This window comes from Camelus ferus, chromosome 11 (genome assembly GCF_009834535.1).
Source record: "Camelus ferus isolate YT-003-E chromosome 11, BCGSAC_Cfer_1.0, whole genome shotgun sequence".
NCBI classification, from domain to species: Eukaryota; Metazoa; Chordata; class Mammalia; order Artiodactyla; family Camelidae; genus Camelus; species Camelus ferus.
This window is the reverse complement of record NC_045706.1, coordinates 71,891,470-71,963,120: the sequence shown is the minus strand read 5'-3', so window position 1 is coordinate 71,963,120 and position 71,651 is coordinate 71,891,470. Positions and strand designations below refer to the sequence as shown.

General features: G+C 47.4%; 1 long non-coding RNA gene and 1 pseudogene across 3 annotated transcripts; one reads left to right on the top strand and one right to left on the bottom strand.

Annotated features, from left to right (window-relative positions):
• Positions 1 to 36,057: 36,057 nt before the first annotated feature.
• Positions 36,058 to 48,636, bottom strand: LOC106730754. Of its 3 annotated transcripts, none has more exons than XR_004324109.1 (3): positions 48,515 to 48,636; positions 45,656 to 48,321; positions 36,058 to 36,881 (listed from the first exon to the last, which is right to left on the bottom strand). It is a non-coding gene; the product is annotated as an uncharacterized LOC106730754 (long non-coding RNA). The 3 variants fall into 3 exon arrangements; XR_004324110.1 differs by lacking the exon at positions 36,058 to 36,881 and adding an exon at positions 39,581 to 39,717; XR_004324111.1 differs by lacking the exon at positions 36,058 to 36,881 and adding an exon at positions 42,705 to 43,113.
• On the top strand, positions 39,932 to 42,432 carry LOC102519998 (annotated as a pseudogene).
• Positions 48,637 to 71,651: the final 23,015 nt, after the last annotated feature.

Below are 71,651 nucleotides of genomic sequence, written 5' to 3'. Positions count from 1 at the left end.
TCCTTCCTTAAGTGCCATTGGCTCTTCCTTGTAGAGGAGGCTCACCCTGACCACCTTTTTCCATGTCAATCGCTCCCCACCAACCCCAGATCCTCCTCATCTTGCTCTGTTTTCATCCAAAGCACAGTGTCTTCTAACGCAACACTTGCTGATTATGTTTGCTGTTTGTCTGCCCTCCCTCCCACCTCAAAGTAAGCTCCATGGAGCCAGAGTTGTATCCATTTTGCTCCAAGTGTGTGGCCATAGAGGTCTGGGCAGCAGGTGGATGGTGCCAGGACAGACGCGCCCAGGTGTATAGAAATGAAGGGCTCCCCGAGAGCCTCACGTGTCCTTTAAGTGAGTTGGACCAAGATGCAGGGCACGGCCCCCCACGGGGTAAGGCGTCTGCTGGGGACAACAGCACCTGCAGAGGAAGAGCAGGGCTTGTCCCTAACACCAATGCTGATCCTGCCAGGCTCTCAGGTCTCAGGCTGACGGTGCTATTCCCGCAGCGCTGACGACAATTCAGGCCCATTTATCTCGAGGGAGGAAGGTAGGAGGTGATGAAACTGATGCAAGTAAGGCTTTTAGGATGAAAACTGCCTCTGTTAAAAAACCTCACTCCACAGCTCACGCAGAATGCGGGGTATACACTGAGCACAATCTCTCGGGGGTGGGGGTCACTGAAGAAACCAGCTCTTAAATGCAATTCAAAACCAGTATTTATGGTGCATCCACTGTGTACAAGGCTGTCTTTGGGGCTGTGGGCAGGAGTCATTACATGTCACAAGGGCACTGACAGCCCTTCCGGAGGGGAGGGGGAAAGAAGCCTCAATCCATTTAACATGCAAATGGGATCAGTACTCCTCTCCAGGCAAAGCTCCATGGCTCGTGTTTTGTTATGGAGCCTTCTTTCCAGTGAATGGAGCATCCCAAGGGAAAAACCCATTTTCTGTCTGCATTGTTGATTTTTCATGGTCTCCCCACCCCCACCAGCTCCTTCTTTGCGAGACTGTTTTTTTCAAATTGAAATCTAGTCGATCTACTATGTTGTGTTAATTTCTGGTATAACGCACAGTGATTCATTTATGTGTGTGTGTGTGTGTGTGTTTGTATTCCTTTTCATATCCTTTTTCATTATAGGCCATTACAAGGTATTGAATATAGTTCCCTGTGCTGCAGGACTTAATTGTCATAGCTGGTTCCCACCCCCACTCCAGTCCCATCCACAGGATTTCATATGATTCACCTCCAAGCCTCATTTCATCTTACAGTCACTGTTTTCTGTCTTTTCTATCAGCAGATGTGGCCAAAGCAGCCGTTTCTCAGGTCAGATCACCCAGGAAGGATCTCTGACATCCAAAGAGCTATTTGTTTCTTCAACACTGCACATTTGGGATTCACACCAAGCCCTTGTATTTTATTCATTAAGTTTAGACTTAAAAATTCTGATGTCAGCTCAGGCAGTAGGTCTGACACTCTTAGTTCCCACCTGGGAGTTGGCGCTCCACATACTGTCACCAGGTGAGGATCTGCATTTCTCTGTAAGCCATCTCTCTGTGTGATGCACTGATACCCTTAGCATATTGGGATGGTGAGAACAGGTGGTCCTTCTGGGGAAGTCACAAGGGGGCTTCTGGTGTCCTGTCCTGAGTCATAAATGCTGAGTTACCTGTGGGTCATGGAGTGGCCTTACCCCTAGCTGAGCCATCCTGACTCCTCAATTCCTGGCTGGCTGGGCACCATCCAAGTCCACTCTCTCACCCTCCTGGAGGGGCTTCCAACTCCCTAGGACAATGTAGGAATTCCTCCCGACTTAAACTAGACAGATGGGACTGTTGGGACAGAGGGGAAAAGTCTATCAATTCCAGAGTCAAATCATTTAATAATTGTTCCTAAAAGCAATGGACAATATTTTCATTTGAAAAGGAACTTGAGGAGACCGAAATAGCCATCTTTCCTAAAAAGGTATCCAGATGGTCAACAGGGGCATGAAAAGATGCTCAACATCACTAATTATTAGAGAAATGCGAATCAAAACTGCAATGAGGTATCACCTCACACCCGTCAGAATGGCCATCATCAAAAAGTCTACGAAAAAATGCTGGAGAAGTTGTGGAGAAAATGGAACCCTTCTACACTGTTGGTGGGAATGTAAATTTGTGCAGCCACTATGGAGGAGATTATGGAGGGTCCTTTAAAAACTAAAAATAGACTTACCATATGATTTAGCAATCATACTCCTGGGTGTATATCTGGAAAACACTAATTGGAAAAGACACATACACCCTAGTGTTCACAGCAGCACTATTTACAATAACCAAGACATGGAAACAACCTAAATGGCCATCGACAGATGACTGGATAAAGAAGATGTAGTGTATATATACAAAGGAATATTACTCAGCCATAAAAAAGAATGAAATAATGCCATTTGCAGCAACATGGATGGATCTGGAGATGGTCATTCTAACTGAAGCAAGCCAGAAGGAGAAAGAAAAATACCATATATCACTTATACGTGGAATATTAAAAAGAAAGACAAATGAACTTATTTATGAAACAGAAAGACTCACAGACGTAGAAAACAAACTTATGGTTACCAGGGGGTAAAAGGGGTGGGAAGGGATAAATTGGGAGATTGAGATTTGCAGATACTAACTACTATCAATAAAATAGATAAACAACAAGTTTATACTGTTTATGCAGGGATCTATATTCAATATCTTATAGTAACCTATAATGAAAAAGAATATGAAAAGGAATATATGTATGTACATGTATGACTGAAAGATTCTGCTGTACACCAGAAATTGACACAACATTGTAAATTGACTATACCCCAGTTTTAAAAAGGTTAAAAAAATAAAAATAAAAGGGACACTGCAAAAATTGGCAATGTGTTTTTCCAGTTTGAGATTTTTGGTTTCAGCCTGGATATTATTTGAAAATCTCTAATGCATCATTTATTATATTTAGATCTTAAAAAAAAAACTTTGCACATAAAACTAAGAGAAAGCATCCAGGTAGGAGGGTGTGAAGGGGCAGTTGTGGGAGTAAATCACCTCTGACCTGCCTCCCCTTTTAAAGTACATCATATAGCTTAAAAACCAAAACTAAGCAAGACAGTGGTTCATTTGTAGGCCTCTGGAACTGCCCGTGCAGCATCCCTGGTATTTTCTCACACAGAAGCAGACTGCCCATCAGGGTGGGTGCAGCCACAGATGCCTTCTGGACACTGCGGGGCTGGAGACAGGAAGTCCTGAGTGGCACTTCTCAGACCCATGGGAACCTGAGCTAAGACTTGCCATCCAGCCCACCTGTGCCTCTGGCTCCCCTGCAGCTCCTTCTTCTCTAAGCCTTACCTCCCCAACACCTCCCTGCCTCGGCCCTGCAAACAGGGGTGTGGGTCCCCTTCAAATGAACATCACTTTCCTGCATCTCCACCCACATCCCAAGACACGCATCCATGTGGACAGATGCAGCTGTGGGCTCATCCATCATGCACATGGGACGCATGTTAGGTGTGGGGTCACAGGCCTGGGCTGAGCCTGCCAACGTCTGGCCTGCTGCATTTAAGAGTGAGGGTGCCAGAGGGGAGTGCAGGGGAGAGTCCTCTCCCTTCAAGGAGATCCAGTGTCCCGATGCCCTGGGACTTCGGGGACAGAGTGTGGACAGCAGGGGTGGGCGTGAAGAAAGATAATAATCTGCTTCACAAAAATGTCCAAGGGGCTTTATATAAACAGCTAATCTGCTGCATTTTCAGCACAATTCAATCTACTGAAACTTCATTTATACACAGCTTTTCTGGAACACATCTATTAATAGGAGGCGTGACTGTATATATATGCAAATAATTCCTAAATGAAAGCAATTAATCATGGGCTTTGTGATCCTTACAAGGAATCTGTAGGCTTGATTTTGCAGAGAATGTGGGAATTCTCGGGGCCAGAACCACTGAGAGAATGGGGCTTTTGCAAGAACCCTGCTCCCTGGGGGCCTTACAGGAAGCCCGGCCTGTCATTCAGTGACCTCACCAGTCAGGTGAGTGAGCACATCTGAGTCCCCTGAACCTCTTTCTAAGAACATTTTAAAATTATGTTTTGTCAAAGTAATACATATTCATTGATTCATTGATAACTGGAAAATGGAGAAAAACACAAGAAGAAAATTAATTCCATTATTCTGAGGTAACTACGAGTAATATATTGTATATATATATTTAATATATATGATATTTATTTAATATATTAAGTAGTATATTTAATTAATTGATTGAAATATTTAATTAATATTAATATATCTAATATACATATTTAAAGACATGCACTGTCACCCCTCAGTATCCAGGGAAGACTGGTTTCAGGATCTGCCTTGGATACCAAAATCCACAGATGCTCAAGTCCCACAGGCAGCCCTCCATACCCTCAGCTGCAAATTCTCAAATTCAACCAAACTTGATTCATATAGCACTGTATGTATTTACTGAAAAAAACTATGTGTAAGTTGACCCATGTTGTTCGAGTCAACTGTATATACATATTTTAAGGTTATTTTTTGTCTGATAATATAGCATAATTCTTATTGGATGTCACTGATTATTTTTCTATAATGACAGCTTTAATATTTATGGCACATTCACTCTGTCACTTAAGAGCTATATCACTGTATGCATTGGAGTCCTAGGGCTGCTGTAACAGATTACTACAAACTGGGTGTCTTAAAACACAGAAATGTATTCTCTCAGCCATGGAAATAGGGTTGAAGGTGACAGCAGGGCCTCACTCCTGCTGTGGGCTCCAGGGAGGGTACTTCCTTGCTTCTTCCGGCTTCTGTGGCTCTGGGCACTTCTTGGCTCTTGGCTGCATCACTCCAAACTGCATCTCCATCTTTCCCTTCTCTTCCTCTGTCTATCATAAGGAAAATTGTCATTGGATTTAGGGCTTATCTTGGTAATCCAGGATAATCTCATCTCAAAATCCTTAAATATATCAGAAAAGACTCTATTCCAAATAATGTCTCATTCACAGGTCCCAAGAATTTAGATGTATCTTTTGGGGGCCACCATTCAACCCACTACAGTGACTTTGGGGAAAAAATCTAACCAAAAACTCAGTTTTCTCATCCATAAAATGGGAGATTAGTAATCACTCTCCCAAACAGCTGTGAGGATTGAATGAGTTACTCCAGCAGAAGTACTCATCTGATATATGCCAAACACTCAGCGATGGTTAACTAGCTGTTATTTTATTCTTCTTCCAGTTTTATTGAGACATAATTGACCTACAGCACTGTATATGTTTCAGGTGTCCAGAGAAATGATTTGACTTACATACATCATGAAATGACTATCACAATAAGTTGAGTGAACAGCCATCATCTCACAGAGATACAAAATTAAAGAAACAGAAAAAAAACTGTTTTCCTTGTGATGAGAGCTCTTAGGATTTGCTCTACACAATTTTCATATATAGCACATGCCTTGTTAATTATATTTATGATGCTGTACATTACATCCCCAGTACTTACTTCTCTTATAACTGGAGCTTTGCACCTTTTAATCACCTTCATCCAACTCCCTCTCCTCTCAAGTCCTGCCTCTGGTGATCACAAATCTGATCTCTTTTTCTATGAGCTTGTTTGTTTCTGAAGTATAATTGACCGACAACACCGTTATGGTCCCTGGTACACAACATAGTGATTAGATATTTCTATACATTACAAAATGATTACGATGATAAATCTGGTTACCATCTGTCACCATACACAAATATTACATAATTATTGACTATATTCCCCATGCTGTACATGTCATACTTGTGACCCATTTATTTTGTAGCTGGAAGTTTGTACCTATTACTCTCCCTCACTTATTTCTCTCCTCCCTCCACTACCCTCCCCTCCAGAAACCACCTGTTTGCTCTCTGTATCTATGAATCTGTCGCTGTTTTATTATGTTTGTCCCTTTGTTTTATTTTTTAGATTCCATGTATAAGGAAAATCTTACAGTATTTGTCTTTCTCTGTCTGATTTACTTCATTTAACATAATACCCTCTAGGTCCATCCATGTTATCACAAATGGCAAGATTTCAGCCTTTTTATGGCAGGTAATATTCCATTGTGTGCATGTATTGCACATCTTAATCTATTCATCAGTCGGTGGACATTCAGGTTGATTCCGTGTCTTGGCTATTGTAAATAGTGCTGCAGTGAACATAAGGGTATATGTATTTTTTCAAATGAGTTTTTTCATTTTCTTTGGCTAAATACCCAGGAGTGGAATTTCTGAATCGCATGCAATTCTATTTTTAACTTTCTTAGCAAACTCCATCCTGTCTTCCACGGCGGCTGCAGCACTTTACTTTCCCACCAACAGTGCACAAGGGTTCCCTGTTCCCTGCATCCTCACCAACACTTGTTATTTGTTGTCTTTTTGACATTCATCATTTTGACAGATGTGAGGTAGTATCTCACTGTGGTTTGATATGCATTTCCCTGATAATTAGTGCTGTTAAGCAACTTTTCTGTCTGTTGGCCATCTGTATGTCTTCTTTGGGAAAATGTCTGTTAAGGTTGTCTGCCCATTTTTTAAGTCAGATTATTTTTTGATGTTGAGTTGTATGAGTTCTTTGTATATTTTAGATATTAATACAGGTAATAAAATATATTTTGTATATTTTAGATTATCCCCTTATCTGATATGTCATTTGCGAGTATCTTCTCCCATTTAGTAGGTGGCCTTTTTTGTTGTGTTGATAGTTTTGTTCACTGTTCAAAGCTTTTTAGTTTGTTTATTTTTGCTTTTGTTTCCCTTGCCTAAGGAAACATATCCAAAAAATCACCACGAAGACTGATGTCAAAGAGTGTGCTGCCTATGTTTTCTTCTAGGAGTTTTACGGTTTCAGGTATTACATTCAAGTCTTGAATTCATTTTGAGTTAATTTTTGTGCATGGTGTAAGACAGTGGTTCCATTTCATTCTTTTGCGTGTGGCTGTCCAGTTTTCCCAGCACCATTTATTGAAGAGATTGGTCTTTCCCCATTGCATACTCTTGGCCCCTTTGTCATAAATTAACTGACCATATATGCATGGATTTATTTCTGGGCTCTTGACTCTGTACCACTGATCTATGTCTGTTTTTGTGCCAATATCATATGGTTTTGATTATCCAGCTTTCATTCTTCATGACAGTGCTGTGAGTAGGGAGAGATAGAAATCTTGAGGAAAAAAATCACCGGGTACCAGTCCTTAATATACCTCCAGACGTGGGATCTAGTCTGAGCTTAAGTCTCCAAATGTCCACAGTTTCCTGAAAATTAAGAAAAAGCCATGTGCTCAAGATTTCTAAAGGTTTCCCCACTCTGTCCTGCGAACTCAGCTTGAGAAGAGAGAAGGAGGGGGGTGGCCGGGGGACACCAGCCAATTTCCCAGCCTATGTATTTGTTCTACTCTATTTCCTGCAAACTTCTGAAAACCCACCCCAGGGAGCAATAGTGTGTGCATTGCACAGCTCACGAGTTTTGATCAGGGAAACTGTTGCCTCCAACTGAAAAACAGCCAAAGTTTGGAAACGAATCTCAGAGCAAGAGAGTGGGGGAGAGAATGTCAGACCTGCCAGAGGGGGGAGCAGAAAGGGGTCCTGAGCCCCGCAGTCCATCCCCGGGTCAGTGACCTGCAGGGCGCCTCCCTGTTCCTTCATTTCTTTATGAAGATGACTTCACACTGGCTCTTTTCAGAGGCCGTTACAGCCCCAGTTCCATCTCACAAGGGGAGGAATCACGATCTTGCTGTAGGAGAGTTTGAACCTCCCAGCCTTTCCCCCAGCTCCAACGTGTGACTTTTGGCGAAGCTCAGGCTGCCTGCTGTCCGCTTTGGCCCTGCTCTGAATCCCACCCCCACATTCAGCTGGGAGGAAATGCAATCCATGTGTCTGGGACAGAGTCCGCCTGACTCATCACAGTGTGTCTTTGTCACGGAGGGTTGAGTTGGCTTCTCCTTGCAACCCCTCAGACTTGGGAAGTGCGGGGCCAGCCTCAGGCTCAGAGTAGTTGAGGGGCCCGTGGGCTCTGACCTTGCAGAAGCCCTAGCTCGGGGTCCACCAGCTTCTTGGCTCTACCCTGGTCTTAACTCATCTCCCCTCCCCAGCTACTTGGCCCTCAGCCTTCAAAATCTCCAATGACTCCCTTATGGCCAGTGGTTTAAGTGCTAAACACCCTTTGCATACATGTCAAGATGACCCACGTGCTGCAAACCTACCAGAAGTTGCAAGTAGCGGCTTTCCTCCTCGTCAGCTGTGAATGTCACAGTGACCACAACACGAACGAGACTGTTGTCAGCAGGTACAAAAACAGCCACTGCCCCCAGCCCCAGCGCTTTGGCAAGGTCCTGCTCTGTGTCCTTTCAGGCTCCCCTACAAGCATCTTGCCCGCAAGGTGCGCTGCGAGCCCGACACTGTGAGCGCCTCCGCACCAAGCCTTCTGCTCAGTCAGGTGACAGTGTCCCCCGCAGGGAGGGGTGGGGCTGAGGGCCCAGCAGAGGCTGCACTGAAAGCTCTGCTGGAGGGGAGGGCTTCCGAGACCCTCGCCCTCACACCTCATCATGTAGGTGCTCGTGCCGTCTTTCTAGCAACCACGTGTCCTAAAGACCACTTATCCACCAATGAAAAATTATTTCTAATACCTCACAGGCTAACAGGCTCTCTGTGCAGATTTATACAATGACGTCTGAAGCACTTGCTAAAGCTGCCTGTCGAGTGTTAAGTTCGTGATTGCTTATTAACCACTCACAGGGTGTGAAGTTAACATCTCGCTTTTCTAAACACGTCACAGGGTCGCACGGCAGTATTTTGAAATCTATGGCAAACAGTATTATAGAGTGATCTGGCCCTAACCAACTTCTTCTGGCTTCTCTCTGATTACTTCTCTATACAGACCTCCAAACTCTAGTTAGACTGTCCACTGTCACAAGAATAGAAGAGGTTATTTTTTCTCTGAATTCATTTATTTAAAGATAGAACACAGCCATTCAACATCATGGAACACAATATCAACACATGGAATAAATCTGGAGAATTAAATTGAATTGGTATATTTCATTTACATTAGTAAATATCTTAAAAGAAGCAAAAGGAGATTTTAAGATTCGTTAAGAAATGAGTGGCACAAGTAACTAAGAGTTTCTCCCTAAGTTAACAGTGGAACCGCCCGATGTTCAGGTTGAAAGATTCCCCATCCAGGAACTTGAATGTTTGGCCCAACCCACATCTCCTGCGGGACTGTGGATGCCTAGTGCCTTCCCAGAACTGCCCGGTACTGCCTCCCCACTCCCACCTCAAACTCCTGCTCTTACCTGATCTCTCAGCCCCTCCCGCCTCATCCCTGCAGCTGCACAGCTCCCCCTCCCCCACAACCTCCCTTCCCCCTACTCTCCATCACCCCCTCCCTGGACCCCGGCTTTCTACTCCTTCCTCCGGAGCGCATGCAGCCTCTTCCTCCTCCAAGCACAGCACACAACATGCTATTGGATCCAACCATCTTTACCTGATGTTTTGGGATCAGGAAGAGCTGAGCCCAAATGCTGGCTCATTAGTTCATCAGTTCCTTCCTCTCCTGGGCACTGGAAACCCTGCCCCTTCTCCTAGGTGCCAGCCTGTGGCCATATTGCTGGGACTCATTCCTCCCCTCTGCAGGGAAGCTGCTCCCCTTCCCCATTCACTGACCCCAAGGTCAAATCCTCTGTCCCTCCAGGACCACCAAGGAATGTCTGCCATAACCTCTCCCACTCAGGTTAATTTTTATATAACCAAAGAGCCACTGAGGTATTCCACAGACCCAGGAGACTTTTCCTCCCTCAGAGGAATTTTGCTAGACCAAATTGTCCTAGAATTTGGCATTGGACTAGACCACAATGCCTCCATTTCCCCATTGCTGAGGCTCTGTGTGTGTATGCTCACAGGGGTGCTGGGTAAAGACAATTTCTTAATTATTTTATTTTCACTGCAATAATCTAGAAATTCAAACTAAACATATTCCAGATCACCTGGGTAATCTAGGAGATTTTAGTAGCCCTGCTGATATTTCACGGTTATATTTATTTATGATCAGGTTGGCACGAGTGAGGTCATTTTGCACACATGACCTCAAACCCTGAAGCTTGAAGGACTAGTTCCAGGATCTGAAACCGTTTTCTTTAAAAGGACAACACAGTACTTAATGGTAGAATATATATATATTATAGTGAATATATAGTGACTACATATATGCTATAAATAATGACTAAATATATATATGCGATATGCTACATATTTCATATGTGTGTGTGTGTGTGTGTGTGTGTGTGTGTGTGTGTGTGTGTGTGTGTGTGTCTATTACATACTATAATAACTAATTTCCAGATCCTGAAGCTGGTCACTATGGGGGAGGTGTGGTTTTATATATAAATATTCCATTTGGCATACATACAGGCGTCATACATAAGTGGCCAGCTTCAGGGTGTGGGACCGTAGACCCCTCCCCCTCTACACCATTGCCCATGTCTCTCTGCCAAGTCATCCCACTCACTTCCCTTCCCTCCACTTAGTCACAATGCAGATCATCTTGGATAAGCTGATTGGGTGACTGTTTCCAGTGTGAAGTCCGTGGCCCTCACGCAGGCTGCAGCAGCCTCTCCACCCTCTGGTCACAGGCTGCTCTCACTCCCCGCACCAGGACCGGCACAGCCAGCCCCTGAGGACTCTGCTCCGAAGGGGGAGAAAATGGAGCTCATCAGGCTGCCTTACATTGTTCCCCAAACAGCCTCACTTTCTCATTACAGTGGCCTCATTGTCCCCTAGAACTTATTTTTATGTATTACTTATTTGTCATTTGATTTACGCATTCATTAAAGGAAACGTGTTTCCCTGGCAAAGACTGATGAAAGTCTACTCCTAGGGTATGAACTTGACTCTTTCTGGACAGATTAAAAAAAGCAGTCTTCTTCTTACTTGCATTTTGGGCATTTTCACTCACTCCAGGCAAAGGGAACAGAGTGTTGAAAGGCATGCGGGTGGGAGAATGTGTGTCTGCTTTATGCCATGGGGCCAGATGAGAAGCCGTATGGAAGGTCAGGATACAGGGAGAGGAAAGAGGTTGGCGGCAGCCAGACCAACTTTATTAAAGGTTTACTTACAGGCAAATCTCTCTGACCTCAGAGCCTGTGAGGAATTGTAAGCAGGGACTGGTGGGACTGGTGGGACATCTTATTTGGTGCCAGTAGAAGGAGGGTTGGGAAGTGCACAGGAGGCAGGCACCTGCAGCAGAGAGGGACCCTGGTTCCTGGCTGGCCTGGACTTGGCTGATTTTAACACCTGTGAGGTTGACTCACTTTCCTGAGTGTTTCTGGCTCATCTCCTGGCCGAGGTCCAAGCTCCTTGAGGACAAGCATTGCTCCTGCACTGCTCCTGGCTATGAGTCCCTCCCTGTGTCCCATAGCAGGTGTTCAAGAATGCTTTGATCATTTCACTTACTTTTCTTTTTAGAGGTGGAGGTAATTAGGTTTATTTGCTTATTTATTGAATTGATTAATGGAGGGACTGAGAATTGAACCCAGGACCTCGTGCATGCTAAGCACAAGCTGTACCACTGAGCTACACCCTCCCCTCACTTACTATTTTTGCTTTTTAAAGAATCACAAGTCTGCTGAAAATACCATTGACAAAGGTGTTGATGGTTATCTTTGATTTCGACTCTCAGTCTGGGCATTTCCACCCAAACAGGAGCACAGGTTATGACCCCATACTAGCATGGGTATGCTAAGTGAGCTTGGAAAAGCACTGATTTCTCTAGGGTGCTGTTTCCTCCCTAAAGGATGAGACTGTACCCCCACCTCCCTCCCGCATTGTGGAGACAGACGGACAGAAAGGCGTGTTAGAAGGATGTGGCAATCAGTGTTGAAACTGGACCATTGACTCTTCTCCCAGGAGACATGTTTTTCTCACCCCACCACCACCACCCAGGCCCCCAGGGGCAAGCCAGCCTTTCCCAGAGCACCTGGCCCCTCCCCACCACTTCCCAAACCTCACCAACCAGATGAGGCAGGTCGGAGGTTGTCATTCATTTCACAGGAATGTGTGTCAGTTGTGCATCATACAACTCCCCTCTCTCTGATCCCAGATCCTTGCACATTACCCACCTGGGCTCAGTGGGCCCCCCAACACCTGCCTGATGGCACTTTCTTCAAGTTGATCTGCAGCAAGACTGCAAGGGTAGGGGCATTGCCCATCAGAGCTCCCATCTCTGCAAAGAGCAGTGGATTCATCATGAGGACACAGCTAGGGGTGACAGCCCAGAATTCCAAAGGAGCCCAGGGTCAGGCTCTGAGGATGAGCACCCTGTCCCGCTGGGTTTCCATGTGGACCCAGGATTCATGCCTAATGCCCAGGGCCTGGTGATAAACATGGGCAGGGTCCCCACCGCACACTCTTCCACCTCCTCCCAGCAGCCACCAGTCCTCCCCTACCTGCCAAGCACCCACAGGACCTGTCACCCACAAGTACTGCTCACCTGGTAGCAGGTCTTTTCCCCTCTTAATGCTCAGTGCTGAGCTCACCCACTAGGCTGAGCTTGGAAAGAGAACTAGCAATAAATTTCAAATGTGTTCCACATAAATGAGAGTAGCAAACATGAGTTGTCCATTGGAAGACCTAGCTTTCTATAACCACGTTAGTGTTTTACTAGCAATGTAGTGTTTTATTTGGGACTGGAGTGACATGAAAATCACTGTTGCCCAGAGATTTCTCCATTTTTGTTGTCAGGCTTCCACTGTTTACCTCTGAACTGCTACATACGCCTAATAGTATTTTCCCCCTTCAGAAAAATGCCCAGAAGTGGAATCACTGGATGGTATGGTAGGTCTATTTTTAATTTTGGGGAGAAATTCCATACTGTTTTCCATAGTAGCTGCACCAATTTCCATTCCCAGCAACAGCACACAAGGCTTCCCTTTTCTCCACATCCTCACCAACACTCATTATCTGTTGTCTTTCCAGTAACAGCCATTCTGACAGTTGTGCAATGCTATGTCACAGTGGTTTTGATTTGCATTTTCCTGATGATTAGCAACGCTGAGCATCTTTCCATGTGTCTGTTGGTCATTTATATGTCTTCTTTGGAAAAATGTCTGTTCAGGTCCTCTGATCATTTTGTGATCGGGTTGTTTGTGGTTTGCCTTTGGTTTTGTTTCTTATGTTGAGTTGTATGACATCTTTGTATATGTTGGATATTAGCCCCTTATGAGAGATATCATTTGCAAATATCTTCTTTCATTCAGTAGATGGCCTTCTCATTTTGTTAATTGTTTTCCTTTGCTTGCAAAAGCTTTTTAGTTTAATGTAGTCCCATTTGTTTATTTTTGTCTTTGCTTCCCTTACCTGAGAAGAAATGTTTTAAAAATATTGCTAAGATCAATGTCAAAGAGCATATTGTTCTTCTAGGAGTTTAAAAGTTTCAGGTCTTACATATAAGTCTTTAATCCATTTGAGTTTATTTTTGTATATAGTGTGAGAAAACACTCCAGTCTGATTCTTTTGCCTGTAATTGTCCAGTTTTCCAAATACCATTTATTGAAGAGACTGTCTTCTCCCCATTGTATATTCTTGCCTCTTTTGTGGTGGATGGATTAACCATATAAACGTGGGTTCATTTTTGCTCCATTGATCTATGTCTGTTTTTGTGCCAGTACCATGTTTTGATTGTTATAGCTTTGCAGTGTAGTTTGAACTCAAGGAGTGTGATGCCTTCAGCTTTGTTCTTTCTCAAGATTGTTTTGGCTATTTGGGGTCTTCTGTATTTCCATGTAAGTTTTAGAATTATTTGTCTTAGTTCTATAAAAAGTGTCATTGGCATTTTGGTAAGGATTGCATTGAATGAGTAGTTTGTCTTGGGCAATACGGTCATTTTAACAATATTAATTCTTCCAGTCCATGAGCACAGCATATCTTCCCTGTGTCTGTGTCATTTTCAGTTTGCTTCATCTATGTCTTGTAGTTTTCTGAGAACAGGTCTTTTACCTCCTGGGTTAGATTTATTCCTTGATATTTTACTCTTTATAATGTAATTATAAATGGAATTATTTTCTTAATTTCTCTTTCTGATAGTTTGTTGTTAGCGAATAGAGGCGTAACAGATTTCTGCATATTAATTTTGAATTGTGAAACTTTACTGAATTCATTTATCAGTTCTAATAGATTTTTGGTGGCATATTAGGATTTTCTCTGTTTCGTATCATTTGGTCTGCAGGCAGTGACAATTATGCTTCTCCTTTCCAATTTGGATTCTTTTAATTTCTTTTTCTTGAAATAGAAAGTGGCTAGGACTTCCAATACTAAGTAATAAAAGTGGTGAGAGTGGGCTTCCTTGTCTTGTTCCTGATCTTAGAGAAAATGCTTTCAGTTTTTCACCTTTGAGTATGATGTTGGCTGTAGGTTTGTCTATATGGCCTTTACTTTGTTAAGGTATGTTCTCTCTCTCCCTAATTTGTTGAGTTTTATTCAAAAATGGATGTTGAATTTTGTCAAAAGCTTTTTCTACATCTATTGAGATGATTATATGATTTTTAGTCTTCAATTTGTTAATGTGGTGTATCACACTGATAGATTTGTGGATGTTGAACCATCCTTGCATTTCTGGAATATACCCCCTTGATAATAGTATATAATCCTTTTAATGCATTTTGCAATTTGGTTTACTAGTATTTAAACTGAGTTGAAGATTTTTTTTTGCATCTATGTTCAACAGGAATTGTTGGTGTAAGTTTTCTTTTTTGTAGTCTCTTTATCTTGTTTTGGTATCATAAAATGTGTTTGGATGCATTCTTTCCTCAATTTTTTTTTTTTTTTTTTTTTTTTTTTTTTTTTTTTGAGGATAGGTGTTAAACCTTCTTTAAATATTTGGTAGAATTCACCTGTGAAGCTGTCCCATCCTGAACTTTTGTTTCTTTGAAGTTTCTCTTATTGTTGATTCAATTTCATACTGGTAATCAGCTAATTTATATTATCTATTTCTTCCTGACTTAATGTGGGAGATTGTACACTTCAAGGAAGAAATGCCCCAGTCATCACTTTCATTCTGTGTGTCTCTTTAAACCTGTAGTGAGTCTTTTATAGGCAGCATGTCTATGGGTCTTAATTTTTTTTTAATCAACTCAGCTGCTCTGTGTCTTTTGATTGGAGCATTTCTTCCATTTGCATTTAAAGTAATTATTGATAAGTATGTACTTATTGTCATTTTGTTAATTAGTTTTCAGTTGTTTTGTGGTTCTTTTTTTGTTGTTGTTGTTCCTTTCTTCTTCTCTTGCTTTCTTCCTGTGTGATTTGATGTTTTTAACTACCTTTGGTGTTGTTTTTGGATTCCTTTTTCTTTTGTGTGTGTGAGTGTGTGGGTGTATCTGTTATGGATTGTTTGTTTTTGGTTACTGTGAGGTTCAAATATAACTATATATATAGGTGTATATATAGTTACTTTGATGATCTCAAGTTTGAATATGTTCTAACCACCCTACATTTTACGTACTCCTCACGCTTAGTGTTTTGACATCATATTTCACATATTTTTGTTTTGTGTATCCCCTAAATACTTACTGTGGATAAAGATGATTTTACCACTTTGTCCTTTAACCTTTATACTAGTTTATAAGTGTTTGATCAACTGTCTTTACTGTATGTTTGATGTTCCCAATGGGATTTTTCCTTTTGTATTTTCATATTTGTAGTGGTGGTCTTTTCCACTTGGAAGTCCCTTTAACATTTCTTGTAAAGCTGGTTCAGTGGTGCTGAACTCTTTTCACTTATACTTGTCTGTAAAACCCTCTATCTTTCCTCCAAATCTGTATGATAGCCTTGCTGAGTAGAGTATTCTTGGTTGTAGATTTTTTTTCCTTTCATCACTTTAAATATATTATGCCACTCCCTTCTGGTCTGCTAGTTTCTGCTGAAAAGTCAGCCAAAAGTCTTATGGGAGTTCCCTGTACATAATTACTTGACTTTTCTCTTGTTGCTCTCTCTTTCTCTCTCTATCTTTAATTTTTGCCATTTTCATCATAATGTGTCCGTATACACCTCTTTGGTTTTATCTTGTTTGGGGCTCTGTCCTTCCTGGACCTGGATATGTTTCCTTCCCCAGGTTAAGAATGTTCTCAGTTATTATTTCTCCATATAAGTTCTCTGCCCCTTTCTCTCTCTTCTCCTTTGGGAACCCCTTTAATTTGAATGTTAGTATGCTTACTGTTGTCCCAGAGGTCTCTGAAAATATCATCATTTTAAAATTTGTTTCCTTTTTGTTGTTGTTGTTGTTGTTCAACTTTAGTGATTTCCATTACTCTATCTTCCAGTTTATTGATCTGTTCCTATGTATCACCTAATCTAATCTTGATTCCTTTCAGTGTATTTTTTATTTTATTTATTATATTCTTCAGGTCTGTTTGGTGTTTCTTTATATTTTCTAACTCTTTTGTTAAAATTCTCACTGTGTTCATTCATTCTTCTGAGTTCTTTGAGCATCTTTATGATCATTGCCTTGAGCTCTTTATCAGGTAGATTGCCTATCTCCATTTCTTTTAGTTCTTCTTCTGGGATTTTTGTCTTTTTCCTTCATCTGGAACATATTCTTCTGTCTCCTCATTTTGCCTAATTCTCTGTGCTTATATCTGTGCGATAGGTATGTCAGTTACATTTGACCTTGGAGAAATGACCTCATGTAGGAGATGCCCTATGCATCCCTGAAGCACACTCCCTGCTGGTCACCAGAGCTGTATGCTCTAGAGAGTGTCCCTTATGTGGGCTGCATGGAACCTTCTGTTGTGGTGGGCTGACTACTAGGGGCACCCTGGTAGATAAGGCCAGTCCCTACCCCTGTTAGTTGCCAGGCCCTGCCTTGTGCAGAGTCTGCTGGCCAGCTGATGGGTGAGGCTGGGTCATAGCATGGCTGGATGTGGGGCCCCTGAGGTCCCAGGGCTGATGTCAGCCTGCTGGTGGGAAGGGTTGGGTCTCAGGGCGGCTGACTGATTGGCCTCTGAGTCCTGGGACTGGTGCCCACTGGCTGGTGGACAGGTAGGCTCCCAGTGCTAATAGGCTAGGAAGAAGACTCCAAATGGCACTTGCTGGCACCAGGGTCGTGGTGGCAGAAAGCTCCCGAACGGCCACCACCAGGGTCCATATTTTCAAGGCAAGTCCCAGGTGCCTCCTGCCTCTCTGGGAGGCTTCCCAAGATCAGCACATGGGTCTGAGCAGCTCCTTTCACATTCCTGTCTCTGTGCTGAGACTGCTATTCTGTGTAAGGCTGTGCCCCTAGAGGGTGGGGTTTGCTTTTACAGCCTTTGTCTCTCCTGCATGCAAGCCCTGCCGGCCTTCAAAGCCCAATGTCCTGGGAACTCCCTTCCCAGGGCAGGACGCCTGGGCTGGGATGCCCAGTGTGGGGGTAAGGCCCTTCGCTCCTTGAGGAGGACCTCTGTGACTGTGACTACCCTCCTGTTTGTGGGTCGCCCACTTGAAGGTGTGGGTCTTTGTTAGACGACGTCCCCACCCCTCCTACTCATCTCACTGGGGCTCCTCTTTTATACCTGCAGCTGTAGAAGATCTTTTCTGCTAGTCCTCAGCATATTCGCATTGATAGCTGCTCTGTAAATAGCTTTAATTTTCATGTGCCTGTGGGAGGAGGTGAGCTCAGGGTGTACCTCCACTGCCATGTTGGCCACACCTCCCTCCAGGCTGGCTCTCTTGAAGCAAGAAGCCAGTCAAGGGGAGTGAGGCCTTGAGTCCATCCCATGAGTTCTCAGGAGGGACTTTGTGAGGCTGGAGGTTCAAGCAGCACCGTTTTGGGGCCCACAGGACCAAATCAGCCCATAGCTGGGGAAGGGTTTGTGCCCCATCTTTTGTGTGAGCTCTGGGCCTGTGGGTGTCCAGCAATCCCTGGTGGGAAAGCATCAGTGTGTGGAGGGGGCAGGTTTACACATGAGCATGCCTTAGACATCCTCTGGGGCCTTAAAGGAGTGAGTGGGAGGATGCTGTGGAGGTCCCCAGATCCTACATCAATGACTGTTAATGTAGATGTGTTTTTCTGGGCCTTCTAGCCGGCGATGCCTGGGAATATTTGGGTTATGAATAGAAAACTGGTGACTAGCTGATAACACTCTATTGTGTAGTTGAAGTTTGCTAAGGAAGTGGAACTTGAATATTCTCACCAAAAAAAAAAAAAAAAGACAAATAAGAAAAAAGAAGAAAACTGGTTAAGTCAGTAATTTGAACCACCAATCTGCTGAGGTTGTGGAAGAAACACTGGCTCTTCAGTTGGTCAGTTTTGGAAATAATTTTCCATACCCCCAACTCTGACACTAACATTTCTTTGCGGCCCCCACCCATGTGACTGTTTTTCTTCACCAGGTGTTCTGGAGTGATCCCAAGTTTAGAAACAGGACAACATCCTCACCGTGTATCCTCTGTGTTATAAGATGTCTTTGCTGTGCTGGTGTTTCAGACACCATTGTCAGTGTCCTCCAGCCAAAGGCCAGGAGGCCCCTGAGCTGAACAAGCTGAGTTTATGCCCTTTTGCACTGAGGGAAAACGCACAGAAGGAACCCCCCTGGGCATCTCAGTGCAGGGGGTCGGAAAGCACTTCCAGGACTGGGCTGTGCTGGGTCAAGGGGGGAGGGCTGGAGGAAAGGGATCTGTATTGGATGCTGTCAGGGAGCAGGAGCTGTTGAAGACTGGGTATCTTAACCAATCTCACACAGAATGAGGGCAGGAGAGGCCCAGCTCCAGACTGGAATTGACAAAGAAGCAGCGGCCTCTCACATCAGCTGAGGAGGGGCATGTTTGGTGTTTTGCTGTTGGAGTGTGCGCATTGTCTGAGTTCAGACCTGATGGCAGAGGAGCCTTGCTTCTGTCTTGCTGCATCACAGCCACAAGCGGTCTTGTCCAATGTTGGTGTCCTGAGAAAATGTTTCTGTTCAGTAGGAGAGCAGCATGGCCCGGCCTTGAGGACCCGGCCCAGAGGACCAGGCCACCCCTGGGGTGGGGCTGCTGCTTTCCCCACCCTGAAATAAAATTCATTCTACTTTGAATTTATCTCTGTGGCTTTTTTTTTTTTTTAACCACCTGATCTATTATCTAGGACACAGCTGTAAATTCTCTGTCTGTTTACTTGAGAAAAAAAAAGAAAAACCTTGTCTTTTGGAACTCATCTGTGTGGCCTCCTGAAATCCACAGGGCTCTTCAGTCAGGCAGAGGTCATGACGGCGCTGTTTGGGTGCTGTCCTTGCCCAGGGCCCTGAGGTATCAGCCAGCCCTCAGGGGGACACCCTTCTCCTGCGTCAACATTCTAAATCCAGGCTACATCTCAAACATGGAAGAGAATAGGGTCGCAGGAACCTCTCTGTCATACTGGAGAGATCTCAAAGTGACTAGCTCAGAGGAGAGGGGCTGCATGGGGGAACAAAGCAGCTGTCCCTGGTTTAGAAAGACCCTCGGCAGTACTGGGTGCCTGGGTCTGTTGCCTTGAAGGGAAGTGGCCTGGGCAGTGGGGTGACTCTGGTCCTCTTGGAGAGTCTGCGGGTTCCGTTACCCTGCACCAGGCGAGCAGAGGGTGTGTTGATTTCACAACATATTGAGCTGTGTTCATCTACCCTCCCTCCATCCCCTGTCGCTACACGACCACAGCACAGTTGTGTCTGTTGCCAATAAGACAGGCAACCTGCTTTGTGCTGCAGAAATTGACTTTGGCAGGTGGCCTTTCCAGGCAAGGGGATACGAGATGTCCACCGTGAAAATCTCAAGAACTGACCGAAAAGGGGTCCAAGTGCCCCGCAACCCAGACCACCTTGCTCCCTTTGCCTCAACATGGGGCTGGAGACTGGCCAGGGATCTCTCCATGCAGGGATCCCCAAAGCTGCTGAGTATGCAGATGCCCCAGGAGACATGATAAAATACAGATTCCTGGGTCCTGTCCCAGGGGTTCCAACTGAGTGTGTCTGAGGAGGGGTCCAGGAATCTGAGTTCTTAAGCTTTCTGGCCCGAGGTGTTCCTATAGACCACTGGAAGCTTGGGAACCGCTAATCTGGTTTAGTGGTTCTCAGCTAAAGAAGGGGATAGTCAGGCTAGGGAGCTTTATTTTCCTCCAAAAAAAATATCGTGTGTGTGTGTGTGTGTGTGTGTGTGTGTGTGTGTGTGTGTGTGTGTGTTCCTTCCGTCTCCTTTCTCCTTCCCCATATGCTGAAATGCTCTCTAGAGAGAAAAACAACGTGAGAATTTTGGAAAAGCTCCCAGTGATTCTAATATCTTCCCTCGCACCCTCCCTTCCTGCTTTGGAAACCACAGAACGGGAGCAGAATCTGATACCCCAAAATGTGCCTCTTTGGCATAAGGATTATTTTGAGCTGATTATTTTTAAAAGACAGCTTTCCCAGAAGAAGCTCTGAAATCCAAGTGGAAGTTACCCTTCATGAGCGGTATTTACATTTAGAAAGGAAATCTGCATTGGTAAGGGTGTCACCCTCGCTGTACCAGGAAAAACGGGGGGGGGGGGGGGGGGGACTCTGAATCTCTGGGAACTCTCATCTGTGGAGAAGGCAATAACTTAAATCTGCGTAACAATTCACTGGGCTTTGTCTGGACATCTCCCGTAGCTGGCTCCCCACCCCTCCCACCTTCTTTTGTCTTAGATGGAGGCGTTGGAGGTAGTGGCTGGGTCATTTGGTGGGGTCACTCATTTTCCTGGGCATCTCCCTTGTATACAGGAGGTCACATGTTATTAAACTTGTGTCTGTTTTCATCCTGTTAATCTGCCTTTTTATTACAGGGAGGGTCTCAGCCAAGAACTCAGAAGGGTAGAGGGGAAATTATTTTTCCTCCCTTACCCAATGGAGCAAGAGCGGGTTCGCAGAGGCAGCCCTGAGGTCTAGGAGGGAGGCCGCCTGCTCACAGGATCAGCTAGTGAGGGAGCCAGGCCAACCGTACCCCCAACTTGGTGCAACTTGCCCGACGCTGCTCACAGGCCAGGAGCCCCACTTCAGTGCTCTGGGGATGCTCCCCGCCCAGCAGGCGAGAGGCAGGCGGGGCCCGGGAGGCAGAGGAGCACGCATGCGCAGCTCCACCGAGCAAAAAAAAAGCCTGCAGTGAGGTCCCACCTTGGTCACCCAGCCCTGGAGGGGGAGGGACGGCGACATCTGAGCCTCACCCCTGACACACTGCGCACTCTCAGCCAGCCCAGCGAAGCGACACTGAGCTCCCCTTACAGGGTGCGCAGGGCCTGGCTGGCCTGGGAGGCTGGGGTTTCGAGAACAGTGACGGGGGCGTGGAGCGGAGGGCCGGGTCAGGAGGAGGCCGAGGGGCAGCGCCTCAGCCACGCGAGCGTCTCAGGAGCCTAAAAGGATGAAAAGCCAGCGGGGCTTGGGCGGAGTCGGCCCGCAGAGGGAGGGGCCAAGCTGCCTGCAAGACAGGGCCCTGGGAGGCCCTCTGAGCTCATCAGCTTGTACAGCGGGTCTCGCCCCTTATCTCTTCCCCGCACCTTTCCCGGGGCCGCCTGGGGGATCTGCCCCAGACCCTGCTGCTGCTTCAGTGACTCAGTCACCCCGAGAAGCCGCTGGTGCGCGCAGCCAGTGATACGGGGGCCCCTCGACTGTGAACGCCTCCCAGCACCCAGAGGTCCCTCAGCGCCCGAAAAGGAAGTGCAGCTTCCAGAGGCGCCCGGCCCGCCGCTGGGGAGGCGCAGAAACCGAGGCCGAAAAGTTCAGCCTGTGGAAAGAGACAACTCAAGAGATCTAATTGAACCTTGTGGGTGAAAAAGGCTGTGATGCAAACAGCTGGGAAATCCACGAGCACAGGTCCCCCTGCCGCTCCCGCTGGAGCCCGGGCCCCGCCCTGGGAGGCAGCGGGCGGAGTGTGGTCCTCCGCCGGGCTGGGCACCGGGGTTTGGCGGCTGACCCTGCCCCAGGCCTGTCCACTGAACGTTCTGGCTCAGCATGCACCCAGCTGGCTGTTCCCAGTGCAAAAAGATTTATTCCAGGCCCTCTTAGGGTGTAAACCACAGACAAGTGGGGCAAATTGCGTTTACAGACTTGTTAATTAGCCAGTTAGACAAGGTTTGGTTCCATTATAGGGCTTTCCTGTTCCTCTTCGTTTCTCCTGTCAGCCTTTGGCTGCGTGGTTGCCCAGAAACAACCCTGATTTCTCAGGTATGGTCCAGCTCAGCCACTGAGCCGTGAGCCTGGGTCTGCTCAGCCTCTGTTCATCATGTAAGTATTTCCGCTATGAAACTTGTCCTCCCTTCTCATGCCAGCATTTGGCAACTGAACACAGAGAAAAGGCTTTAAGGATGCACTGGAACTGGGAGGGGGGGGGGGGTGAAAGCGGGGGAGGGAACCGAGTCTCCTCTTGGGAATCAGCTTCTAGCATCTCAACTGTTTCTAAAGCCGCTTTTATAAGCTTCTCAGTTACTTCTAAAAACCAGACATTCTATTGCTTGAAATTTTCATGGGATTCAAGGAAAAGATTTACCAGAGTCCTTAGCTGCAGGCAACTGGAATCTACACTGGCTCGACAGAGATCTAGACAATTCACAGAATTCTCAGGAGGGCTGAAAACAAAACAGACTGTAGGCAGAGTTTACAGCATAGGGCTTCTCTCCCAGCATCACCAAGAGGTCACCCCCTCTGCAGTCACATGCAGTGGATGGGACTTTTACAATAACAAGAGATAAATTTCCCTCCCAGGCCATCATTCTTTGAGGCTTTCGGTCACTCTCAGCTAAACGTATTTGTGACTAATTAACAGTACATTTGATTTCATCAAGTACTTGCCAACTAAAGAGTGCTGCTCACTACCCAGCTCTGCCAGGACTGAGTCATTCACTACTGCACTACTGACCTTCAGCACGGCCCTAAGGGAGCTCAGGGATGAGGCGCTCTGTGCTCTGGGAAGGTGGGCAGAACAGGTCTTCAGATACATAGTTTCAGGAGAAAATTTTATAAACCTGGATTCTTGCATCTTCCCATACTTAGAAAAGAACTAAAACCATTAACTAAGGTGTCTTTTCCTTGTGACCAGCTGCAACCTTCTACTAAGATGTGTGCTTACCCCCTTCTTGCATGTTGCCCCTTCTCCAAAGTCATATGTCTACTGACATCCCCTGGTACCTCTTCAGAGCAATTTCTCATCTGAGAGGCTGTCTCCCAGGCTATGGTCCTCAATAGAAACTGAAGAAACTCAATTCACAGCTTTTACTCTGTGTGTGTGTGTGTGTGTGTGTGTGTGTGTGTGTGTTGACAACACCAAACCCTAATCACTTATTTCTTCTCATTTTTCCCATTCAGATTCATTATTCATGTAATACACATTGACTGGCTGCCTTCTATGTGCTTGCTCCGTACATCTGGTGCCCTCACAGGAAGACCCAGTGAAGAACCGTGGTCCTCTGAGACAGGTGCCCGCAGAGGGATGTCCCGATGCACCGTGGGAGTGTGTCAACTGGGCGCCTCCCCAGCCATGCAAGGGGTGGGGAAGGCTTCCCGGGGTTGTCCTCTGCCACCTGGGTGCTGGAGGGGAGAAAGGAGTTAGCACTGAGAGCTTAGCAGGGGCCTGAGCATGGGAGGCCCTGGGAGCCATGGGAGGAGATTTGGGTTTTATCCTAAGGTTAATGAAGAGCCATTGTCTGAGCTGGGGAAATTGATCAGATTTGCAGTTAGGAAGCCCCAGCGGGCCGAGCGGTGGTGAGTGGACTGACAAGGGCAAGGGCATTCGGGTGAAATGCTATCTTGGTGTTTTCAGCAGGAGAGGAGCTGGTTTCTGTGTGAAGGCTGCTGGTACACAGGGCCAGCCAGGGAAGGGAGAGCCTCAGGGACCATGCACTCAGTCCTCACCCACCCCTTGGTGAACAATCCAGCAGGACAGAGGTGATTGGAGATGAGGGGCTGTTTCTGGGGTAACTGGTTTTGCCTCATTGTTCCACTTGTGAGTGACTCAGAATGACAGAGCTGGACCCAAGCTTAGAGCCCCCAGTTTTACAGATGAGGACACAGATGAGCACAGGGATGCAGCCAAAGTCCTGCAGGAGAAGTTGTCCAGCATGGTCCCCCACCCCCCGCCCCCAGCCCTCCGCACCTTGCAGGCGGGCTCCGTGCTACTAGAACACGACTTTCTGCTCACACCTCCTGGCGTTCACATCTGCCCTCCTCTCACAGGAATGCCTCTTCCTTCTTCCCTGGCCACCCCCAAGGTTCCTTCATGGACTGGCTCCAATGCCACGCTACCAAAGGCCCCACTGCCCGGCCCCTTCTCATGTGGACAGATGCAGACTGGAGGCTTCCAGCACAGAGCTGTTCCAGCTGCTTTTCTGCCGGGAAGACCCTCATGCCCATCGCCTCTCCAGTTTCCAATACTGGCTCCCCCTTGGCCTCTGGTCCTGGCTCAGGTGCCTTCTTCAAGTGCTTCCCTGTCTGTCTCCCACTGTGTTGTCTCTCCCAGTGAACCTGCTTGTTGTTTTCTCAGCACTCATCACTGACCGGCATTTTATATTTGGTTTTGATGTATTTAATTTATTGAAAAAGATGTATTGCCCTCCTACTACATGCCAGGCATGTGTGGATAGATCTGGATTAGTCCAAGGCGATTCTGGTGGGAAAACTCACCCAACTGGTGGCCAGTGTGGGCCAGCAGGTGGTTTAGGTATGGACATGTGGCCCAGCTCTGCTCAGGGTGATGGAGGGGATGATGGGGAAGCTCCCTTTGCCCTAAAAGTTAAAAAAAGAAAAAGTGCACAGCAAATAATCATTGCCTCCTCCCCTGGGAAGTTTGTGTAGAGTCAGTGACCCTGAGCCTGCATGTCCACCCCGCGTCCACGCAGTGGGCCTGGGGCAGAGGGGCACAATGGACATGAGCCCCACCATGGCAAGGTGCTTCCAAGCCCGTCAGCCCACCAGCCATGTCCATCCTGTTGCTGGAGATCATGAGCTCTTTGGGGTTACTTTTTTTGCTACTGGATCAGGCAAGATGGATTTGGCTAAAAGTAATTAAAAAAATTTTTTAAAAACCCAACTAGCTAATGACTTAAATCAGGAATCAGCAACCATTTTCTTCAAAGGGCTGGATAGTAAATATTTGAGGCTTGTGGCCATGTGGTCCCTGTCACCACAGCTCAAAAGTGCCACCACCACCACGTCAGCAGCTGAGCCTGGCCATGTGCCAGGAAAACTCGGTTTGCAAAATCAGGCAGCAGGCTGGACGCGGCCAAATGGTTGAAACCATAAAAGCATCCGTCACTGACCTGAAGGCAAGACTGAAGAACGTTCTGGGGCTGGTCCAAAACTATCACGTGGCAGCTCTGTGGTTCCCTGTCTTCCCACCCAGCGCTCCAAGTCGGCTTCCCCAGATCTGAGCTTTATGTGGTGTCACCCACAGGGGATGGCAGGGATGAGGGAGGGGCCTCAGCGTCCCCACACTGCCTGCACACTGGCCCCTCCGTTCCCCCAGGCCATGCTCAGCCAAGTGAGGAAATCTTTGGAGACTAAGACTGTCATGATGAGCTGTCAATGAGACAGAAGGTACAGTGACTCAGAGCAAGGGATCATTGGGGGAGGAGCAAGATGGGCCAGCCTCCCTGGGCTGGGACAGCGGCTGCGCGGCACATCTTTTGACATATTAAATGCTAATATTAATATTTAATTAAAATTAATTTGAAACTTAAATCTTAAAAAGATAATTGCAGATGTAAGAAGGCCACTGAGGAAATTATTAGAAGAAAACGCCTAAGGGGTTGCATTTCTAACCTCATGTGTGTAATACTTTGCAAAATGCGTTTACGTACATTTTCATTTCATGCTTTTCACAAGCTTGTGCAGAGGTTTGGGGCCCAGGTTGCAGGTTAACCTTGCAGAGTTGGGGTTCAGATTTGGGTCTTCAAGGCCCTGAGCCCTGGCCTGCTCTCTCTACCGCACCCCGTGAAGACGAGGCGCAGATACCGTGGGAGGGCGGGGCTCATGAGCGCGGGCTGGGGCCCAGGTGTCCGATCTGGGAAAGCAGGTGCAGGAGGGGCTGCAGAGGACGGAGACTAGCTCAGAATATGCTCCGCCCGTTGCCTTTGTCTCTGTGACAACACAGAGCTCAGCTCAAGGTAACTAACCTAACAGGCAGAACCCCTCCCTCCAGGGGGCCAGGCTGCCGGGGCGATGGGCATCAGACTGCTAAGGAAGGGCCCTTGGGAGGAGCCGGTGGCCCCAGTCCAATAACCCTAAGCCCCGCCAGCCATTTCCACCTGAGGTTTGAGGAGTGTGGACAAAGGGGCATCGAGGAGGTTGGGGGGCGGGGGAGGAGGCCAGCAGGGCCTGCGGGTCAGACTGGGCTTGGGGTCCAGGCACAGGAGGGGCGGGGAATGGTCCACGCAGTCAGAGAGGCTGTGGGAACTGCTCCGTCACCTCTGAGACCTCAGGCGGCCTGGGCAGAAGGGGATGCCGCCCACTGTTTTTTTCTTTTTCTTTTTAATTTTTTTATTGAAATGTAGTTGATTTACAATGTTAGTTTCAGGTGTGCAGCAAAGTGATTCAGTTATACATACACGTATATATATATTTTTTTTCTTTTCAGATTCTTTTCCGTTAAAGGTTATTACAAGAAATTAAATATAGTTCCCTGTGCTACACAGTAGGTCCTTGTTGTTTATCTCTTTTATACACAGTAGTGTGTGTCTGCTAATCCCAAACTCCTAATTTATCACTCCCTGTCCTTTCCCCTTTGGTAGCCATAGCTTGTTTTCTATGTCCATGAGTCTGGTTTTGGTTTGTAAATAGAATTTGTATTTTATTTTGGATTCCACATATAAGTGATATCATATGATATTTGTCTTTCTTTGTTTTACTTATTTCACTTAATACTATAATCTCCAAGTCCATCCATGTCACTGCAAATGGCATTGTTTCATTCTTTTTTATGGCTGAGTAATATTCCACTGTGTATATGTGTGTGTGTGTGTGTGTATGTGTGTGTGTATATATATATATATATATATATATATATATATATATATATATATATATATATCACATCTTCTTTATCCAGTCATCTGTTGATGCTGCCTACTGTTCTATCCTCTTACACCTTTGGTTGTAGAAGAACTCAGACCTGCCCATACCCTACCCTGCAGAAGTTTCAGGGCTGAATGGAGCCTCATAAATGGTTCTTACACATGCCTCCACACCCCCATACACAGCCACACACATGTGTGCATGTCCATCAATTCTGGATATTTCACAGATAAGAAAACTGAGGCTGAGTGGTGCTCACAGTCACATGATGTGTATGGACATTGACCAGGTCCAGATCTGAGGGCTTGACACAGTCCGCCTTTCTCCCTCTCCACCCTCAGCTGTCCCTGTCTCTGATCTGATGGGGGAGGAGAGGGGACAGGATGGCCCCATGGCCCAAGGACCCCACTGCTTACAACTGGCTGCCTTGGGATGGGCCAGATTATTAGGACTCTGCCTGGTGCAGCAGGAACTCTCTGAGGGGTGTACATCTAGACAGAAAAGAGAAGAGGAGGGATGGGGACGGGGGCTCAGGTCCAGCCCATCATCTGGGCAGCATCCCCCAGGCAGAACTCTCGAGGGTTATTAAGTGAAACCTAGTCAAAGAGAACAGCTCCCTGGGGTGCGGGCAGAGACTCGGTCTGTGGCTGTGGGCTAATGGCCTGCTGCCTCCCGGTCAGGGCACCTCAGGCTGGAGAAGGAGGCCTGCATGAAGCTGGTCTTGGCAAGGAGGGGACCAATGCCTCTGAGCCTAGAGACTGTGTGTCATCTGGGATGCGTGTCTCCTGCTGTTAGCTGTCACCTCTGGTCCCCTGGCTTTGTCTCCAGGTGGGAACGCCTTCCTGGGGACCGAGCACGTCCCCTCTGCCCGTGGGCCCTGGGATGCACTTCTGCAAGGGAAATCGAGGCCTCAGGGCCTCCCACACCATCTGTGCCTCATCTGGGCCAGAGGACCCCTCTGCGATGGAAGAAGGGACAGCAGGCAGACCACCCACATTCTGCTGAGAAAAGTGAAATCTTTTTGAAGCGAGCGAGGGTGGAGAACCCAAAGAAACCTAACAGGAAGTATAAACGTTGTTTCCAGATTTAGAAAGAGACCCTCTCTCTGCCTGGAGTGGTTTTCTACAGGGGAGCTCAGCGCTGGCTGGTGGGTGCTAGGGAATTCTTTAGTCCCTGCCAATCTCCCCTCCCTCTTGGGGATGTGGGAGGGCCCCTGAGGAAAGAGGGATCAACCTTTCTGGAGGTGAAGAAACAGATTGTTTTTAACTCCCATGTACTGCAAACCCGCTAAATTTTGCAGAGGCATTTAGAGAAAGGATTCCTAAAGTTGAACCAAACTGGTAACAGGGCCTCCAGATGAGAAAAAACTTCCCATTTCATAGAAATCACATGTGAATTCTTTCCTTCTGACGGTGCCGACCCCAGCCAGTGCCTCAAAGCTGCATGTTCTTCCCAGATCTGGCGCTCAGATGCCGGGGGCCGTCCTTGGCATCCGAGGGAACATCACGGCTGAGTTGGCAACAGGAGTTTGCAGGTGGCCCCAGCCGAGCTGCCACTTGCGGCCCTGCCCCAGTGAGCCGGCCCTAGACCCAGGCCTCCCCGAGGCGGAGCCCTGAGTCCAGACCTCCCCAAGTCCCTGTCTTCTGTCCTCACCCATCAAGCCCCTGCTTTGTGTGAGTCTAACCAAACGTCCCTGTGAGATATTACGCCTTACTTCCCTCAGATAACTCCAAACAGAAGATTTCCCACTTTTCAACTGATTTCCACACACGTGAGTCATGGCCTTCTCTGTGCCCAGCCCCCTGCGGTCATAATGAGGGATAAGACAAAGTTCCTTTCCTGGAAGAGGAGCCAGTGAATTCCACCTGGGCCACATTAAGAAAGGTCTGTGGATGGAGAGGGGCCGATGGCTACTGAGCACGAACTCAGCGCCAGGCTCCGGGGAAGTGGGAGGGAGACTGCCTCGGAGATGGAGGTGAGAGGGAGGTAAGTCTTCCACTGAAATAGGAGGACCGCAGACTGGAACAAAGATGGAGATGCCCCCAGAGGAGTGGGTGGAGCCAGCCTTGTCTTTAAAACAGCGTTTAAAGCAGGAAGGAGGTGGGAGGCTTCTGGGGGAGGGCAGGTGGGCCATAGGAAAGCACAGGATGAGCCAGAAGGATGCCCCTTCCTCTGTTTCTGCTGCAGCATCCGGCCCTGCCTCTATACGTGTTCGGGCCTCGGTACTAAAAGTCCGGGGGCTCCTTGACAGTCACCTCCCTTGCTGCATCCCCAGGCCTCAGTGAATGTCAAGTTAATGAATGAGTAGATGTCTTTTGTCTCATAAAATCCATCAAAAGGAGCCACAGGCGAATGGCGTGGTGGGATGGGATTTTAGCGAACTACCTCTAGCAGTGAGGAGGAAGGGGGGATTCGGAGGCAGGATGTAGGTCAGGCATCTTTTATGATACTCCCCTGAGCCAGGCCCCCCTGAACCCCTCCAGGGCTTCAGTGCTGCCCACCCTCAGCCCCCCAAGCCTGGAGACCTGACCCCAAACCCTGTCTCAGTGGCCCGGCCACGGCACCCCCCAAGGCCAGCCTGGACCTTCCTGGCTTTCTTGGCCAGTGCCTCAGATCCAGTCCTCAGGCCCAGCCATCACCTGCTCAGCCCACAAGGATTCTGAGCACCGCTGTGTGCCAGGTGGCCCGTCACTCACCAAGCCCTGAGAGGGCATTCCCTTTGTGCTTTTTTTGTCACGCCTGGTGACAGAAGTGCCTGGTCACCTGTCAGCTGTGTCCTGGGGGCGTGTCCTGCTCCCTCACTCCCTGCAGGGTGAGACTCACAGTGAAAGCACCGGGCCCCCTTAGACAGTGAGCCTGAGCAGGTAAGGGGCATGGGAGCCTTGGCGTCTACCTTTAAGCCTAGTTATGGGGTCCAGGTCTTTCCATCTGGGCGGCAGGACATGCAGGTAGGCCGGGGCTGGGCTCCTGCCCCTTCTGCGGACTCTGACCTCGGCCCCCCTTCTCCTCGGTGTCCCCTGTGCTGCTAGGGTGTGCTCCTGCCCAGGCCAGAGGCAGCCTCCCAGGCAGTGTCCGGAGCAGCAGGAGTGGTACCCCACTCCTCCCAAGAGATCCACCCAAGCGTCTCCTATTCTTTCCTCTCTCATGTCCCTTCCTCAGCACCCCCTTCCCTGTTTGCTTTCCCTTCCCCACTGCACAGGCCCCAGGTCCCCTGACAGTGCTGCCTGGCCCCCGGGGGGCCAAGTGCAGGGTGCTTGCCCAGGACTGCAAAGGGAAGCTCCTCTTTGCTCATCCAAACCCACAGGTGAGCGAAAGCACATGTCCACCCACGTGGTCTGCAAGCTGACAAAAAGAGGAGGTGGGGAAACCCCTGTATTAAAAGCTCCAACCTTTAAAAATCACCTCCACTTAGAAGCAAAAAAAGGAACCATTAAAGGGTCTTCGCTGCTCCCTGACACACATCGCTGTCTCCCCTCATTGCTTGAGAAGAGCCATCACATCAGTAAAGGGTTCCAAGCAAATGTCATGTGGGGCCCTAACGGGCACCTGTCAGGTCGCCTGGACGCCACGCATGGGTGGGCTGGACCGCCAGCCAGAAGCGTGGCCGGGAAACCAGAGAGGCAGACAACAGCTTGTGGGCAGCCCCCACACTCTGTACCCTTCTGCTTGGGCTTCTGTAACAAGTGCCACAGGCTGGGGGACTTCTTAACCCATCAGAATTCACTTCTCCCAGTTCTGGAAGCTTAGAAGTCCAAGACCAAGGTGTGGGCCCATTCAGTTCCTGGCTCACAAATGGCCACCTTGTTTCCATGTCCTCACTGGCAGAGAGAGCGAGCGAGCTCTGGTGTCTTCCCTCTTCTCAAAGACACTCATCCCATCACAGTTGCCCCACCCACATGATCTTATCAGAACCTAATGACCTCCCGAAGGCCATCTCCAAATACCATCTCACTGGGGGTTAAGGCGTCAACATCTGAATTTGCAGAGGATGGGGCAGCCCACAGCACCCTCCTCATCTCAGGGGCATCTCTCTAAGCAGATGACCACTCCAGGGCAGGGGCTTGTGGTCCGCATTTTTAACCATCTTCCCATAGGACAGGGCCAACCAGGTGGCATTCAGAATCCCACCAACCTGCCGGTCGGAAAGGGCAGACCACCTCGAGGGAACCTCAGGGAAAATTGACCTTCCTGGACTAAAACTGCTCTTCCGTGCCCAGTCCCAGGGCATCCAGGGGCCCCTACAGCTGTCTGAGTGGGAATGACTAATTCAGAAAGAGAGAAATGACAGTAAAATGGTTGTTTCCATGTGATGACAGCCTTGATGCAAGAACAGGAGCTGAATGCCGACCCCACTGACCCCCCAGAATTGTCCTCCCAAGAGCACACGTGAAGATGGATGGGGTCTGGCTAATTCTGAACCACTTTGAGGATTAGAGGGTCGGTTCCTTAATAATGAGCTGCTGTCCAACTTGCAATTCTCTTTGCTCAAGATAACTTTTTTAGGTCAGCTTTCTTTCTATTTCCACTAACAAACTGTTAATCATGGTGATTTGGTGAGAAATTTTTAATAATTTCTTAATGAAATGTAGAGAAAGCCGACTTAAAAAAAATTGTCTTAAGCAACAGAATTGTGAATCTGTTAGAGACAATCATTTTTTTATTGTTAAGTAAAATACTTATGATCATATAATAGACATGTGGTTGATATGATTTTGAATCACACAGCTAAGGTTTTTTAAAATGCTTCATTGTTCCCTCCCCAAATTCCTCAACTCCCCCAAATGTATGCTGGGAAAATTAACCTTTCCTACTTTGTTTCCTTAGGCCTCGAATGTAGATTTTGCTTCCTTTCCGGCCTCAGAAGGATGTGAGCTGGCCCTTTTCCAAGCCCTCATTGTTCCTCAAAGAATCTCTGTCTTGGTGATTATATTCTTTTTGGAATATAATTATGTTCCAGGCTCCCACTCAATCGTTACTTCCTGAGGGTCACAAAGACTCGGGTAATGTTATGGTTTATCCACAATCCACTATAAATGTGTGCGAAATGCCTTAAAGAAAAATATGACAGGAAATTGGCCCACAGAGAAGCTACCCAGAGCACCTGAGACCTGAGCATTATGTCCTCAAAGTGGAATCTTCATTTTACATCTCATTCCCCTAAAGAAGCTGGGTTTTCCATCCATCGTTGTGCACGCCTAGTGGTGGGAACCCACATTCTTCTTCCTGAACCCCAAATCACGGTCTAGAATTGAAGCTCCTGTACCCAACACCAGCTTATCCTTTAAGCCAGCGTGTCCTGCTTAAATGGGTGGACATCTTCAAAGCTCGAGTTTTCATGTTTCTAAGGGTTGTTTTCATGACAAACGGAGCTAGGAGATTTGGGAGGTGGAGAACAGACAAAGGCTAGACAGAGAATCAGTGTGACCATAAAAAAAAAATCAAATAAAGAAAGAACCATGTGGTGTTTTTAAAGACGAAGAAAAGACATGTGTTCCGTCTGCTCTTTGGCTCCAAGCGTTGCAACTGGAGACGCAAGAATTCCTGAAGGAGCCTGAAAAGTGATTTTCAAATGTTGTTTTGAGATCCATTACTTCACTCGATGGTATTCCAGGGAGCATGCGAGGGCCTGAGAATGCCAGCGTTCTTTGTAAGTCAGGTGCAAGATGGAAAGAAGTTCAGCAAGACGATGGGGACAGAGGCTCCCTCGGCTAAGAGGTCCGGGAGGAAGGAGGGGGTGGGGGATACCTAAGGGAACTCGCAGAAGAGTGGGAAATGAGAGGAAAACTTTAACTGAAGAACATATGTAGGAAAAGAAATGTAAAGATAGGGTATATTTAACTAAACAACTTAGACAACAAAGACAAATGTCCCCAGAAAGCTAATTCTAACAGGGACGGGTGGTGTAGCTCAAGCGGTAGAGGGCCTGCTTAGCACACGGGAGGTCCTGGGTTCAATCCCCAGTCCCTCCTCTAAAAATAAATAAGTAGAACTAATTACCTCCCCCTCAAAAAATTTTTAAAAAGCTAATTCCAACAAACATAATTCTTAATGACAGACGCCAGAGCTTAGGAATTTTCAGAAGAGGGGCAGGGGCAGAACATCTTAACATGAAAGGTTGGGAGCCACAAGCGGGTCCCTGGTGGGAAGGTGGAGGGGGTGGGGTAGCCCCAGGAGGCCTGGAGCCAGCCCTCCAACCCAAACCATAGCCAAGCTCACCACGGATGGTGACTGCTGCTGGGGTCCTCAAAGGCACACAACAGAGCTCTAGTTTGACTGCCCAGCCTCACCCCCAAATGTTGATCTTCTCAATGAAGCCCACAGTGAACTTCTGATGGTTAAGAAAGCCTTCGATTAAACCTTTTAAGAGGTCTTCCTGAACTTCCCTTCTGCACATACTTCATGTTGTGGGTATGGTGAGTTGGAGATTGTTGACATCAGGGACGGATTCAACTTATTCAGATGAATTTACTCAAAAATCTCATCCTAAAGATCAAATGTGAAGTAAGTGTGAATCAAGAAGTTGAGAAAACATTTGCAGAAGAGGTTTAGATGGACAAACGTGTATTTCTTCCCCTCCTTTATATCACTCCATAGTTTTGGACAAAACTAAGAAAAATCTCCCCAGCCTTCAGTATCTGTGAGGCTACATAATCACCAGGCAAAGGGGATTGTCCTTGCCTCTGATGGACCAAGGAGACCCTTCTACACCCAACTTAGGCCTTACCCGCTGTGTCTAGCCTGATGATGAGTCTCTGTTAATAACACAGAATTTATTTATCCCAAAGAAGGCTCATTTGGAAACATTTAACAGAAATAAAACACTCACTAACTTGGAGTCCTGGGACCCTAATTGCTGTTGGCTCCTTTGCTGAAGTCTGGCCATGGTGAGAGAGAATCCAGCACAATTCATCTGCCGTCAAGGGAAGAAGGCTCTCGAGAGGGGAGAGAGGCAGGTACAGACAAAGCAACATCCCTGCAAAGCACCTGCTTCTTCCCTTCCTGAGCTGCTGCTCCCAGAATCCACTCTGTCTCCTCCTCCCCCACCCCAATGGGCTAATAAACCTGCAGGAGGGGCTGATTTGAGTTTGCCTTTTATACCTCGTTCTAGAGCCTGTTCTGTATTAGTTCATTTTTAGTGTTTTACTATTTGTTCCTTTAACTGATGGGGGAAAAAAAGGAGGCTAATTACAATCAGAGCTTTGATTCATTAGGTACTTCATGGTACCATGTGCTATTCAAATTTTTATCTGCATTATCTTATTTGATATTTCATAACAATCCAGTAAGCTGGGTGCCAGTTCTATTACCAATCTATAGATGAGAAAACTAAAGCTCAGAGAGGTTTAGTTACTTCTCCAGGGTCACACAGCTAGTGGGTGTTAGAGCCCAGATACAAAGCTGCTCAGTCTGACTCCAAAGCCCCCACTTTCTTATCTTCCCCCCATCCCCCAGTATCTCTACTTAACCACAATGGGAAGTTAATAATCCAAATAGACTTTTCAACATTTATATTTGCTCTTGGAGAAAACTGAAACCCAACACATGAGAGACATCAAAGCACCAGACCCACCCTTGGATTGTTTTGGAAAATCAATGTAAGAGAAAGCATAAAGGCTTTCATGGAACAATTTAGCTAAAAATAAAACACCAAACAGAGGGAAGATTCCCAGGCCCTGGGCAGGAGGGGGATCAGGACAGCAGAGGCAGAGAAAGGCACAAGCCGAGCCTAGGGCCATATGTCACAGATCCTGGTTCATGGGTGCTTCTCACCGGTGCCCTGCCTCTGCCGGTTGTATGTCAGCAACCAGGTTCCAGCGGGGGACAAAGGGAGAAGGCAAAAGGAGAAAGACAAGGGGACTGGCCAGCCACAACTGTCCCTGTGGCACTGTGGCCGGAGTCCTATCACAGAGCCAGCCCTGGATGGGGGCAGGCTTCTCACTGCTGCCACTAGATCAGTGGCTTCTAGGTGGCAGGTGGGGCTCAGGGCTCCGCCGCAGAGACGGTAGATGGTTGAGAGCAGAAGAGGGTGGCTGGGAGGGAATCCAGCAGCTCACAGGATCCCAGGGAGGCCAGGCAGGGCCTCGGGCCCACTTCCCGCAGCCACACTGCAGGACCGGGCACTAAAGGCCTGCCTTCCTGCTATGATCAGGGACCTCCTGCCACCAAATCAGAAAGCCAGGGCCATGACTCGGTGCTTTCTCTAGGAGCCCTGCCTGTGAAACCATGCCTCCTTTCCTGCCTCCGTCTCCCCACTGAACTCCATTTCAGGTCAGTGTCATCACGTACCTCTGGTCTGCAGAACAGACATCACGTCCAGAGCCCTCATGCCGAGGGACTGGGAAGGACAGATTGGTTTCCCAGCGTTGGCAGAACTGGAAGACCCGGCAGGAGGCCATCCGAGGGGAGGCTGAGTAAACTGATGGATGAGCCACACACTAGCAAAGAAGCTAAGTATTTTGGCTTCTGAGCTACTGGGGGTGGTGGCAGCTTGGGGTAAGAAATACACCTTGTTTTCCAGTTTGGAGGACTCAGGACCAGGCCCATTGTCTGGTGAGCATAGCACGGGGTAGGTGAAGAAAAATTTTAAAAGAAACATGGCCCCGGGCTCCTGTCCTGAAGAGGGGGCTGCACTGTCCTCACTTACTTCATGGCTCCTCAGACCCAGGACCCACCAGAGAGTGCACACGGGCCTGGCCCCAGGGGCTGTCAGTCTAACAAGAATGCCAGGGCCAGACAGAGTGGGCAAAGCCACTTACAGATGGATAAGCTGAGGCCCCTGGAGGCGGCTGGCCCTGCCCAGTGTCCTCTGGGGTAAAGCTGGGACCACCAGCACAGACCCCACCCTCCCAGGAAGGGTGTCTCCTGCCAGCAATGAGCTCCCACAGTGTCCCCGGCTACAGAGCAGCTCCGATTTCCAGAGCCTTCATACTCCAAGTGCCAATTCAAAGAAAGAGCCATTTGACTAGAAATTTTAATTAAAAGCAGTTCAATACCTAGATTTTCAAGAGCACATCAGAGGATGGAGTTTCATGTACAACAAAACTTTTCTTAAATCCTCTTTCCCCATCTCTTCCACTGACCCTCCAAAATGTCTATCCAATGCTCTGCTCCTCTGTTCCCCAAAAAGCCTGTCCCCTTGTCGCCCCACGTGGATGCCTGTGTCTCCTTCCCTGCCTCCTTAATTCCTCATCCCCTCTTCCGCCACATCCTCCAGCCATCCCCTGCTACCTGCCTCCTTAATCCCCCATCACAGTCCTTGGACAGCGGCTAAGTCTTCAGAACGAGTCAGGACTTGCCGAGGCTCCAGGCAAAAGCGGATGTACACATACTTGGCAACTCCTGGCCCCCAGCTGCCCCACCTCCGCCCTGGCCTCTTTGCTGTCAAAATCCTTCAAGTGCTTTCATTACAAAATGTGATGATTTCTGGTGTCGGCCAGACTGGAAGCAGCAGGTGCCCACACTTTAGACCCCCACTGCCCACAGTGACACTCAAAGACTTGAGTTAATTAAATCTGTTTACTGCTTACTCTGTACCTCCGCACAAACGTTAGTTCATACCCTGTTCAGAGATCGAACCCAGGAAATGTTTAAATATAATCTCCTGCCCAACATGACACACGAATCATTTCCATCATGGAAAAAAAAAAAAAACAAAACAGGCAGGAAAACAATAGCATATTGAAACCGGTTATGCAACAGAGCCCGCACGGTCAAAGTCCTGGCACTCAGCTAACACAGGGCGTCCAGGTAAGGGGCCGCCGGCCTGGTGCTGGCTGATGGGTTATGATATGAAGAAGCCTTGTCTTCTCCCTGGGTCTCCCTGTCAGCTGCGGCCCGGAAAGGAGACGCTGCCTCCAGCACCATCCTGCAAAGGCAGAGAACATCCCATTGGTTCCTGATCTCCTGGTGCCAGCACCCCCACCTTACCCCTGGAACTTGGAGCGGGTGGAGGGAGGTGGTCCCTCCTTGCTTCGCCTCCATCTGCGACTGCTCCACTGTGTCCCATCCCCTCCCTCCTTTACTCCAGCCTCTGCCTTTGCCTCTCTCACCTGGGCAGTAACTCATCTTTCTGGATCTCAGACTGGATCCCCATTACCCCACAACAAAAACCCTTCTTTGGCCAATGAGATGTGATGGACATGATGTGTTTCCCCCCTGGAGCCCCTGGGACCCATGCCTGCCCTGTGGGCTCCTCAGGGCCTCTGGCCACAGTGGCTGGCTATGTTCTAGCTTCTTTGTGAGCCTGGGTCCCCATGTGAAGGCGCCGAGGAGAAGAGCAGCACCCACCCACGAGGTCCCCACGGCACCCGTGCACAGCAGTGCTTTGTTCTGGTGAAGCCTCTGGACCTGGGAGCTCTCTGTTCCTGCAGCATAACCTCATTTGCCCTGAGTGATCGGGACATGCAAGCGGCTCTGGGTGTTTCCTTCTTTGGAGAATGTCACGACTTCCTCAAGCTCATGGTTAATGCGCACATTAGAATCCAGAAAATAAAACAGGAAGGCTAAGGGCTAGTATCATATGATAAGAATTTGACTAGCCGTTGTCCCAGGTCCCTGGGAGGGAGGCTGTATTTTTTTTAACTGAAGTATAGGTGGTTTACAGTGTGCTAATTTCCGGTGTATATCAAGGTGATTCAGTTATCATGTACATCTATATTCCTTTTTATAGCCTTTTTCATTATAGGCTATTACAAGGTATCGAATATAGTTCCCAGTGCTATACAGTAGGACCTTGTTGTTTGTATATTTTTTTTAACTGAAGTATAGTCAATTTACAATGTTGTGTCAATTTCTGGTGTACAGAATAATGTTTCAGTCACACATGTGCATACATATATCCGTGTTCATATTCTTTTTCATTATAAGTTACTACAAGATATTGAATATAGTTCCCTGTGTTATACAGGAGGACCTTGTTGTTTATCTATTTCATAGGTAGTAGTTAGTATCTACAAATCCTGAACTCCCAATTTATTCCTCCACCCCTCCCTTCCCCCATAACCATAAGTTTGTTTTCTATGTCTGTGAGTCTGTTTCTGTTTTGTAAACAAGTTCATTTGTGTCATTTTTTTTAGATTCCACATATAAGTGATATAATGTGGTATTTTTCTTTCTCTTTCTGGCTTGCTTCACTTAGTATGTTGCTGCCAACAGACTCTATTCTATTCTAAATCTAAATTTCCCAGGGAATATGAGTGTCCTCATTATTCATGAGCTCCCTGATCACACCTGAGTTTATGCTAATGAGGTGACTCACGTGACCCTCCCAGACAGTGTCAGGATGGGCTGGTCACGCTGAAAGACCGACCACGTGATTGATTAGAGGGCTGGGGACTGGAGCCTCTGATATGAGCCTAACCTCCCGGCCTCCAGGGAGGGGCGGGGCCTGGATGTGGAGTCGTCACACGGCCAGCAAGTCAGCCCATCAGGCAGTGAAACCCCAGTCCAGACTCTGGTCCCTGAAGCTGGGTGGGCTTCCTGGTTGGTGAACGTATCGATGAGCCTTGATTCCATGGGGAGAGAACACTTGGGGACCCTGTGGAACCTGCCCTAAGGACCTCTTCATTTGGCTGCTTCTGATTTGTATCTTTTATAATAAAACAGAAAATGTAAGTTACAGCACATTCCTGAGTTCTGTGCCTCATTCTAGTGACTTATCACACCCAAGGGGATCATGGGAACTGCCCAGATCAGCAGCTGGTCCGTCAGAAATGAAAGCAGTCTTGTTGGAGACCATGCCCTTTAGTGTATGGGGTCCACTCGGACTCCAGGTGGGTGGTGCCAGGAGTGAATTGCAGAAAACCAGTTGGTGTTAGGATCCATAGGAAAATTGGTCAAACAGTGCATCAAGCTGGGAGATCCAGCGGGAGTGAAGTCCCCTGATGATGAGGTGTGGATGAGGAGACGATGAGCCTCTGGAGGGGCAAGGGTGTCTCATTGAAACCCAAGCTAAGTCAGCTTCTTAAATCTCTCACAGTCCCATCTCCTTGCAGCCAGAGGGGACCATATTTTTCCCCAGGGACTGGGTTCAGCCTGGCTTCAGTGGCTCTAACAGGGAAAGCCACCGAACGTCTCGCCTCCTGGAGGGTGTGGTGTACCTGCAGGGATGGTGAGACCAGCCCTCCCCTCACCCCAGTCCACTCTGTTCTACCCACTTTCTTATTCTGTGCTCCTCGAGGGCCAGATCACAAGCCACAGTTCCCAGGGACAGCAGGTCCCTCAAGTCTCCTCCTAATTTACCTTCTAGGAAACACTAAAAGCTCATTTGAACATCAGGACAGGCCGGGGAAATATGCATGCCTCCTAGGACAGTCCAGTTCTCCTCTGTAAGCTTCAAAAACTGTCTGCCCAAAAGGTGGCCCAGACTGAAAGTGTATCCCCTCAAAAACAGAGCCAGGTGAGAGCACAGACACCACTCACAACCTCAGTCCAGTGTGTGGTGAGCGGGGCCTCGAGCCTGGCCGAGGTCTAGAAAGAGAGGAGCAGGGTTGATGGAAGCAGCACAGCACGGCCCTTGGCCCCCAGACCTTGACCATCTATTTGCAGAAATAAAGTTTATAAATGGAAAAAGCACTGCAAGGCAGGACATGATTACATTTCCAAGCGAGCTGGACAGATCGAAAGTCAGTCTGGGGAAGAATTTAAAGAAAGAATTGAGCCTTCAGTAAATGTCACAAGCGATGCAGGTCTTGAATGAGCTCCTGCCAAAGAAAAAGATCTTTTTTTAATTAGTTATTTTCATTGTATATTCTTCACCTACTGAAATTGTATCAAAGCCCACATCCCTGTGTTGTCACAAAACATGTGGACGCCATGGTCAGGACGGCTGGGACCACCATGCTGACCCAGAAGACAGGCTGAGTTCTGGAGGGCGACTTTCCTAAAAAGAAGGCGGACCAGCCAGTCCCCCTGCCATTCAGCTCCCTTCCTCTTTGCTCCCTGAGAATCTGCCTTTTGCCTCTTGTGTTAGAGCCTAGAAGGGTACACAAGTCACCCCCAAAACCAGCCCATCGGAGGTCAGGAGCAGAACAGTACTAAGAGGATGCCACCAGCTCCAAAGTGAGTGGGCGGAAGTAAACTGAGGAGACATCCCAGAAATCAGTGCGACCAGGAACAGTGTAGAATTCTCTGGGTGTGGTGAGAATGGAAGTACAACCTGAAAACCTCCTGCCTTCATTTTGTAGGGGAGGGAAATTTTTCCTCCCCTCTTCCAGGTTCTTTCAGCTGGGCTGGTAATTAAATTGACATAAGACAGATTAACGAGAGAAAAACAAATTTAATTCTGCATATGCAGGAGCCCCACAAAGACCATGAGAGGCTCCCTAACAGGCAGGCAATTGAAGCTTCCAGGCCATGCTGAGCTGAGAAGAAGGAGCTAGGGGTCGGGGGCTCCAAAGGGAAGGAAGACAATTCACAGGAATGTGGGAACAACAGATGTTCTCCAGACCAAGCAGAGGCTGGGGGACACAGAGAGGACTTTGAACAAACAGGCCTTGCCAGGTTCTTACCATGAAGGGGCAAAACCCACAAAGGGACCAGCAAGACCGCCCAGGCAGGGCCATCACCTTCCTGCTTTTGCACTTCTGTAAAACTGCTTGCTTCTAGGAAAATGAAACTTACCCCTAAAATTCCATTGATCACTCTCTGTTCCCTCCATCACTAGATCAGGGTTCTCTGCTAAAGGCATCAGCAGGGCTCTGTTCCCATCTCTTCCTTTATTACCTGCACTGGAATGCTCCATTTTCCATCTATCTCCCCAGCTAGAATGGGTGTACCTTGGGGACAGTGTCTGTGACTGCCTCATCTTTATAACCAGCGAACAATGTCTGACGGTTGACAAGTGCTCGGAAAACATTGGTTGCTGCTGTTGCATGTGGACTGCAAATCAGGGGATTGAGTCAGAAACCTGGTAAGTAGGCTGATCTGCACTTAGGGAGCCAGTGGCCCTGAGACCACAAGCAAGGCTGGAGTGTCCACTAGCAGATGAGGCTTCAGGCTGCCACGGACACTTAGTACAAAGCCACCTGCTTACTCAGAGCAGCTCAGAAGCTCAGAGGGGCTGAGTCTACAGCTGGATGGTCAGTGTGGTCCCAGGAACATCAGAGCCTGTGGTCATATGGTCAGTGTGGTCCCAGAAGCATCAGAGCATGTGGTCAGATGGTCAATGTAGTCCAGAAGCATCAGAGCATGTGGTCAGATGGTCACTGTGGTCCCAGGAACATCAAAGCTTGTGGTCAGATGGTCACTGTGGTCCCAGGAACATCAAAGCATGTGGTTGGATGGGGCTACAGAATGTCACAAGCTAACAATTTCATGAGAACACTCTGTTAGGTCTCCACTATCTGATTAGTACAAAGACCCACTCTTATGATTGGAGGAAGACACGGTCGTGGCTGCTGCAGAACCTCTGCCTGCCGGCTCCTGCTCCTGACTCATCACTGTTCTCTCTCCCACAGGAACAAGTTGGCCAGGAAGCTGCACTGCAGCCATGGTTTTAAAGATCCCGGAAGACTCCCATGGAGCCAGAAGTGGCAATTTACCAGATTAGAATAACCCTAACCAGCTGCAATGTGAAGTCTGTGGAGAAGGTATGTGCTGACCTGATCAGAGGCACAGATGAAAAGAATCTCAAAGTGATAGGACCGTTCGGATGCCCACCAAGACTCTGAGACTAACTACAAGGAAAGTTCCTTGTGGTGAAGGTTCTAAGACTTGGGGTCATTTTCATGAGGCTCCACAAGTGACTCACTGACTTGCACAGCCCTCGTGAGACTGTTAAACAGATTACTTCCACCAGTATGGAGCCAGGAGTCAAGGCTGAAGTCACCACTGCAGATGCTTCCATCGGCCTTTTTAATAAATTGATCATCAGTTGTTTAAAAAAAAATCTGGATAGCAAAGTTTACACCAACCATGCTGAAGCCATAAAATCCAAAATTTAAGACTGTCAGTGCAACCATGGCTCTGTCCGTCCTCCACTTCAGAGTGAAGGAGAGATGCTGTGTTCTCTGTGTCTGGACTCACAGCAGGGTATGCACTGCACCCACGCATAGCCACCCTCCAAATGTGCACACAGCCCCCTCCCAGTCATGCTGGGCACAGGCCCTGGGCACTACACAGGCACACGCCCTTACCATCCATCACTGCACCTTGCCAGAGCCTAAATAACACTAAAATTAGATACAAAATGGGATGGGAAGGGAACAGTGAGGAGGGAGAGTCTAAGCAACATCTTTGTGGCTCAGGACAAGGATTTTCCTGTGGGCCTGTGAGCAGGGATGGAAGCATACCATTACAACGTTTTTATACTACACATGGAGAGGTTTACTATCACATAACTATAGACTATGGTAAGTTAAAGATAGATACTATAAGTGCTAAGGCAACAACTAAAACAACTAAAAGAGTAATAAATAATAAACCAACAAAGGAGTTAAAATGGAATAAAAAATACTCAAATAATCTAAAAGAAGTATTCAATTAAAAAAAAAGAATAGGTGGGACAAACGGAAAATACATAGGAAAATAACAGACTTAAACTATATAAAAATTATATTAAATGTGAATTCTACCATTTAAGGAAGAAATAATACCAAATTTAAACAAATTCTTCCAGAAAACTGAAGAGCAGAGACTACTTCCCAGTGCATTCTATAAGACTAGCATTACTCTGAAAACAAAGCCACGTAAAGACATTATAAGAAAGGAAATCTACAGATCATTATCTTTCACAAGCATAGACTTAAAATTCTTAACAAAACTTTAGCAAGTAAAATCCAACAACATATAAAATGGCCAGTGTCAAAAACGATAAGATGATCTCAGTTGGCATGGAAAAAGCATTTGACAAAAACCCAACATCCATTCTTGACAGCAGCCCTCAGCAAACTGGGCACGAAAGAGTATTTCCAGCCTGGCAAAGGTTGTCTATGAAAAAATCTACAACTAATATCACACTTAATGGTGAAAGACTGAATGTTTTGTATAATTGGAATGAGATGCAGGTAGAAGACAAGCTCCTGGCTTGGGGTGCCTTCGGTGACAAACAGCCGTAAGAAATGCAGAGGAAGCTGGCTGCTCTGTACTGCACTGGAAGCCTTTTGAAAAACAAAAATAATAAACTTAGGGCAGCCAACTGCCAATTCAATTTGGGTGGCTGAGCCTGAGAATTTTGAGCCCCTAGGTCCTGAACCCAGTGGACCACCCAATCTTCCTTTCTAGAAAAGAGTATCGCTTTGCCTGGAAATTAAGCATGAAAAGACCTTCCTGAAGCAGGTGATTTGCATGGTGGTGATGCTTGTTCTCAAGCTTTGCCCATACCTCCCCTCACTGATTCCAGGACAAAAGCCACCTGAAGAGGAAAAAGTAGCCCCTGCCCCAGAACGTAGTTTGCATGTTAAGGGAACTGCAGTCCTGGCTAATCAATACAGCCAAGAAGGAAAACATGCGGAAATAATTTTGAAGATGTTGGCACAGGAGTGGGGAGACGCACGCTGGGTAGGGCAGAGCGTACTTGACATGGGAGCCCTCACGTGGAACTTCAGGTCCAACGTTCTAACAACGACGCCTAGGAGCCAGACCTAGGAGTCTGCTGAGATGCCTCCTTGAAGATTTGACAGAAAGAAAACCTATATTTAATGAGGTAGAGAGACCAACTTCTTTGTCATAGTAGCGAGAAGAGGGTCAGTCGGCTCAGGGAGGTAAGGAGGTGAGAGGGGATGCCATCCCTCCATCCCTGTCTATATACCCTGAGACCCTCCACTAAGATAACAAGGGATACACTGCGCATGGCTATCCTGACATCTCTGAAAAGCCTAGAGAGGGCTGCACTTTTTAGGGCAGGGTTGACAGTGAGAGATGATGTCATAGAATTGGCCTCCTTCATGTCAGTGAGGATAATGTAATGAGAGAATCACAGAGGCCAGGGGGCACTCAAATTTCCAAAAAAATATATACTGGATGTGATGACCCAAGACAAGACTAGCAGTCAAGGCGCTGCTGGCGCTTGACCTGTAGGGCTGTGTGGTGATGGCTCCTCCACCACGGTGTCGTCAGACACAAAATAGACAGAGAGCCAGGTAGGGTGCCACTCAACTTGTACAAAAAGGATTGAGAGCTGGCCCTTCACTCAGTGATCAGATTTAAATCATTCACGGATCTAGTGCCTACTGACCAAAGGCGAGCCTGGATGCCCTGGAGGGAAGACTCTGCAGCGCCCTGCAACCATCTGTAGTAAATTTCCCCCATCCTTTCCCAGAGTGACCAGAGGTCACCTGCCAAAGTCACCAAACCCTGGGGAAGGGGTCTAGGCAGACTCTTCCTGAACTATTAGATATGGGTCTGGGCTGACACCAATCTCTGGGTAGCTGAAAAGCCATCACAATCATCCAGTTAGCGTTGAGAAATATATGAAGACCAGGTGACAAATAGACTATTTCCCCAATTCACCTCTGCCTGCAGAGAACACTGCCCAGAGTAAAGGACAACTTACTGCAACTTGCCCTTCCCATCACTAAGAAACACAGCGCGTGACAGGGCTCTTTGGGTTTTAGAGGCAGTCTACGTGGCACTGAGAATACTCCCCTGAGCCATTTGTCAGGTGACATAGAAGGCTACCAGTCTGAAGTGAGTCACTGAGTAAGAGGGTCCAGGCTGCTTGGGTCATATAACCCACCAGACCCCTGAAGATGTCCTGGAGCTGGAAGTATCTTTGGTGGGCAAAACCACCATGTGGGGCCTCAGGAAGTTCCCAGCAGGAAGGTCACAGCACAGATCTCTCAGCCTGAGAGTTCTGGGACAAGGCCTTTGCCTGTCTTTGGCTGAAGACGATGCCCTGCAGTAACCCCAGTGAGCAGTCCAGACCACGTCCCGGAACTTCTTGGGGGCCACCAAAGGTTAGGGACTGGAAGAGCCTTTACAATTGAACCTGGTATCTCCATCAGATCCTGCCCCCAATCCTGCTCGGCTTCCCTGAGCTGAGTGCTGACTTCAAGCGGACATGAACTTGAATCCTGGCTCTGCCTCTTAGCGGTGGTTACTTAACCTCCCTGGGCCTCTCTCTGTTTCCTCACCCGGGAGGTAAAAATGAGGTCAATCATCTCCCAGAGCCCCAAAGACTCCTGCCACTTCTTTGTCCCCAGGGCTGACTTCCAAGGGGCCGTGTTTGTGATCCATCATGATTTTGTTAACCTGCCAGTTTTGATTTAAGCTTCATTGGGATTTTAAACTCGCAGGGGCAGAGCTCCCGGCTGTTCAGCTGCCTTTGTATTCCACTGAGGGCAGGACCTCAAGCCCGCTTGTTGGAGGAACAGGCCGACTCTGTGGTCCCTGCACCAGCCCCCTTGTCACCAGGCATTATCTCAGCGGCCACAGACCCATCAGGGAAATCTGCCCTTCAGCCAGTGCCAGGCCGTCCCGCCCCAGACTTTCAAATCAGGCCATTACCAGCCTGGGAGCTCAGTTGTTCGTCACTGGGCTTCAGAGTCCCAGCCCTTATCTAATCAACACACAAGCCCAGTGACTCAGCCTGGATTTACATAACCCCTTCCCTCTCCCAGCCCTCCATCCTCCAGCTGCTTCCCTGGGCACAAAGCTCTGGTTTCACTTAATCCACTGTGGCCCTGGTAACAATCCACTCACCCGTCCGTGTCAGCAGGACTGCGAGGTGCAGAAAAGACAGCACTGAGGTCTTCCTGCTGGAGCTGGGCCGGTGGAACGAGCTTCCTCCCCGGGGCCACTGGAGACAGCTCGTCCACGCAAAGTCACCCCCTTGGTGTCCGGAACTCACATGCTTGGGTTCCTTATCAAGCTCTGTCTCCCTGAGGACTGAATGCACGATGGGTGAGCAGGTCACCTGCTCCCACGGGCTCTTCCCCCACATGTGCACCTCACCGTGGGCAGGCAGCAAGCAGCTGGGGCTGGCTGTGCATCAGCTTTCAACTCCACACCCAGCTCTTCGCACGCAGCGTCTTCTCTAACCTTGACCCCAGCCCTGCCAAGTGTTGTTACTCCTATTTTACAGATGGGGAAACTGAGGCTGGGTAACTTGGCCTTGTGAGACAGGAGGGAAGGGGGCCGGGCACAACCCTTAAAAGAATAATAGAGCAATTAGCAGCAAGAGGACAGAAGATTCAACTCCCAGTAGAACTTGAGCTTCACTATCTGCTCACTGTAACACATTAGCTGCTAAAGGACACCCCCACAGGTGCCAGGGCAGTTTCAAGGCTGCCCATTAAACGTCAAATGTGGGAGGTGGCCCAGTTCCCGGGAATCCAGCCCCTTCCCCAAAGTAGTTGGAATAATCTTCCCACTTTTTAGCATATGAAGACCCCACACCTCGGGGTCTCATTTTTCGCAGTCGACCCCATGCTCTGAGGCTGCCGCTCTCCCTTCCGAGTAAGGTAGCCCTCATTCTCTCGGCCCTTTTCTTGCCTGTTGAGACGACCTGTCTATGGAGTAAGTATCTCTCTGAATAAATCTACTCTTACTCTACTATGGCTCGCTCTTGAATTCTTTCCTGCGTGAAGCCAAGGACCCTCACTTGGGGATGCGCCCCACCACGTCTCTTCCGAGACCTGGGAAATGGCCATCCTCTCATGCCGCATTTTTCCTGTATCACTTGGACAGACAGGCGGTGAGTGGCAAATCCACTCTGACTGTAAAACTCGTGCTGGATGGCTTGGCTGGGCAGCGCTGCCCCAGCTCAGCTCCATACAGCTCTCTGGGTTCCACCCCCTGGAGATCCTGATTCAAGAGATTTGCGGTGGGCCTTGGAAATCTGCCTTTTCAAGCCACTACACATAATTCTGCTGCATCACTAAGGCTGGCAATGCCTGATTTGACGAGCCCCAAGTTTCCTCCCATCTTTATAAGTTCTGATTTTGAGAGATTTTAATCAGAAAGGGCACGTTGGAGGCCCCACCCCCCTTCTCCCTGGTGACCATACCCATGTGCTCTCCTGTGCCCTCTCAGCAGTCCTCCGTGTCAAGTCAGGAGACAGGCTTCACAGAAGGACGACAGACATCTCTGGCTCTGGACACCAGTGCCAGCTTCCTTCTGAAGCTCTAGGCCTGCACATGCCCCTGAGGGGAGGGGACCTAGGCTGTTACCTCCACAGCCCCCAAAGATGAGGACTGAGGTCAAAGGGCTGGTGGTGGTGCCGGGACTGGGGCAGGACATAATTTACAAATTTACAACATGAGTTTGTCACTTACCAACATATCTTCTGAGCCTAAAAAGCAGGACGGAGACATTTCTGCTCAGGATAACACCCCTCTAGTCTTACCCCATTAGACTGGGCTAATCTCGGGCACAATCTACAGAGAGGGCTGAAGATGAAAACCATGAAAATGGGAACTTTGGGAGATGCCCTTAATCTGGGGTCCCATCCTGTAGTACACCGCAACAAACTGCCTGCAATCAGCACTTGTCAAGTTCAGAGGTGACAGATCTCCCTGCTGGGGGGTGGAGGAGGCTATGGGGGACTCAGCTCTGGGAGAACCTGTAAGAGCAGCTGGGAGATCCTCGGAGCTCCCTCCTCCAAAGCTCCCTGTGGGCACAAGCGAGTGGGGGGGCTCTACACACAGCAACGGCCTCTGATCTGGCCAGTCCGCCGGGCCACGGTCAGCCAGACCACACCGCTGGGATGAAGACAGGAAATCTCAGTGGAGTCCACCTGCGCCGGGCATGCTGACCAGAAGAGGCTCGTGGTGCCCAGGGATGAAGCTGGCCTCCAAGGAGGAACAGCGCCGCTGGGCAATGATTGGCTTCAAAATCACGAGCACAGGAACTAAAGCCGGAGCATCGGTGCGGGTAAGAGGGTCCTCTTTGCGGACTCGCTCTCCTCCATGAGGCATGAGCCGTAAGGATGCTGAGAAGGCGGGCGATCTCGCAGGCATGCGCACACGCGTCCTCCCACTCTGCTCGCCCCCCACCCCATCTGCTCACGTTCTCACTCGCTCCCTGCTTGCTCCTTCTTTCTGTCTCTTTTGTCTGTAAGTGGGGGACCACAGAAGAAGTGGGTCTTTCCCTTGTCCCTCCCCGGATAACCCAGAAGAAGTCTAGTAGGACAGGAAGGAGGCTGTGTAGACTGGCCGTCTGTGCAGTAGAATGCCCTCCTGCTCCCTGTGACGTAGCAAGTCCCAGAGGATGGCACAGAGGAGGCCAGGGCCGAGGTCTTGACTCGCCACGGAGCGAACTTTCGCTTGGAACTGCTCTTGGCGTTCATCTCCCGCAGGAAGCTCACAGACTCAAAGGCTGAAGGCAGTCCTGGGCCCTGTGCTCCCGGGCATCGGTTGCTTTAATTTCTGAACACACATGAAAGAATGTCTTTTAACTCATGACTTTGCACAGTCACAATATAAGGTGAATAGAATTGAATTCATTCTATGGTACAAAATATCAGCAGGTTATTCAACAGTTCAGTTAAATACAGACATCTAGATACACATGACCTTGAAGTCCTGCACTCACAGAGCTACACCGTGAGCCTGTTCCTACCTTCCACCCCTGGTCCTCAGCCCTGGCCCCGCCCTGGTTGGTCCAGCTGCTTCACTTTTGTCGCCTGGCTGTGTCCTCCGCCTGCGTGTCCTGAGCTAGTCCACACTAGCCTCTGTCAGGCTTGTCTCCTCCCCCCGAGTCAGCAGGGCCAGGCTGACTGCAAAGATCACTCAGTTCTTTGTTGTCCTCACTCAGAGTTCAGCTGTAAAAGTACAGAACCTTCCTACATGAGCACGCTGCGTCCTCAAAGCCGATCACTGTCTAGCTGCTGGTGGCTCTGCCTGCCTTTGCAAAGGAGTTTAGCACACGTTCTGTGAACCCCCATGGCATGCCCGCCACTGGAGGAAAGCCCGTGGCTGACCCGGGTGGTGGTCAGAAGTGGTGTACAGAGCTTGCGGGCACCCAGAAGGGCAAAGTGCCTCTCCTACCAGCGTCTCCTGTGTGCCCACCGAAGCCTTCCTCTCTGTGATGGTTTCCTGTCTTCTCGCTCAGTATCAAGACTCTCCACTCACTGTCCCCAGGTGTAAAATCCAGAACTAAAAAGCAACCACTCAGGATAAAATGATGCCTCACTGAGGTTGTGGATTTACTGTTTTCATGTTGAATATAGAGTCACCAAGACGTAGGGAAGGGTAAGACTGTTACTGAAACAGTTTCATTTGCGTTACAAGCAACAAGCCAAACACTGAGATGCCAAGGTTTGCAGCAGAGAAAGGGTTTATTCACGAGGCAGCCTAGTGAGGAGACGGGAGAACAAATCTCAGATCCCCCTTCCCAGCGACTAGAGGCTTGAGATATTTATGGGATAAAGAACCTGAGTGGCTTTGGCCATGGGGGAAGGTGATCGGAGGTGGGGAAAAGGTGAGGTGATCAGTGTTCTGCGCAGGTGTATCTGAGTTACATGCTTCCTCATGGGATGCATGTTCAAAAATGGAGACGCTTAGCATGATATGAGGGTGGAGTTTTCGGGCCCCTGACATGAGCAGGTTGCTCACCAGAGACCTGTGCAGGCCCAGTTTTAGAGTCTGTGGTCCCAGCCAGTCTTAGCCGGCTTGAATTGGACAGGAGCTGATTCCAAGGTCCTGAAAAACAATTTAAGCATCTGTTACTATAGTAACTCTACATCCAAGGTATTAACTATAGGGGCAGTTAAGGTGTCAAAAAGAATAATTAAGGCGAGTTGGTCGTGAAGCAAGGTTACAAGCCAGGAGTTTTTAACAAGTTGTTCCCTTACCTGCTGTTCCGTAAGACAAACTCAAGAATTTTCATTAGTCACCAGTTTCTGTTAACCCTGTGGGGCACAGTGCTTGAGGAATAATCCTGGAGAACCATAAATACTTGTTAACTGGGTTTTAAACCTTTGTTTTGTTTTAGCCCTTATGGGTTTTTTTTTTTTTTTTTCCATCTTTCTAAATCTTTTTCTCTGGATCAGCTGAGACCCTGGAATTCACTCTTCTTCATTTACTAAATGCCTGATAGGATCTGGTTTTCTTAGGATTGATTTATTCTTGTGAGTTAAGAATAGACTCGATCTGTAATCATTTGAATTACATTCGTCAGAGCAGTGGGTTTAGTCTCACGAGAGAAGGGGCCAATCTCGTCAGAGGTTCAGATCCCTGTTGTAAGAGAGTTTTAAAAAGTCCAGTTTAGAGAAGATTTCAGTCAATTGGGAGAATCTGCTTGGTAGTAATTCCACCACGTGCAGCCTCCTGTGCCAAGGCCCCCAGCCCTGAGTACGTAGGTTTGACTGCTTCCCGCAGCAGCCTCTGGTTACCCCAGCAAGACATGACACCCCAATGCCAGGAGAAAGTTCCTTTGCAGGGATTGCCTCTTGCTCTTGGTTCATCGATGATATTGGCCTCTAGTTTCTTTTTTGGTCATGTCTTTGTCTGGCTTTGGTATCAGGGTGATGGTGGCTTCAAAGAATGAGTTTGGGAGTATTCCCTCTTCTTCAATCTTTTGGAAGTTTGAGAAGGATCGGTATGAGCTCTTCTGCTCTTCTTTGTATGTTTGATAGAATCCCCCAGCGGAGCCATCTGGTCCTGGACTTTTGTTTGCAGGGAGGTTTTTTTAATCACTGATTCTATTTCACTTCTAGTTAACAGTCTGTTCAAATGATCTATTCTTGATTCAGTTTTGGTGGACTGTATGTTTCTAGACACTTGTCCATTTCTTCTAAGTTGTCCAATTTATTGCTGTATAGTTGTTCATATCTTGCTCTTGGTTTTTTTCAACAAAAGTGGGACAGGCAGCCAGGAGGAAATAGTTTCTGCATCTGCATGAAGTTCTGATATGCCTTCCACTTCACTCTCAGTCATCATTCACTTCCTAAACTACACAGTGTCTTCATCCAGCTGACTGAACGCATGAAGAACAATCTCCCTGATGTACTCAAGACTTTAATGGGTTTTCCCTTCTCATGTCTCTCCTCATCCTCCTTCCAGCCTCCTCTCACCTCTTACTGATTCCTGGATGGTGGTACCTGCCACAGGGACCTAGGTCTTTCTGAAGTTCACCGTGCATCACAGGGGAGCTCTCCTGAATTCACTCAGGACGGTCCACACCTACAGCTGGTTTTCTGTTCCCAGACAGTGTTTTGTTCACTCATTCTCCCAGGAAACATGTTGTAGATGGCTATGCGGTGCCAGGCTCTATTTAAAGCACTCAGGACTCAAAGATAAACACATGTACATTTCTTGCACTAAACCTAAATATGATATAGTAGGAGACGGACCGCTATCACAACGTATAAGGATGCTGAGAGCAGCAAGGACAGGGGGCAGGGCCCCAGAGATGGGGCATCTCACTCAGACAAGGAGACAGGCAGAGGAAACCTGAGAAGTCAGTCGAGAGCTGCATCCTTGACACCCGGTGCTTTGGCAAGGAGAAGATGGCTCAAAACATTGACCTCTGCTTCTCTCCCATAGGGAGCAGTGGCCTGTGCAAAGGTTCGGCCAAGGTCCTACCAAGCACTTGCTCTGTCGAGAGGTGCTGCCTGTGAGCAAGTCCATGAAGGTGCCAAATTGCAGGCGTGTCACTGCTGGGACAGGGTGGGGTGCCAGCTCTCGCACCCAATCTTTAGGGTCAGGGAGGAGGCCCCCAGTCAGCCCAGCCTGTCCGCAGAGGCAGGTGACATAGGACCCTTGACCCTGCTGTCAGCCTTCCTGCCGCAGTGAAAGTGCAGACCGGCAGTCCTGGCAGCGCAGCGTCCCCAGCAGGAGGTCGGCAGATGCTCAGGGCAAGGACAGAAAGAGAGGCTCCATTTTTTAATTGATTTGTAACAGCAGTTGTAGACCCTTCATGGAGAAAACTAGAACTTTGCTGGACTCTCTACACGTATTTCTAGGGCTTAGGCTTGTTTCAAATGCATGGGGAAGTGAAGAGACCGAATGGTCTCGGTGCTCCCAAAGACCTCAGTCTGTTCCGAGTTTAAGGAACCTGGGCGCTAACACAACATGGCCGGCCAGCCTGCCCGCCAGGTAGCAGGGAGGGCGCTTTGTGCCGCCCTCGGATTGCTTGGCGCCTCCCTCGGATTGCTTGGCAGCCAGACCTCGGTGGGGGCTCTCTCCACGTTCCCCTCTCTCCCTCTGTCCTTCATGACCACTTCAATGAGCATTAAGCAGATTTGGCAACTTCTACGAAATGAGGAAATTTCCCCAATGGTGGAATGGGGAAACAGCATTTTTGAAAATGTCTCCTTATCGGAGACCAATAGAATCTCATTCAGTGTCTTTGAATACGCCTGGACTTGTTTTTATGGCTCTGGGATGCAGCTCCCCATTTGGATCCAGTCACTTTCTTCCACCCCTCTGGATCCTGCTCAGATTTCAAGGCCCAGGTTAAAATGCCAGTTAATCTAACCCTTTGTTGGCTCTCCAGCCTTCCCTGAGTACCTGCCTCTAGATTTCTAAGCCATTTACAGTTATTGCTACACAGCACACACTCATGACTGTCCCTAGTGGATCCTAGGGCCCCTGTGAGCCAGTCTCAGCAGCCTTCCATGCAAAGATTTCCTGTAGAATCTTTTCTTTTAAAGAGCACCAAAGTGATCTGATTTAAAGTCTAGAGCAGCATTTACAAAACATCCCTGTCCTCTCCTCTCCTTTTTAACTCTCTTGTGTCCACAAATGATCTAAAGCCTCCCACTCCCTGAATGCCTCACCCTTCGCCCCCTCTGCCTCAATGACACCCCCAAATCTAAAGTCTGCAGTTCTTCTGGATCCCTTGCTCCTGTCCCCTGTGTACCAACTCTTGGTGATATACAAAGAATTAACCTCTTTCTCAGCCACCTCAGGCAGATTTACACTTCCCTAGCTGTTCAAGGAGCAGCTCCTCCCTGGGACATGCTGGTCCCACAGCAGAGGGACAAGAGAGATGGTGTAGCCATGCCGTGACTCTTAAGTCCTCTACTTGGAAATGGCTCCTTGTCGGCCACCCCATCCCAGGGCATTCCATATCCAGGAGCGGCGATGACCCCAAGATTCCCTTCGTGATGCAGTGGAAGGCTCATGGCGAAGGATCTTGCAGATCAGTGACTGAGCACATCACCTGGCCCAGGTGACTCATTGCAGGTGGTCACTCTGCCCCCAGTACCCTCCCATCCAGCCATCTACCTGGGGCCTGGCTGTCCACCTGGTAGCAAATCTGGAATCCAACCAGTTGCAATACCTCTTCATGCTGCCAAGAAACCATGTGCCTACACCCAGTAACTGGAAACCATTTGCCCCAGGCCAGTGGTGGGGACCATCCTGTCTTACAGCCTAAGTTTTATAAGCAGAGCCACCTGGTAAGTGTTCTTTTAGTCTGTAGTCCAGCTTTCACTGGATTTTATGAGAAGCCACTTCCACAGAGGTGGGATAGACCAGGGGGGCTATTGTAAGCCAAGGTAAAGTTACTCTGAAGCAATTTACTTAAGTTTTCTTGTCTCCCATGCCTGAGTTTTCTCGTTCTTCACTCAGGAAATACATTCGAAGTAGTTCAAGGAAAATAGCTGACTTGCTGGAGGAAGAGGGAGGGCCGTTGAGAAGATGGGTCTTTGACAAGAGTTCAAAGCTCCCTGATAAGCATTTTGGTGAGGACATTCATCTTTATTCTTCCTGCCAAAATTAGGAACCACCCTTTTCTCTCTGTAATAACAACTCTGAGGCTTACTCAGCAATTGTGTTGGAGAAAGAATTGTGTCCTTTAAGTCTGGAGGTTCACAATTCAGAGGAGGGCTGAAAATTTCCAGAACCGCCCTGTCCAGGAATGATTTTCCCTTTAGCCTCTTCCCAGATGTCCCTGAAAAACACCTGCTCTTCGGGGAAGGAGGGAAATGACACAAGGAAAAAGGCTCCCACAAGTAAGTAAACTTTGCCCAGGAGGTCACTTCAAGTGGGGTGGGTGGAAAAGTGAATCAGTTGAAAGACTGAGAGAGAGTGAAAGAGGGAGTCTTTGATAACCTCGCCAGCCAGCTTCAGAGATGCTCCAAGTGCCCAGCCAGCTGAGCTCACGTGCACCGCCTCGCCCCTCAGTCATGGCGCATCGTATGTATTTGAATCCCTTCCCTTTGAGGACTGGGTTATGTGAGCCACCCGGCAGTAGTGGACCTACCCTTACCACGCAGGGGAGCAGATAAACACGGAGTGACGCACATGATTCCAGCACCCTCGGCCTGGCTGTCCGGGAAGCTAATTTTCACAGTGTCACCTTCCAGCATCCGTGTGGTTAGGGCCGCAGCTTTCAGATGTGACTTCCACGACCTCACACTTTCTAGAAAAGAGGCAGCTGGTGCAGTGCCTGAGCCCAGTTCACAGCAGCAACTGAAGCAGAAAGAGGGGTTTCGGGAGGCAGATGTGAGTGTCAAAAGCAAGTGCAAAACCAAAGCAGGAAAGACACTGACTCTCGGGCAATGGCATTTCAAAGAGCTTTACTACTGGGAGGGTTGCACTGACCCCCGAGGACAGATGCAGGTAGGGTCAGGCCAGTGAAAGACACGATGTCTCAACACATGAGGACACATGTTCAATCTAATTCAACTTGTTTTGCCTCTTTTCCCACCTTCCATCTGGGTAGGCAGGGGGAGGGGGAGCAACCTTTCCCAGAAAGTGCTCAGCAAGCAGAGTGTTGGGGAGCAGAGCCTTCCCCACAGCAAGCACGGGACAGCTGCTTCCTTCTGTTGCTAACGACTAGGAGTCCTGTTTTAAAGCATCGTTCTGATTTAGCCATCAGGGCTTTCTGTGAAAGAAAAGCCTGGAAGATAGCTTTAGAGTGGAAGAGAAACAGTGAACCCAGGTGGGGAAAGGCAGGAAGTGAGAAAGGGATCGAGAAGCGGGGAGAAGTGTCACGTGCATGGACTCACGGCCACGGGGACAGCGGTCAGAGAGGGCACTCGCTCAGCGCTGCAGCGAGGGATGTCCTCCTGGGCCAGCGCAGTGAAAATGCCCGGAGCTCCTTCAGCTCAGGCGTCTGCCCCCGGAGCTCCCAGCCTTAACCTGGCCATCCCAGTGCACCCTGGCCAGGCTCAGATCACGATCTTGGCTCCACACACCCGTTACACACTCATACGCACACACACACACCCCCCTACGCCCTGTAATACAAAGGCATCTCCTGGCGCCATGCAGGGTGGAAGACAGCAGCTCAACCTGTGCTAGGGATTGAATTGAGCCACTTGGGCTAGAACACTGGGGGGTCAATACACAGCAGGAGTAAGAATTCCTTAAGAAACAAAGGACTTTGTGTATCTGTGATAAAGCAAGTTTGGGGAAAACTACAGACCATAACCTCTCCCTAAGATTGTGTCACATCATAGTAGCCTGCTTCCAGGTGGCCCCACTTCTTACTCCTTATCCCCTTTCGTCGCCCCCTCTCAGTTGATTCAAGGCTGGTAAGGGTAACCAATCGAGAACAGCACAGGTGGTGGTGTGTGATTTCCAAGTGTCGGTTAAATAGGGCACTGCATCTTCCACTTGGTCCTCGGGGGAAGGTGGCCACCATGCCGTGAGAACACTGAAGCAGCCCCATGGGAAGATGCATGGGGGCAAGAACTGAGGATCCCACCAAGAACCAGCACCAACTTGCCGACCAGGGGAGTGAGGGATCTTGGAAGCAGCTCCTCCACCCAAGTCAAGCCTTCAGATGATGCAGCCTCAGGCAATACCTTGACTGCAACCTTAGGAGAGATCCTGAGCCAGAACCACAACCACGCTGCTCACAAATTCCTGACACACAGAAACTGTGAGCAGCATTCAGTGTACATTGTTGCTTTGAGTCACTAAGTTTTAAGGCAATTTGTTACCTAGCAATAGATAACTGATACACGTACATCTTAACATATTTGAATCTCAGAGGGAATCCTGCATTTTTAAAATGCATCTTACTGTGTTTAACTCAGTGTTTCCCAAATGCTTTGGTTATGGAACAGTTTTTCAGAGAATGCTTCATTAACATCTTGGGATGCTAGCATTCCACAGAGTATAGTTTGGGAAGAAATAGACTAGCTGTGGTTGTATTTATTACTTAAAAATTATCTCACACACCTTGTATGCAATAGTTTGGTGCCAGGTAAATTATCTCTAATAAAGCACATTTGAATAAAAAATAATTCCAATAATAGAAACATAACATTATATGCATTATAGTTCTCCATATAGTTAGCTCTCCATATAAAGGAATGCTAAAGGAATCCTTTATCCAGGTAGCATTTTGAAAATGGCCATGTTTTTCCTACCCCCCCATCTTTTAATGTATTGGTGTAAGCTGCCAGATATTTCTCCAGCAAAGGAAGAACTTTATTCAGAATCAGCGGAGAATTGCAATGCAGGGTCTGCAACCTTGGTGAGCCACGTGCAAGTCCACACACAGCATGGGAAGGAGAAGGCTTTAGTCCAAGGAAAAGGAAGTAGGAAAAGCTATAGTACAGAAAGGTTTCATGGCTTCTTGTTGGCTGAGTTCTTGCCAGGAAAGAAGAGGAGTCTTTTCCTTCTTCCCATTGGGCTCTGCTCTATCATTGCAGGTCATGAGAGCGCCCCCTCCTGGTGTCCTAACTCTATTTAATTGAGGTTCCTATGTATTAATCTTTTACATTTTCCCCTTTTGGTCAATTCTTTCTTTGAAAGCGTCATTGACAAGAGCCAGGTTTTCCAGTGTCAGTGGCTTTCTGCCCCCCCAGTGCTAGGAAGGACGTTTTCTGAGTGTAGCAGCCCACGTTAGAGAGGAAGAGCACAGATGGGGAACCTGTTGAGGTTCCAATCGAGCAACAAGGAAGGGAAGGAGGGAGAACTGTCAGGCACTTTTTTAATCTAAAATCTATGTTATCAAAATTACAGTATTATATACTCAGAGAACATTTGAAGTGTTATGTCATCATTGCCCACAGGCGTGGTTAAGATATCTTGGGAAAACTGTCTCATTAGATGTCATCTGCTTCAAATGAAGAAAATCTTTACTTTCAGGTCACAAGATGATGTCCAATCAGGGTTTGACACTTTTTTAGGCACATCGCATGAATCTAAGAGTCCATTCCCTGGAGTTTGACAGCACGAGGATTGGTTATCAGTACCAGACAGGACCTTCCCATTGAAATTGAAAAGAGTTCTCCTGGAGGTGTCTTTTCCAATAGACGAAATCCCCAGGTTGCAAGATGTGATACTCAAGGTCTTCATCTTCTGAGGACATACTATGAAAAGATTGTTCTACCAAAACATGGTTATTTTTAATAGAAGCAATTAAGCCTCTGCAATATTGGGGCATTTCTCCTTTTGTCAGTTGTGGGTGAAAACAAGCAGGATCCAGGTGCAGTAAGTATCCTGTGACTGTCTCAACTGGTGAGTTTACGAGTTCCAAAAAGGGTGGATCTAAGATTTAGAAAGTCTAGTGGTGATGCATTTTGGCCGAGGTGTTTGGAGGGCCTCTCCACATTTTGCCAATTGAGTCTTAATAATGCATTAATACATTGGACTAAACCAGAGGGTTGAGGGTGGTCAGCACAGTGAAAAGTGTTGTAACAGATTTGTTGAAGCATCTGGCAAGTAAAATTGGTTCCTGGATCACTATGAAGTTCAAAAGGAGGTCTCTGGGTAAGGATACTCTTTTCCTAAAGGACTTTGGCCACAGAAGAGGAAGTAGCATGGCTACAAAGGAAGGCTTCAGTCTAATGTGAAAATATAAAGACCAGGACTAAAACATAATTTATACCCATTAGACAGAGGAAGTTGTATGAGATCCATTTGCCAGAACTCAAGTGGTCCATTAGGCAGTTTAAGATGTCCCAGAGCAGTACAAGTAGGCTTTCCTGGGTATATTTTGGACAAGTGGGGTAAGTAAGGTAGGAACTTTTTGCGACCTTGTTAATGATTCCCCACCACATTGACTCCCGAAAGCTATCATTTTGTTAGTAGAGCAATGATTTAACGCATACACAGTGGTGAGGGGTGGGAATTTTAGAGTCTCCATTAGGGCTGGTTTATTGTTTGGTCCAAACCAGAGCTTTCTCTTTTTATCAAACCAACAATTGTTGAATTTTCAATCTTGTTTTTTATTTTCTGAAGCCGATTATTGGGCTTCCTTTTGCAGTTTTTCTAAATTTTCATTTGTGGAACTATCCCTTTGGTCCATGGCAGAACTTTGGCTGTTGTTGGTCCCTCTAAGGGCAGCATTCCTTGCAGAAATTTCATCAAGGTACTTTCCTCTAGCTTCCAGAAAATCAAGTTTAGAATGCTCCAGAATCTTAATAATACTTCAAGCAGCAGGTCAAAGTATTGCCTCTAAGAATTCCTGAACCTAAGGGCCAATTTTAATTTAAATTTCCTCTGAAAGTGAGGGAGACATGCTGCTTCCACAACATTCCAAAATCATGAGTTACTCCCAAATTATATCTATTATCAGTACAAATACTGGGAGTTTTTGTCTTGGCCAAAGTACAAGCCCGCTTAAGAGCAAGTAGTTCACCCTGCTGCGCTGAAGTAACCATAGTAAAGATGCCGCCTGGACAGTGTCAAAAGGAGCTGCGATACCCAGCACACCCAGCACAATAGTTTTCACCTCACCTTTTAAATAAAACCATCACTGAACCATTAAAAGTCTGCATTGCCTAAAGGAATTTCCTGCAGATCATTACCAGGAATCAGGAGGCAATCCGTCAGTGTTAAGCAGTCACGTCAGATTCTGTCGGTGATGGAAGGGAGAAGGGTAGTGGGGTTAAGGTTGTTACACTGTAAAAGAGTCATGTGAAACGTGGTTAACAAAAGGACTCCATAGGAGGTGAGGTGACTGACTGAGAAATACTGAGTGTGATAAAAACTCGAGAGCTTCTTCCACACAAGGTGCAAAAATGGTTAAAGGAGATCCCACAATGATTTCCTCAGTGGCCCAAGTAAAAGGACAGTGGCCGTCATGGCTCTAAGGCAAGGGGGTTATTCCCATGCCGCAGGCTCCAGTTGCTGGCTATAATACCCTGAGGGTCATTAGAGGTCCCTGGTGTTTTGAGGTGAGTACCCCAAAGGCATTCCCTTCCTGGTCACATACAAAAAGGAATAGGGGAATCTGATATTTGGGGTGCCTGAGGACAGGGGAGGTCATCAAACTCTCCTTTAAGACCTTGAAGTCTATCCTGTCCAGCTCTTGCCATAAAATTGGGTTGGAGTTGTTACTGTTAAGGAAAACATATAGAAATTTGATCCTAAAGAAGAAATTTGGATTCCAAGTTTGGCAATAACCAACTAGCCAGAGAAAACCTTGCAGTTGGTGGTTCATTTTAGGTTTGGGGAAACTTAGAATGCCATAAAGCCTGGATCTAGGTGGACCCCTTGTTCTGATAGCAGATGCCCTAAATATTGAACCTGGATTTGGGCAAACTGCAATTTGTTTTGGGCAATCTTAGGCCCCTCTAAGGCTAAAAGCTTGAGCAAGTGGATGCTATCTTCCTGTGAGGAGGCTTGTGAAGGAGAATAAGGAAGCAAGTCATCCACATAGTGCACCAAAGCGGAACCTCTAGGGAACTTGACTTCATCCAGATCAGCCTTCAGGATTTATGAGAGAAGAGAAGGGCTCTCAGCAAAACATTGGGGCATTGCTGTCCAGGTGAACTGCTTTTCTTCCCAGGTAAAGGCAAAAAGACATTGGCTAGCTTCATCGACTATGTAAAGAATATACAACATAAGTCAATTACAGTTAGAAATTTACTTCCAGTGAGAATGGATGTTAGTAACACAGGCAGGCTAGGAACAGCAGGGTGTTGAGGGACAACAATGCTGTTTACTGGTCAGAGGTCCTGGACAAACTTCCACTCTCAGCCTGTGTTTCAGGGGCGAGTACAAGGGATAATGAAGCCTTGAGCCTTGTAATCTTCATGAGCTTTATGTCTTAAGGAGCATCTTCACTTATAGGGTATTGATTAATTCTGGAAAGAGGTTTTGAGGCGTCTATTTGAATTTTGATGAGAGATGCACTGTGAATTTTGCCAACATCTGTTGGAGATTTTGCCCATAAGGAAAGTGGTAGCTGATTCAGTAAGGACAGATGATCAGTGTTTCCAGAATCAGCCCTAATACCATCAGAGATGGAACAAAGAAAAGATGTCAAAGGGTCTGGTGGGGATTTGATAGCTACTGTCAAATACTAGAATCATCTGCCCTTTTGGGAGAAGGAAATTCCAACATGTTACTTCTCCAAGAAGCCTCAGCCTAATAAATGCACAGAGATGCAAGACCTAAGGAAATAAGGGTGTGTCTCTCTCAAGGACCTTAAAGAAAGAGACCGGGTCCATGACTGGAACCTCCTGAGGTCCGTCAGAGAGCTGTTGCGGCGCTCCGAGGCAGGAGCTGCTTTGTGCTAGTAGGGGAGAGCCCTGGGAGTGTGGGTCCAGTGTCAGTCAGGACTAGAAGCGTTTCATCCCCAATCTGGGGAAGTATTTCTTCAAACTGATTAAGAGGGAGGATTGGAAGGAGCCCCTGTAATTCCTTGCAGCCCCACCACTGAGAATTGGGAGGACATTTGAACAGTTAGTTAGAGGGCTGAAGGTGCTTAAAGTGCTTAACTTTGTGACAGTCTTGCCCAATGTCCTGGCTCTGCAGTAGCAGCAGAAAGTAGCAGAGTTTGGGTTTATCTGAGGAGACTTTGTTTGACAGAGTTGAAGATTAAGAATTGTGGTGCTCTTCCTTTTAGATGACTCATCTAGTGTGTGAGAGGGCTGCCTTACCAGATTAACTAAATCTGGAATGGACATGGTTTCTCATTCCATCCTGATCCTTTTTACTGGAAGGGAAAGGTCTGGTAAAGCCCTTTGGTAAGTATAGAGTTAAAAGCTACCTAGGTGGAATCAACATCTGAAGGAAAACCAGAATTTTCTTTAAAAACAGTCTGAAGCTGACTGTAACCAGTTCATCAGATTTTTGTGTGCAAGCCTGAATTTTGTTCCCATCAGCAGGCTTTGGAAAAGCCTTAGAAATTGCCAGAGGACATAACCAAGTGATTGCACGAGCCTGGTTATATAATAACTAAGTGGGCTGGTCTCCGGGTTGTAATTCTAGAAACCTTTCAGGATTTCCCCCATTAGCAGTTTTCATCCAGTGCTGGGTCAGGCCTTCACCACAGCATATGAACCAGCTGATATAAGTCAGAGAAGCCAGGTTGATGAGTTTGAATGACTCTATCAAATTCCTCAGCAAATCTGTGAGAATCTTTGGTCACTTTGGGAAAATCTTTGACTGTGGCTCATAGTTCAGTTTCAGTCCAGGGAATATAATACATTAAGTGCTTAGACTCTGGATTATTCTCAGAAGGCTTAATGTTAAAGGAACAAGTTCTGACAGGTTCAAGGAAAAGAGAATGGGGAGAGTTTCAGAGAGGAGGAAGAGGGATTGGGACGAGGGAACTGAGGGGACAGTGGAGGCCCAGTCAGCACTGAAGAGGAAGAGGAAGAGGAAGATGGCCCCGGACGTGGCGTCTGGCCACGAGGAGCTGAGGGAGAGAGACAAGGCAGCATCAGAGGGGGCGCCTGAGGCTTCAGGAGTCACTTTAGCTTTCTCCAATTGTTCACCTCAGTTAATCTGAACGTCTCATCCTGCAGACTCTCCTGGTAATATTGGAACACCTCAAAATACCAATCAAATTAATTGTTCCACTCAGTTCTGGACATTTCTGAGCTATTATAGTCTGAGCCAGCTTTAAAGAAATTAAGCCTGGGGATTTCAAAAGCTCCCATAGTGGCCACTGATATTCTGAGTTGCCTTTGGTCAGGTCAGTCCTTTCAGTTAGCAATGTGTGTGAGGAAGGGCCATGGTTTTTAAACATAAAATCAGTCAGCCTCCCTGCGGGGGGTGGGGCAGGCACCTGAAAATACTCAGATAACTGGGATTCCCGCATCTCAGAGGTTCCTCCCTAAAGAACAATTTTCAAACAGCTTGAACAACTACAGCACAAGTGGCTCAATTCAACCTGTTCACAAGCCAATCCCAGTCAGTTCTAAGGAAACAGCTTGGTCCTGGAGGAGGCAGACCAAACGCATTTTTAGCGAGTTTCCAGAGAATAGCCTTTTCAGAGGAATGGGCTGAAGGCTGAAAAACCAGCACAGCTTCAGAGCAACAGCCCCTGTTCCTAAAGGAATGGAGTGGCAGCTAGTCAGTTCAGGAGAGGCAGCCCCTGTTCCAAAGAGAATGGGCCAAAGGCAGCTCAGCCAGTGAAACAGTCTGATCTCAGTTCAGACCAAAGTCCCAAATGAGTTCTCACATACAGAACAGGGCCTTATTGCGAAAGATGAACTTATAAATAGATATCGAATAAAGCTTCAAATGCAAGGAGGGTGGGAGCTCAAATCCAGGAGAAAGAATTACTTTTAAACTCCCAGGTAAGAAAGCAGCGAGCACAGTGGGCCCCGTGTGGGTACCATACATGTTTCTCACCAGCCCTGGAGCCATCTGGGGTTTTCCCTGGTCCCCGAAGGGGCCACCAAAGCATTGACCTGAAACAAATAGACTACCAGTTATTTCACTTGGGATCAGCAAAGAGTTGAGAGTCAGGGTCTGCAACCGTAGTGAGTCACATTCAAATCCCTGTGAGTTGGGGAAGGAAATGAGACCCTTTTATAGACAGGAAAAGGTGGCTGGGAGGGTGATAGTAAGCAAAGAGTCCATGGCTTTTCACTGGCTGAGTCCTTGCCAGGAAAGAAGTTGAATCTTTTTTCTTCCTGCTTGGCTCTGTGCAGGGCATGAGAGCCCCCCATTCTGGTCTCTGAACTCTATTTATTTGAGATGTCTATTTATTAATTTTTTCATGTCTTTGTGAATTTGAATTTGTGTGTGTGCAGCTCTATTTAAAGTCTGTAAAATATGAGAACTCCTGGTCATTAAGAACGTTAAAACCAGGCAAATGAGCTTTTTGCTGCTCTATATCATCTGGTTGTCTGGAAGGATGGCCTTCATCCTGGAGAAGAGAAAGTAAAGGAAGAGGTGACCTGGCAGAGCCCACAGGGGTCAAGAGGGTTGGGAGAGAAACACTGAGTCACCGTTCATTTTCCACCAATCTTCGTGGCCACAGTGGAGCCCCCAGGGAAACTGTATCCAGAGAGAATCCATTTCCTTTCTTGAAGGATACAGTGCTCAACCCCAAAAATGGCTCAAAGAGCTAGAAGCGAGGGTGGCCTTCAAGTACAGCACCTAAGTCCATTGAAAGATGTGGATAAAGAAGTTGTGGTATATATAGATAATGGAATACTACTCAGCCATAAAAAAGAATAAAACAATGCCACTTGCAGCAACATGGATGGACCTGGAGATCATCATTCTAAGTGAAGGAAGCCAGAAAGAGAAAGAAAAACACCATATGATATCACTCATATGTGGCATCTTAAAAAAAAAAATGACACAAATGAACTTATTCACAAAACAAAAACAGACTCACAGACACAGAAAACAAACTTATGGTTACCCAGGGAGGAAGAGGGCAGGGAGGGATAAATTGGAGAGTTCAAGATTTGCAGATACTAACTACTATATAAAATAGATAAACAACAAGGTCCTACTGTAGAGCACAGGGAACTATATCCAATATCTTCTTGTAACTATAATGAAAGATAATAGAAAAAGAATATATGTATGTATATGTATGACTGAAACATTATTCTGTACACCAGAAATTGACACAACATTGTAAACTAAATATACTTCAATTGAAAAAAAAAACAAAGAACGGCACCTAAATTGCCCTCCAACTTTACTTCCCATTGAAAGGCCTGGATACGGAGGCCTGTGAGCACCGGGCCTGCCTCCAGGCTGGGTGGGGATGCAGCTTTGGACTGGGTCCTGGCATCTCTCATACCTTCTGTGCCACCTCGGACACAGACTTAACCTCTTCCAAACCTCATTTCCCTCATCTGCTAAGTGGGGTAATAGTACCGGCCTCGGGACTCTGGGGAGATTATGTGAGAGCAGGAAGCACCAGGCTGTCGGTTCTCCCCAGACCACCCTCCTTCCCCACTGCACTGCTCTACCCTCAAGAACCAGGTACACGGTGAGCTAATTGTAGCACGTTAACAATTATTTACAAGAGAAAGCCCGTTTATTTGAGGGATCAAGCCAGGGAGAATAAAATAGGGTTCTTTGCTTTACAAAAGGATTTACTTAAAATAGCTTATTGCTTTAAATAGAAAGTTCCCACCCTCACACATTTACAGACAATTAGCTACTTAGGAAACCAAAAGAGAAAGCGTTCAGGGATGCTTGACGATCAGAAATGATACTCTGATATTATGTCAGCCAAAGGGAAAATATTTATAGGAATCAATTTGCACATAATTTTTCAGGAATATTCTTAATACAAGCAGCCACTCCAGCATGGATGTACTTCCCCGGTTCTCCAATTTCAAAGACAGTGTCAGTTCACTGCTGAAAGCAGAGGCAGGCCACTCTTCTCTGATGCTAACCAAAATTGGGCCAGTGCCTGGCTAAACAACCATAATTTAGTGGTGAAAAGTGGCCTGTAATTACACTGTCAAGAAGTCATGATCTCCCCAGCTTCCGTCTCAAGTTCTCATTAAACAGAACTCGTGCCTGTTTCATGTGAAAATCCCCCCTCCTGTTCCAATGTTACCCTTGAAAATGCCACAGGGTGTGGAAGCAGGAGACTGGCCACCACTGGGGAGTCCTCTGTCCCTAGTGGGCACCCAGGCCACCGTCCTCCCCTCCACCAGCCACAGATCTGCTCTGTGCAAATCCAGCTCTGGGGGTCTGTCCAGCTTAATTTAAGCACCCCTTAACTCCAACCAGAAGATTTTTCCAAGTGCCGTGAGCATGCAAAAGGAGCATGAAGGAAACTCGCCGTCTCTGTCCTCAGAAGCGAGCACCCTAGGATGGCTAGCTAACACAGTCACTGCAGGGAGGATGTTTTAGGGCTAAACTGGGTGCCCCCGCTGCACAAGGACTTGATTGCTGGGTCTCTAGAGCAGGCGGAGAAGCCCCATGAAGAAGGCAGGTGTGGGATGGAACTTACAAGTGGACGATGACAGTAACCGCAGCCATGTCTCCCAATTTTCCAGACGCCACACACAGTGCCTTTCATGTGACTCCACCACATCACCCTTCTGTCGGCAATTAGGAACTGCTAATGCTATTTTCATTCTACGCTCGGTGACCCTGGCCCTGAAGGTTAAATGAGCTCACACACAGCCAGCCAAGGGGTAATCACAGAATTTTAACCCAGATCTCTGTAACCCCATGGCCCATGTTCTTAACTACAATTATGCACATTAGGATGCGCGGGAGGCAGGAAGAGCTGTGCTTTTCAAAAAGGCAAGAGGAAAGGTGGGCATTTGAATGAGTCTAGGATCTGTGAGGGGCAGAGGGAAGGGCACCCTTGTTAGCCAGCAGGGGTCAATTCACAGAGGAGGGGAGAGGAGGTCAAATGGGTTGGGGAGGGCAAGATTGCAGTCTGTCCTGAAGGCCGACCAGGGGGCCTGCCCTTGGGAAATACGGTAGTAGAACCTACAATAGGTTCTGGAGCAGAGACTGGGCTGGGGCCACCAAGATGGGACCAGGGCCAGCCAGGAGGTCATTGCAGAGATCCAGACAAGGACAGCAAGCATCTGGACTGCAGCTGTGTTAAAAGCAAGCAAGAAAGGAGAAAGCAGAGAAGCATTTCAAAAGGAGGAGCAGAAGGATATGGAGAAGGGAAAAGGCAAGAGTCAGGATAAGGTTTCTGTGGTCCCAACAGAGCATCTAGGCCCAGGGCAGGGGCCAGATCTGCCACGCTGTGTCTGTCTCCCCAGCTGGATGGAATGCCATCAAGGCACAACTTTGTTTTAGTTACTGATGCATCCCCAAAGGGAGGTCTCCTTCCCACTCCAATTCTTTCTCCCCGTACACACAAACTCACACCTTCCTTAATCTTCCATGTGTCTCTAGATCTCAGGAGGAAGAAAAAGAGGGATGGGGGAAGGCAGACGCCTTAGTTGCTGTGTGGATATTTGTACATTTCATGACCTCTCTAAGCCTCAGTTTCCACATCAGTAAAAGGAAGGTAGTAACCTCCTGAAGTTATGAGGATTAAATTAGATACCAAATAGATGAAGAAGATTTCAAATTACATATGCATAATTATAATTTATATATAATTTAATATGATAAAATTTATATATAATTTATAGTTTATATAATTTATGATTTAACATATAAAATTAGAAGTTTTTACAATAATTATCACAGCAAGTCTTGTGCCTTCTATCTACCTGGAGTCTATTCTGGGTAGAATATTTAGGCAGACATAGAGAAAAATCTCAAAAGCAGCAAGAGAAAATAACTCATTACATGAAGTCATCCCGATAGGATTAGCAGCTGCCTTTGCATCAGAAATCGTGAAGACCAGGTGCAGTGGATGCTGCAAAGTGCTGAAAGGAAAAAAAAAAAAACCATCAACCAAGAATTCTATATCTAGCAAAACTATCTTTCAAAGCCCAAAGGTGAAATCAAGACTTTCCCAGATAAACAAAACCTGAGAGAATTCATTTCTAGAAATACTAAATACTAGAAATACTAAAAGAAAGTTTTTCAGGATGAAAGCCAGTGACTCTAGGCAGTGAATCAAATCCTCCTAAAAAAAAGCAAAAAGTAACCAATAAAGGTGACTATGTAATTATAACAGATAGTGTAAATTCATATTTCTTTTTTCTTCTTTTGACTGATTTAAAAAGCAATTGCATAGAGACTATGCGTATAACCTAGAGTTAAAGCTATGATGTATAGAAGTGTAATATACTTGAAAATAGCATCCCAAAGGAGGGGAGTGGGAACAAAGTTGTGCTGGAGTAAGGAAATGACACCATATGGTAAAGCAAGCCCTCAAGATCAAGTGAAGAGAAACAGAAATGGTTTTTTTTAAAAGTTAATATAATCAACTCCATAAATATATACTTTGTACTTGCTTTCTTTTCTCAGTTTCTCTAAAAGGCATAAAGTTATATAAAGTAATAATTATAACAATGTATTATTAGGTTTGCAACGTTTATAAAGCAACAATAGTAGTATGTGTGATTGAAGAATTATGCTGTACACCAGAAATTGACACAACATTGTAAACTGACTGTATCCCAATTAAAAAAAAAAGAAAAGAAAGCAACAATCTTAGAGGCAATGATGATTATAAAAAAAAAATCCACACTTCGGAATTTATCGTAAGGAAATTATCGTGGGTGTACACAAATATTAATTACCAAGAACTTTACTGCAAAATCAGCTTTCTCTTTCTGACTTTTTTAGCACAGAGAATTAGCTATGTATTTTACATTATATCCATAAAATGATGTAAATCAATGACTGCAGTCAGCTAAAATTTTGTTGCAGAATAGCATTAAAAAAAACAATAACATTAGCTTACAATATAAATGTTAAGTGTTATGAAAACAGTATGTCCCACTTTGGGAATGACACATATTTTTGCAATTTAGAAATGCACTGTTATCACATCTTACTCTTTATGAAATGGGTTCATCTTACCCCTGAAAGAACTTTCTTTTCTCTCTAAAAGGCTATTCATTGGTCAAGTGTGTGTCTTAGAAATGATGGTATCTCAGAATCAAGAAAACATCCACGAACGCATATGTCAAAGAACACATGCCAACATGTTACCTGCAGTTAAGACTGTGATGATTTCTTTTCTTTGTTTTTATTAATCTTTATTTTCTAATTTCTCTGCAATAAGCATATATTGCTGTAGCATCTCAAAAATGACAGTTTGTTATAGTTTGTCGTTAAGAAATGAAAACATAAACACATGAAAAGGAAAATAAAAACAGGTGACAGGAAATATCTTCAGGGGCTCCATGGGTAATTGTAGAAGGGACAGTACAAACAGGAAACAATAGGAATCAAAGGTGGAGTCACAGAGGGTGGGAGAGGCTGTCAAAGACTTCACCAAGGGTGTGGGGACACATCCAAAGCCAGCCTGCCTGGCCCACCCAGCCTGGTCAGCAGTGAAGGGTCTGGGGGAGAGCACCCTGGAGGTGTGAGGTGGAAGGGAGGAAGGGTAGGCATCATGGGGAAAATTCTCCACCCTGGAAGGAGGGGTTTGAGACTTGTCCGGGAAGGAGAGAAGAATTTTGAGTAGAGTCGCAACAAAATGAACAAAGTGAATTCCTTTTAGGATGGAACAGGAGAACTGTGTGGCTTCCTCACAGCTGTGCAGGGCTGGAGCTCATCTCCAGTAAAGAGCTGCTTTCAAACGCACACATGCGCGCGCGCGCGCGCACACACACACACCGGCCCCGCAGTGCTCAGCCTGGACGTGAGACTTGCCCGTGGAAAGCGACCATGCATGACCCACACAAAGTTCAGGTTAAGCTTTGAATGTCCCCGAGGGTTTGCAGGGACTCCGGGAGGAGCAGTGCCCAGATGGCCAGGCCCCTTCCCCAGGCGTCCCCACACCGACCCCGACCACCAGCAAATCCAGGCAGCTGCCCCGCCAACCCCGGGAAGAGAAGGAGTCACATTAGGTGTGAGTTGCTTGTTGCCTCAGTGAAAAGCTGGCTAATATCTTCTCCCGAAAGAAAGTCGAGTGGAGGAAGGGACACATCGTTCACCTGAAAGGTCTAGTCAGTTAAGTTCTGGTTACGCACAAATTTGCAATGGGTTTCATTAATACCAGTATCAAAGCGGGTAAGTGCCAAACCTGCCCCAGGCCGCCCCGCCCACTGCGCGGGTCTCCGCTCACCCACGGCTCCAGGCGATGGTCTGTTTTCACAGGCTTGAGACCTTACAGTGGCTTGTTCAATGTGCCCTCTGAGGTGCCTGCGTCCTTTGACTTCAGGCACTGCTTTGTGTCGCCGTGGCCTCGCGGTGTAAACGTGGGGAGGACGGGGTAGCCCTTCGGTATAGCCCAAGACCCCTCCACTCAGCACACTCACTCTTATGGGTCTGCCAGGCACTGTGATCGCCGCTGGAAACACAAATGTGGGAATGCAAAATCCAGCCCTTTAAAAGGCTGTGAATTGGTCAAGAGTGTGGATTTGCATGTTTCTTCCTCAGTTAGTAAATAAGCAGTCATGTCACCCACAGGGCACACATCCTTGGATCTTTGTTGAAAGTGGCCCTTGAGTTTTCTGCCCTTCCCCTGCACAGGCGTATCAAGGCTGAGTCTACAGCAAAAAGCCTGTCTCCACCGTCTGGGGACACAAAGTGCCTGCGTGTTTCGTGGACATCTTGGCCACTTCTCCAACCGTGAAATGAGCGAGAGTAACGAATCCCACTCTCCAATCTGTGGTTTGATCCAAGGAACCTCAGCATTTCAAGGCCACTTTGAGGAGGCTAGAGCATCAGATGAAACCCAGAGGAAGGTAGTTGTGAGTGGGGGAGGGTGGGAGAGCGCACGCGCACAACCTCCCACCACCTGCCGTGGGAGGAGACGAGCACAGGGCCCTCACCCCGCCCACCCCGCCCAGCTCAGGGCCCCTCGCGCCGCGCAGACTCCCCTCACACAAATAGAAAGAGCATCAGATGGGGCTCAGACCATCACGCTGTCATTCTCAGAAAGGCCTTCAATTTTCTCCACCTAGGTTTCTTATCCCCAGAGTGAGAATCAGAGGGTTTATGCGAAAGTGTGGGGACATCTTTGATTGACACCATGAGTGGGGAGGGGGCTCTGGCCTTTAAGGCAGAGGAGACTGGGAAGCTATGTATCCTGTGACACAGGTTTCAGTCCCACACACGAGGGACTGTCCAGGTGAGTGGGTGTCCCTTGGTAAGACACTCAGATTAATGGTACGCTGCCTGGCGTTTGATGCTTCTCGGATCATTTCTAATGGAGCATCTTAATAAAACTACCAGAAGGCACCCCTGATGACGCACCACAGGTCTGCTACCTCTGACTCTGCATATACAGGTTAATATTTCCAGACGGTGTCGGCATCATGAATTTATTAAGTGCCGACTAGAAATCTGCTCTTCCTTCTTCTCTGCCCTGAACTGGGTCTCTCAGGCTTCAAGGGTGCCCACTGGCTCCCCCGTGGAGACTGCAGCCTCGGGGCGCATTGGCCAGGGCCGGCCTCAGCCAGGACCTGACGTCATGGCGCCATGACGTCCACAGAACATGGAGGGGCTTTGTGTCCACAGATGGTTGAAACAAGCCTTTTACTGCAGACTCAGCCTTGATACGCCTGCCCAGGGAAAGCACAGAAAACTCAAGGGTCACTTTCAACACAGATCCAAGGACTTGCCCCATGGAAGAAACAGCTCATTTACTAATTGAGGAAGAAGCATGCAAATCCAATCAGGAAGCAACTGGATTTGAAGGCTTAAAATCTGGGATTGGATGTGGGTACAGGAAATCCTTTCAATTTAAACATCAAGAAAAATAGAGCCTGCAGCTGCAAGAGACAAAGCTACCTGCCAACAATGTAATAACAAACAAGCAGAAAAATCAAAGACACTGTCACCTTCGCTTTGCGCTTGGGTGGGGGGCTTTTTACTAGCCTGCTGGGTTTAACCTGCTACTGGCGACTTTTAGCACTTAGACAAAGTCATTGATCAAAACATCTGTTCACATGTGAATCCAGCTGGTGAGCCAAGAAATTAAGTAAATCTACCGGGAGTAGGGGGTGGAGAGAGACAGAGAGGGAAGGAAGGGGAGAGAAGAGGAAGGGAAAGGAGGACAGAGAGGAGGAGAAAAGGAGGCGGGTGGGGGCAGGGAGTGGGAGTGAGATCAGAGCTCAAATCCATAGGTTCAGGGTTTTCCTAAATTATTAGGCTCCCCCTTTGATGGAGAATAAAAAAAGAGATCAACTTTACTGAGGATTAAAAACAGCGTTACTGAAGGCAAGTTCGTGTGCCCGGCACACCCTGCGGCCAAACAAACCACATCCCAGTTTGGAGGAGAGAAGGCTGACTGCAGGGCTGAGCAAGGAGGACGGGGTGGCTCATGACTAAGAAAACCCTGAACTCCCAAAGGCTTTCAGCAAAGTGTAGTTAAAGCCCAGGTGAGGCAGGGGGTCGCAGGGTGTGTGATCAGCTCGTGCACAGTCTTCTGACTGGTTGATGTGGAGGGAACAGGGCGTCAGCACCATCACCCCCAGGAGCCAGCAGGTCTGGGGGCCACGTGCTCATGATAATCAAGTAGTTCCTTTCTTCCCTTTGGAAGTATTTAGTATTTAGTATTTCCTGCTCACCCCACCCTTCCAGGAACTTGAGGAGGGGCTGGGACGTCAGCCTCAGCGCCTACTTTGAAAATACTTCAGGAAATGATCGGATGAGCCCCAACAGACATTTTACCTCAAATCGACTTCATTAGAGATTCTCTGGTGGGGGAAGCCGTTGGTAGGAGAGGGAAGATCAGAGTGTGCAGAGCACATTGTGCGTTTTTTACAATAAAACCAGAATCACTGGTTTGAGACAAAAGAATTTTTAATGAATCAGCTTAAACCAAAGTCAGTAGATAAAGAGTAGCGATCAAGGCTGATTTTTCACCTTTTAAACATGGGGGAGGGGAATCAAAAATAAACATTCATCCCAGGTTATACCAGGGCAGGTGATTTAGCACACCTTTCCCAAACTCTAATGGCTCAAGAAGGCAAAAGTCATGAGCAAACATGTGTAGAAAGCTTGAACTATCAGCTCTAGATAGGATTCAACACCTAACAAAGAGAAGACACACTCTTTTCAAGCAAGTGTGGAATCTATAA